The sequence below is a fragment of the Protopterus annectens genome, chromosome 6.part0 (genome assembly GCF_019279795.1).
Source record: "Protopterus annectens isolate FY-2018-M chromosome 6.part0, PAN1.0, whole genome shotgun sequence".
NCBI lineage: Eukaryota > Metazoa > Chordata > Ceratodontiformes > Protopteridae > Protopterus > Protopterus annectens.
The window spans coordinates 1,308,263,743-1,308,335,831 of NC_056737.1; positions in this window are offsets into that span (position 1 = coordinate 1,308,263,743).

Here is a 72,089-nt window from a genome sequence, read left to right on the forward strand (position 1 = left end):
ACCTTTAGTCCTTGCCTGTGAAGTGGCTGGCCTAAATGTGTGGAAGTCATTATAACCTTGTACTATTGCTGTGCTCTCCACAGCTTTAAACCATGTCTCAGTGACCACACAGAAGTCAGCATTCTCTAGGGTAAAGAGAGAGAGAGAGAGAGCATCTAAGGAGCTTCAAGTCTTCAATGGTAGGGTTTTGCAAATGTACATGTCCTTCTAAAATTTTCACATATTTTGCAGAGTGTGTACAAATAGCAGGTAGAGAATCTGCATTGGTTTGAAAATCCACTGCAGTCCATGCCTGTACCACTTTTACAGTAGGTTCAGCCTCACGATCTCTAGCTGTTGCGCGGTTTGGTACTTCTTGCAAGAGGTGCATCTGTGTGGATGGTATATCAGAATCAGTAGAAGAGTCAGAATCTGACTCTTCACTTACATGTCACGCTGCAGGAGTTGTCCAGTGATAATCTTTTCCACCAATAACAATGAATAATTGAGTAATAATGTTTTTAAGTTTACTCAAAGTGTTAGTTATTGCTCGTTGACTTTTGTTAGGAAATCTTTTTTAACTATCCCCCGGATTTATGTTCATAGTATATTTGTTTTCCTTTATTTTCTACACACATCAACATTTGGTCTGAGGTTACAACTGATCTATGGTGTTGTCGAAATTTAGTATTATAACCTGACTCGGAGGGGAGAGTGGAAGTACTAGAAGTAACTTGGGCTCTATGTAGGGAAGTGGTACCTGTTTCTGCATAACGGACCTCCACCTGCCCTCTTTAAGATGGAGAAATGTCACATCAGTGAGTCAGCCAGGTCATAAGGTGGTCATAACATAGTGGGGGTGCAGAAGTAATGGTGGCCAGTCATCATCTGATGATTCTGGCTGTGTGAGTGATAATTTCTTTAACTGTTGTAAAGGATACATACCCCAGGAAGGGGAATTTTCATCTGTACATTTTTGTAAATTATTAACTATTCCATTTGCTGCTTGAGGCTGTGACTTTATCCTAGCAGAATTATATTTTCAGCTCCTAACTACAGATTCCTTTTCCTTATTTTTATATTCTTCATACAGGTCATTAAAAGCTGACCAACAAGAGGCTGGTACCTTGTTTACCCGTCTGTTTCAATTTAGTTTTTAGATTTTCTAAAAATTTCTTATCAAAACTACTACCCTTTTTCTGGAAATTGTAAAATGCTGTCATTTCTAGTGAGATCAGACCATTTTATCAAATAATTTGTTACAAAAACATGCATGTGGAACATTTCTCCCCAGGCCTCCACTGAAAATTGGCTTTGTTCCAAGCTGGACATTCCCGGTCAACAGATTTTAAATAAATAAAAATAAATAAAATACAGCTGTCTCTACCATACATATTAAACATAGACCTGCCTAGAGTACCCTGCTCATATTCCTTAAATTAATTTGTACTGGCACCCATTATGAAAACTCACTCTCATACCAAAGGGGTACATCTGCGACTATAATTAGGGTCACTCACTTTCCAAATGAAGGAGCCCTCTGTTCCTTTTTCTTTATATTTTGATTAGAACCTGCTGTCACTGGAGAAGGCTTGTCCCAGGACTTGATCTACTTGCTCTCACCTGAGAAAGGGGTGTTTTAAGTCCCTCTTCTTAGGGCATCTCTGGCTCTTTAGCAAGGAAACTATGACCTTTTATATTGACTAAACCCACTAGCACACAATTACACAATTATACAAAAGCAGGTTAGTAAAAGGGATCATACAGACAGCCAATTTCCCCTTTTCATCCAAATTAACCTCTACCATGCAAACAAAATTAGTGCAGAAGATATTTGTAAAGCTTAGCTATAGAGACTTTATACTCTGCTGAGATGAAAAAGTGCTTACCGTCATATCAGAAATCTGCCTGACAGAAAAAAAAACTGTCTCTTTAGGGCCTAGTGGCAATCTCTAATGCAGCAACACACAAATAGCTCGGAACTCTGAGTAACAGGTTGCCAAACTGTTAAGGTACTAAATAACTTTAACACAAGATGGTTCAGTGGAGAATAACAATTTCCTTTGCACAGAAAGGCATGTACATGGCAGACAAGTCAATCATAATCCTGTTTCCTCAAACTATAGTAACTAGGTTTTATGTATTCTTTACATGAGAAGCAATATCATTGTGACAATTATTAGACTGCCTTGACCAATGAGAAATGAACACTGCAACATTAATTTTGCTAAGATCTTAAGACCACTTGTTTATGATATTCCATATCTGGCACATATTCTGCATTCCACAATAGAACATTCTCATCATCATCAGCCCCCTTTTTCACATTTTTCTACATGGGGTCGGGGTATCGTGTTAACTGTCACCATCTCTCTCTCTTCAGTGCCACACTCCTGCCTTCTTCAACACTCATGCCCGACTGTCACAGAACTTCTTTCACACAGTCCAACCACCTCTTTGCTGGATGGCCTCATTTCCTCTTAGCTTCTTCCTGTTTATCCCAACTCTTCCTCAAGAGATTGTCTTATGCTTTTCTACACATGTCCAAACCATCATAATCTGTTCTCTTTGATCTTTTCTGCAATTGGAGCTACTTTGGCTTCTGCTCTTATGTCCTCATTTCTTTGTCTGTCCCACAGCGTGCATCCTATCACCCTTCTTAGGCACTTCATTTCCATCACCTCTAGCTTCTTCATCTGATCTGCCTTTACTACCCAGGTTTCTGTACCATATAGTAGGACTGGTCGCACCACTGTCTTGTACACCTTACTTTTTGGCATTTTGCTGTCCTAGACTACACCTGAGACTCTATGCCAGCTGGCAGCAGCACAACACTATATGGTGCTCTATAGGGGGAAGAGTTGTACAGACCAACCGCTTCGGGCCATTCTTGCTGCAAAGCATATTAGAAATGAAATGCACACACCAATAGTTTTCATTTCTCACCTTTCACACTGGTATCAAAGGTGATTATGCAGTCTGTTGTATCAATGATAATGATAAAAAGACATGTTGTTGTAAACATGAGCATTCAAGTGAAATGAAAAGAAAACTAACTTAGAAAAACAAATCTAAAAAGTAGCACCCTACCAATTGAAAATAGATGTAAATTGCCATTACATATCAACTAGCAACAATGACATTTCAAAGAGCATCTATTATTTTCACGCCAAACTTTGCTCCCATGGGTGGAGGTGCCTCTGATGACATTTTTGTTAACTCGTTAAGAATTACTCAGCATCAGTTGTCGTCAATTGGTAGATAATGTACCCCACAAGACAGGCAGAATATGTAACCAAGCCTCAAGTGTTTAAGCAGCTTCTTAAAAGTCTAGCAAAGCATAACTCTAGGATGTGGGCATTTCCTCAAAATAGCAACAGGTTATCCTACAGAACATGCTTTTATAGCTCATTTTTAGAGGGTAAAATACATAACCTACCGAATTCTTCATCTGGATAAAAATTTACATTTTGATTGTACTTTTTTGATATTTTTCCAGACCCATACCCAGTTTTATTGCTAGATAAAGTCAGAATTATATCCACTTAAATTTCCCTTGGATAGTAGGCAAACTCATTTCTTAGCTTAAGATAGGATTCTTATTGGGTATTAGATATTTCATGTCTGTTTGTATTTGAAAGAAACAGATGTTCTTTTAATACTCTCACTTACTGTCATGTTTCTAATAAAATTGAACTTAAAATTAACTCATAGATATACTCATTCTTATCTTTTAATATTTGAAAAGTCAATATTAAAAGGTTCTCTGCACCACTGTACATTTAACCAGGGAAGCATCAATGTAAGTAATGACATTTGGGCAATTTCTTTTAATGTTTAGCCATTTTTTGAGATCATTATTTTTATATGAAGGGTTTGGTGCAAAGGAAAACAGGGCAAGGCACTTGACAAAGTTTCTATTTTAAATTTTGCTGTATAGGTACGATTACATCTAGTTACTTTATAGAAACTCAAATTTAACTATATGTGCAACCCAGAAAATTTATGATTTTTATTACTGTGATCAAAGTCAAAAGTCCTGTGTATAAGATTAATGGTCTTACAAGCATCTGTGCATAACACTTAGGCCCTCAGTATTTATCTATTCCTGTGTAGGTGCATTGCTACAACACATGCCATATACCTCCCCATGTTTCTTAGGACCATACTGTTTTGAAGACAATGGTCTAAACCAGAATGCAATTGTATGTATGAAGTTACACAACAGGTATGTATTTATTTAGCTTTTAAAGCTTAAGCTCAATTTTTATGATGCACAGCATTTCATGTCCTTTCACAGATATATTATTTTTACTTTTAAAGGAAGTGATATTAAATCACTGAAAAGAAAGTTACAGATAAGGGTGTTTGCAATTCATACAATTCCATTTCAAAATAAACAAATAAAGTTTGTAGTTTCATAGTATGTAAATGAGACTGAATAAATCAAATTAAATAAAAGCATAATCATATTTGGATTTTGACCTTTACTTCTGTCTTTCTCTCAAAGTCATTTTTTAATGTACATACTATAATGACACTTTCCTTTTCATATTTGTTAATGTGTGGAGACTATCTTTTTAAGTATTATTCTTTACACAAGTGTTTTATTCTAGACCTGTTTGTTTTATTAGGTCTATTTCTCCAGTCAGTAATGTTACTGTTGTGTTATGTCTTTAGTTCTGTTTCTGCAACACTTTCTTTAAAACTCCAGTGTTATGGTTGCAATCACATGAAGTTCGAAGTTTTGAAAGTTTGAGCTTCCAAAGTAATTCCATACACACACACATGCACACACATGCACACACACACACACACACACACACACACACACACACACACACACACACACACACATATATATATATATATATATATATATATATATATATATATATATATATATATATATATTTATATACACACACATACATACATACATGGTTATGGGTTTAAGTCAGATGATCGAGTTTTCAGAAACTCAAAATTCATATGGTTGAGACCATATGATTGCTTTTCTGAAAACTCGAATATCAAAAAAAAAAAAAAAAAAAAGGCAAAAAAACACAAAAGTTTACATTTTTGCAGGGAGCAAGCCCACCTGTATCCCCTGCACTTTATATATACCAACTCCAAGATCACATTACAGTGAGGAAAAAGGTAAATTTCCCGATTTGCACTGGATCATGATCTCAACCATTTGAATTTCAAGTTTCTGAAAACTCAATCAACTGATAGGGACCCATACACACACACACACACACACACACACACACACACACACACACATATATATATATATATATATATATTTATATATACATATAAATATATATATATATATATATATATATATATATATATATATATATATATATATATATATATATATATATAGAGAGAGAGAGAGCTCATCTGTCAACCTCAGAAATGTTATCTGCCAAAAGGCCAACAAACTGAATATTAACATGTTACTATGCTTGCACCGAGAAGCAGCCTTGGCACATGCAATTTGTACTCCCCATACTCATTATATATAGTGATTATGAGATCACACAATCCCCAGGGAAGGGGGATATTCACCCACCTGGGGACTGTTGATCTCACGCACCAGTTGACCATCTGCATATATCTACCAAATGCAGTCAATTAAACAAATGTTGACAAACCTACATTTAAAGCAAACACAGGACCCCCATATAGATGGATACACACACACACACACACACACACACACACGTGTGTGTGTGTGTGTGTGTGTGTGTGTGTGTGTGTGTGTGTGTGTGTGTGTGTGTGTGTTTGTATGTCGATGTGTAACTCAATCTTCCATGCCTGTACTTTTGATGTTTAAATAGAGGCCTTACAAAGTTTAACAGCTTATCTGAAGTCATTCCTGGCTCAGACACTACTTTCTGTATTATACTTGTACTGCTAGATGACTGTATTAGTTGTAATTTTACTTTTTTTCCAATATCTGTAAATCTGATGTTATAAGGTAGAGCCCTAACTTGCTTTATCTCTTGCATTCCTGACATTGTATATTTCATATACTACACTTTCCATGGCTTCAGAATGTCTGTTAAGTAGTTAATCATGGTCTAGAATCTATAATATGATCCTGCAACTGATGTACATATATCATATATATTTATTCTACAGCCAGACAAGTTTAATTTTTTAGGAATGGAAAAGCTGTGAGGGTACTTGTATGAACTTAGTAATGTAGAGTGTAATAATGAGTTACTAGAAAAAAAACCTTGGGAACTGTGAAGGAATCTGCTTTTACACATTTTAGATGTAAATATATTAATACCACTGTCACCCTGCCTTAGAGAAATGAGAAATAATTCATACGATAACTAAGCTTAGCTTTGCTTTTTGATAGTGCTATGCATCCTCCATCGATGAATTCCTTTTTCTAGAACTGCCTACCTCTGACATTTAATTATTTCATAATTCAGTTGTCAGCAAACAAAATTAATGACAACTCTTTCCAGTCACATGTATAGCTATTCTTAGAATACTGACATAATCATTTCCCATTTCAACTGCTGTGTCTTTATGCTTTATGTACGACAGTCTGTGTCAAAGGTTGTCATGCCAGATATCTCTCCTGCCATCTTTCTCATTTCTTAGGTGCTTACATTTCAAACTTTTTATTATTTTTTGTTATTCCTCTTTACTTTTCTCATGTCCCGTTTCTTTGGCAGTCAATTAATGTTATTAAATTTATTTTATTTTATTTATTTATTTTACATTTGTTGACTGGGCTAGTCTAACTGGATATATTTCCATTTTCAGTAGAGGCCCGGGGAGAAAAGCTCCAACATAGTACAAACAGTATTATGCAATTGAATAACAAAATCAAGTACAAAAAAAAAAATAAGAGGTATATACAATCAAAAGAAGGCATACTCAAAGTAAAAATACAAGCAGGTCAGTAATATAACAATTGTGAGATTGTTTGATAAGCGAGATACACTATAGTTCATTGTTGGTTAACATATAATAAATTGCCACTTATCTTTGTCATTCTCACTTCTCTGCAGTCATATCTTTAATTTATCACAGACTCTAAGATTCTTTGTAAGTTTATTGCTAAACAGACCATCAAGGTTAGACTTATCACCCACTACTGATGGGAGATTAACACAGTCCCCCACTAAGTACATTTTCCTCACATATTCAAAGCAGAAATTTGCAGTCACCAATTCAGTAATCGGAATGGTTTTAAAGGTTGCTAGGGAAGTACTCTGCTTGATTTGTAAGGGCAGTCTATTTCACAGATGGGGACTACATTAGGTTCAGTACCTGTCATTCCATTTTGTGGAGTTGATATGCTAATATGGGTTCAGATCTCTGGAGTAGGTGCTTGGTTTTCATCTGCTTCTGTTTAGGTGAAGGAGTGCGAACAATGCTGCTTCAGTCATAACATGAAAGAATAAACACAGACTACCATCTCAGAACTCTATGTGACATTAAGTACAGGGACAAAGCTTTTATTCTGTGAGAGCAGCTAAGGCTACCATGACCTGAGATCTTTATGATGGAAGAACTGTTGAGCTTTCTCAAGTTGTTCTGGATGTTTGGCAATTTACATACCAACAGGGTCTTGTATTTAATAATAGTCCTAATAACGGAGAAATAAAGCTGAACTGCAGCCTCTTTTGTGATACCAAAATGCCTAGGCTGTGCAAGATTAACTGATTTTCTTACCACCACAGAGACATAATGGTTAGAAGAGAGTCTGCTGTTATCAAGGGTACCTAAATCTCTGATGAGTTTGTCTGATTTACGTGGAGCATTATCTATATGGTAAATAGAAGTAATGCTAGATTTGCCAAAATAAACTATACTGCATTTCTTTTCATCAGCAGTAAGCCCATGAATAATACTCTGAATGTTTGTTTGGACTAATTCTTGTTGGATGATTTCAGTACTGGGATTTAATAACCATCCCCAATTTACAATCGTCAACAAACTTGGTTAGCCTTAGTCTATGTATATTGGCCTTCATGCCAGAGAAGTATATACCAGAAAGAATGAAGCCAAGGATAGAGCCTTGTTGGATACTACTGCTGATGCTGTTTTGTCTGGAGCAACCCCCCCTAACCTTAATGATATGGACTCTGTCAGATATCTAGTTACCTATCCCATGAACTCTGCATGAGTTAATATTGAGTTGGGAAAGGTAGTCAATACTCCTATCTTGGAGGATAATGCCAAAGTCTCTGTTAAGGTCCTGGTAGGCAGTGTGAACTGTATGCTCATTTTCAATGACCTCAGTAACCTTTACAAGAATTTCAGCCAGGTGGAGCAGGCATATTCTACCTATTGCAAAGTCAAATTGGTGTGGATCCAGGGACAGAAGGTTACTTATGTTATTTATTTGTTCAACTGTAATACATTCCATACCCTTGCAAATAATACCAATAGGCCTGATATTTCCATGGTCAGCAGGAAGTACACCTTTATGTAAGGGCATTACAACAGCTGATCTCCACGCATCAAAGATGTAACCTATGAGGTGACTCAGGTTACAGAGTTGCTGGAGGTGTTTGCTAGATAAGACTTATTGCTTCTAATCAGACATCCTGAGATATTTTCGAAACCCATAAAGCTGATATTTTTAATTTTGGAAAGTGCCAAAATGACTTGGTTTAAAGTAGTTTCAGGATGGGAATTCTGAGTGTTAAATGGTGGTCCGATGAAAGGTTAGGTGGGATGTAGCTGGAGGATAAAATAACTGTTAGAATATTAGCAGTGTCCCTGAGGTCACGGAAGAAGATGTCGTTAGATATAAGTCCAGTACAGAATTGCAGGCTAGTCTTATGCTTCCTAGTATAGCTGAAGAAGGCCTTCTGGTTTTCTCCCGAATTTCCAAATGTTCAGTTTAAGGGACTTACTGTTTTAAATGCCTTTTATAATGACAAAGAAGACATCTGCTACAGATGGTCAAGAAGTTTTTCATTTTATCATACGGTTTGTTGATGTGATAGTTCCATCACATAGGTTTACTTTTAAACTTGCTCTTGTGCTTACATTGGACTGATGCAGATACCTCAGTGCATTTGTTTAATTTATTTTATGTATTTATTTTACATTTATTTACTGGGATAGTACATTGATCACAACTGACCATTTACAGATAATGGTTGGGTGAAATAATTAAGTAGAAAAACAGAGGAGCAGAAAGGCATTAAGCTGTACATATCAAAACAGAGCAGAAAGTAAAAATATGTAACAAATGCATACAGTAGCAATGAATATATGTAGTGACAACTATGGGAGAAATGTAAATTTTATATGGTTATATTTCAGGCTTGCATCATGGTGGAAATGCTATGAGGTAATGTGAATTATGGTAGGGGAAGGGGACTATGTGGCGGTAAGAAGTGTTAGTAGATGAGAGCGGGAGTAAGGGTAGAGGTTTAGCAGCGCTTACATAATGTGGTCTGCTGGGGGGCATGTACAGTTTCATATGGTTTGGAGAAATTTTTTAAGTTCAGTTCTTACGATAGGGAAGGGGGATTGTAGGTCCCTTAGTTGGGAGGGGGTTTCGTAGCTTGGGAGCAAGGATGGATAAAGAGTGTTTGGTGTGCTGCAGACATATGTGTGTGGGGGTTGTAGAATGGGAGAGTTGTTTGAGAGATGCATGTCAGGTTGTAGTGCATGTGTTTTGTATAATGTTTGGTAGCTAATGGTGGGACTAAGGCAGGCTAGAGAAGTTTGAAGATTAGAGTCCCTAGCAACAGGCCTACTCTATGCTGTACTTTGAGCCTTTTATTTTTTTATTTTTTTTGAGGGTGAAACAGTGGTTCTCATGAGAAGATGTTTTAGTGATGAAGTGATAGATTTTGTTTTCAGTAGTTAGTAGTATGGACAAGTTTTTTTTAGAGCCTGTGGCTATTATGGATAATCCTTATTTAAGTTGGACCAGAAGGATCCCTTTACTTATAGCCTGCCCAGCTATGTTGGATAGGTAGGGTAACCTTTTCCTAATCCAGAGGAGAAGTGAGCTAAGTTTTGCCTTTTAGTCCTCTGTATGTATATGGAATGTTAATGACCGGTCTAATCATAAACGTGGTGTTTAAAGGGATTGGCTGTTTCTATTAGTGTGCCAAAAGGGTAGTGATAGTGAGTGACTTAGGTGATTTTTTTTAACATTTGCGTGATTCCAAGTGACATGCTTTTTTAGCATTTGTGGAGTTAAGCATTAGTTTGTGATTAATGAGCCAGGAAATGAGGGAGTTAAGGTATTTTTGCAGTTGTGTTACATCTATCCAAGTCGAACAAAATAATTGGAAGAGGCAACAGCCTCGTGTGCAAGGTTTGCTGGTGGGCTATACCATTTGTGTTTATCAGACAGAAAGAGGCAACAGCCTCGTGTGCAAGGTTTGCTGGTGGGCTGTACCATTTGGGTTTATCAGAAAGGCTAGTAAATAGTACATAATTAGTATAGGAATAATCTCTGAATGTAGAGAAATTATTATGTTCTGCAAAGAAGCATTTCAGGGAGAAGGGCCACAAAAGGATGGTCAGATTTGACTAAGGTGGAGGTAACAAACAGGGTGATATGACTAGGTGGAACATTTATGAGGAAAAAGATCAATAGGTAAGAGCATACCTCTCAACCTCTCAGTGCAAGAAATCTGGATAAAGACTGACAAAATGGGGGGGGGGGGTTCAAATGCCCAAAAATAGGGATATATTTTAAATATTACTCTTATAAGCTTTGAAAGTTGCTAGAGTAACATGATTTGTTTTAACATACGTTTTCTGAAAGATTTGAAGTCTGAAACTCAAATGTATGTCATTATTTAGTGACTTCATTCCTCAGATCATTCCAGTAATTTGTCAGAAAAAAAAAACAGAATTTATGAGGAATAGACCAAAAATATGAGCCAAAAACCTGGACATTCTGCAAAAATCTGTACAGTTGAGAGGTATGGCGTGAGAGGTAGCTTTGGTGATCTGAACTGACATTTGCAAAGTCCAAAAATCTCTGGGAATATTTGATATTGGTAGTAATCATTTGACAGTTTATATGTGGAGAGCTGAACTTACCCATAACAAGGGCATTTGGTTCAATGTTTAACTTTTCTAACTAATTAAGGTATTCTTCAGGCTCTGTAAGAATCATAGTTTTAGTTCTTTAATTGGCTATAATATGATAATAAATTTTATTGTGTGTAAATAGGACTTCAATCTGTTCTGGATTTGAACCACGCAAAATCTGGTGTGAAACAATAAGGTACCACAAACTATAAGCACTTCTCCATATGTGACAGTGGATCTGAGCACATGACAAGTGCTGCACCCCAGAGTACAGGGAGTGCTAACGCTACATTAGAACCCTGTTTCTGTAATCGCACAACTGCTGATGGCTTTGATGGTATGAACCATAGGAAATTCAAGGCAACTGAGTCTTGTGACCATTTACTCCATGCTATTACCTGACAATAGACTGTACCCCATCTGTCAGGGGGGACTAGGCCATTCATGCCATGGGTAAATTTGTGAATGCCCAGAGAATCGTCCAGGTTCCATACAGGAAATACTTAATTTGCAGGAGAAGTCTGTTCCAGAAGTGGAAGAAGAGCTGTGCGATGAGTCTCTCTCTCTCCACCATGTTTTATTTGTGTGCTGGTGAAGATTTAGATCTCTGGTTCTTTTTTTGGAGGTTTAAATAGTGTGTTTTTACAGTATTATGATAGTATACACATTTTTCCATGTATCCCTCTGTGCAGGATTCTCAGCCTCAGAATATAAATACCACAAAAAATATGCAGAAATATCCCAGCTATCTGTTATTCTCCCTCCCCCAAAAAAAAGTCTGATCTATCCTTCAATTTTAGGGTGATATAGATTTTTTTCAGCATAATAAAAGTTATTAGAAAATTAATATTCTTAATGTCCATGCCTACGAGGGTAATATATGCAGTGCCTAGTGCCAGGAGGTAGATTTTTCATAGCCCATTTTTTCTAATTTAACTCTAAGGGCACACCCAAAGCCTATAGCAGCATTTGCAACTCAAAAGATGTGAAATGATATCAGCTTCAATCATAGGGCAAAATTATCAATATCCCTCCAGAATTTATGTCCTTTAGTTGTCTTATCATGATAGTAAAATTATTTCTGATGGAAGAAATATGCTCCATCTTGACTGAAAGAAAGTCCAGAACAGAGATATCTAAGAATGGAACCCAAGATGGACACCAAGCATTTAATTTGATGGGTCTACTTTATTATCAGGTGTTGGTAGCATTTAGATGAGATAAACCCTCTTGGTGGTTTAATTAGTAAAAGCAGAGGTTCTATATAAAGGTTAAATAACAATGGTGATAATCTCTGGTTCTGGTATTAGGAGAACCTCAAGTTCAGAGATTTTGTTGATTAGGGTCTTGAAGTTTAGCAATGCGAATTTAATATTATCCGGACTGGAATTTGCTATGCTGAAATGTCCTTCCGGTAAGCTACCTAAAAAGGCCCACTAGGGATAGTAAAAGTTTAAGCCAGTATGCAAAAAGTTAGGAGTAAAAGGGGAATGTCATCCTTGGAAAAAGCAGAGTAAATTTGTCAAGCCATGTAGGCACACACTGGATTACCTCAGAATGGTAGCAGTTTAGTTACCAATTACTGAAGCCAGCAAGAAAATATACCTTTTACTTTTCAAAATAATAGAATTGCATTGACACAGAGGTTAGGAGTTAAAACAATGGTTAAACTGCTTTACTTTACAAGCACAAGGTGCAGGGTTTGATTTTTTTTCTCTTGGGAAGCACGGCTAGTCTTAAAAAAGCCTCTGGGCTTCATTATCCCAGTAATGAACATCTTGTTAATGATGAAAACACCCAGTTTTCCTACTGTCCTATTTGTGGATTTGAAAGTGTGAAAACAGCATAGTAGTCAAGCTGGTATATCAAATTCCCAGTTACTGACACAAGTCACCATAAAAGTCTGCATGGACTAGAAAACTACACAGGCAAGCTTGCTTTTCTGTAAATATGTCAGAAATAACTCAAACTTGAAAAAAGATTCTTAAAGGCAGTGTCATTGATCATGACTGAACAGCTTCAGTACATTCAACATAACACTTCATTAAAAGGCCCGTATCATCTATCTGAATGCCACATATTTATTTTTGTGACAAAGAGCACTCAGGATTTTTATTCAGAACTCATAAAGACTGACAGGCACTGGAGTGAAAACCATAAAGTTTGGCCTATGCATAATTCATAACCATTATTTCCTGATTTTGTAATACTGACTAGCCACTAACAAAATGCCATATAATTATGCTACTCTTAGCTAGAGGTTTTCCACGAATTTCAAGGAAAAATTACTTCTAGAGGTAATGCAAGTCTTTGAAGATGCAGCAGTGGAAAATAGTATTTGATCATTGGATCCAGCAGAAAGAAAATTGTAGCTGATAGACTGCCAATAAGGTCTTCCAGCATGTTTTATTAACTTTTAAATAATTCCTCACAGTCAGACCTTTTTAATGAATGTCAGGTAGTCAAAAGGGGTAGCATTTTATGAATATAAATTATAAACACCACGTGGGCAAGACATTGAAAGTATTTATTTATTTTTATTTATATGTATATATATATATATATATATATATATATATATATATATATATATATATATATATATATATAATGATAACACTAAAGCAGCCATTTGTATTTTATGCATATTACAGCAAACAAGAAGGTAAAGTTAATACTGTATTTGCATTTTGACATAAGAAGTACCTCCAGCTGAGGACAGAATGCATCACATGATATAACACATTTTTCATACATGGTTTGCCTTTGCTTTGATGGTGGTGCTGAGAGGAATTAGCATTTTGCAATTGTTAAAGTATCAGAACTGTGAAGGTGCCGTACTTGTATTTTGAAACTGAATGCATTCGTGTAACTTTGCATCTTAGTCAGAATGTTGACACAAACATGTCAAAGTAACATGCGACATACCTGTGCACTGTCATTTTTTTATTTCCATAATTAAAGATGATTTTGAAGTGACTGCTACTGCTGCTCTTTGTTTTTCTGGTATAATCTCTGGCAAAAGCCTGCTCTCCCATTATTGGGAGCCATTCACATGCTCTCAGTATGAATGACTTGCTTTACATGTTTCTAGCTGTGTACTGGCAGCTGTACAATCAGCTGAATATTTAGAATACATCTGTCATTTAACAACATCACTTTGAAAATTCTGCTAATTGTTGTCTGCAGCTTATCTAAGTGACCACTTACCAGGTTAACACATTTGTTAGCACTTCAACTGCTGTGACTAAGGTGCAAATTCAATAAAGCTTACACAGTCATTTTTTCTGTGTTCACATCGCTGAGCGATGCAAACGTGGGTGCAGTGGATTTTTGATTCAGTAAACTCTGTGTAGGGGTGCTCAAGCATGCACATTCATGCACACCAAAAGAAAGTTTTGTGGAATGTAAATTTTGGCTTAAGTAGCTGAATTTTATGCTAGTGAAGCAGACCAACACAGTGGAGTGATCCAACAACCCTATAAACATCTGTGTAGGCTCTGTGTCCGTGTTGGAAGTGTACATGAAAGTTTTCTGCATACAGGTGACTACACAGAAGTAAGGGCATACAGAAGTCCTGAAATATGGACAGAATTACCATAAAAAGGTAAGAAAAGGTATTTACTGGACAAGGATCTCCAAAAGGATGAGGAATATGTGTAAAAGCAGTATAAATATTATCATTTTTATTTTAGCACAAATTTGCACAATGCGTCACTACTCGCAAAACATTTTAAAAACATTAATACAAATGTAATTAAAAAGATTGATATGATATATTGTCACAATAATTGCATTAACACCCTGCACTGTATCTTTAAATCAGTGCACCTGTGCTGTTGCTCAGCTTACACAGCTACTATCCATTTAGTTTCCAGGCTGTCAGCATGGTTATTATGTAAATTATATAAAAAATTAGTGAATTTGTTGAATCACAAAAGGCAGGGACCATGTGGGGCTGTACACTCTGTGTAAGCTCCTACACAGTGTGCGTTTTCCATGGATGAGAACATCTGAGCATTGCGCAATCCTGGTAAGCGGGGCTGTGCTCCATTAATCCCCTCTAGTCCTGTGAAGATGATCATCAGGTGTTGGATTATGGTGCAGATAACTTTGGGTTCAAGTACAGGCAACATCGACTTTTAATCATACTGTGCTGGTATTGTAGTTCATAGAAATGAAGTGCATTTAACCAAATTACTGTATTCTGTATGTATCATGGCAAAAGGGATAATATTATAAAATGTTTTACATGATTTGGTGTCATTATGCATAGCTGCGCTCTGTTGCATGTCACTGTGCAGAACACAACAATGTGTTCTGCAACAGGAGTTCTAAATTCTGTCAATTACATCGTAAGCAGGTGAATATAATTTAAAGCAGCCAATACCGGCTGGTGGTCTTAATCAACAAATGGCCGTCATGGATGCACTTTTACACCACTAATCTGGTTCCATTAATCAACAAATGCATTAAGTATGCACACAGCCTATAGTCTGATTTTCTCTTGATACTTCAACAACATTAGAGTAGAGACTTGACATAATGCTAGGAGCTGCTGCAGCTATTCTACATCTGTTTGTGTTCAGGCTGAGATCAATGCTGCTGGTGCTGATGACAATAGGCCTCGGCCATGAAGGATGAAAGTGTTCAAGCCAAGGGTCACCTACCAGGTGCTACATGATCTGGAGATTATAGAGGACTACAGGATGGACATCATCACATTACAAGAACTATGTGAGCTCTGCTACCCTCATCTCTCAGCCAGAGCCAACTGAGGGAAACCCATCCCAGTGGAAACTAAGGTATGTGTAGCCCTTAGAATATTAACTACCAGTATTTTTCAAAGACCAACTGAGGACATGATGAGGGTGTCACAGGCATCAGCATCCAGGATACTCCACCAGTTCCTGGATGCTATGCTTATACATGTCAGTGAACACATATGTTTTCTTCTCACTAATGAGGAGACAACCAGCAATATGCAACACATCTATCATGTAGCACACTATGCTGAAATATTGGGTGCCATAGATTGCACTCATGTACACATCAAGGCACCACCTGGTGAGCAGGGTAGAATCTACATCTACAGCAAGCATACCCCTCCATCAACTGCCAAGATGTGTGCCCTGCCCAGGGGATTATCTTGAATGTGTGTGCTGACAACCCTGGCAGTTACCACAACTCTCATATCTGGCACACATCACAGCTTTACTAGATGTTTGCTAGGAGAGACATACCACAGTACCATTTACTGGGGGATGCTGGCTATGCCCTAGAACCATGGATGATGACACCTATTAGAAATGCACATACACCTGTGGAAGAACACCATGATCAGGCACATGCACAAACTAAGAACATCATACATGTGTTTGGGCTTCTGAAGTCATGCTTCCGGTGTCTAAATATATCTGGTGGAGCCTTGCAGTATACTCCAAGCAAATGTACACACATTTTCACAGTTTGGGTTGTGCTGCACAATGTGCTCCTGTGGAGACAGCTGCAGCAGGATCAGCAAGGGGGACAGATACACATCCCCCCACCAAAGCCTAGGTGACCACAGCCACAGTCAGGGGAGGACTCGAAAGTAGGAAACCCCAACTACTGTCCCTGTATATAGACATAGGCATGTACCTTAAGCCCTTGCTTTGGCTAAGAGACAATGCATAGCACATGCACAGATCACTAGGGTCTAAAACCTTCCTCCTACTAACATACATATATTAAAGTTGATGTCAGGCAACTCACACAACCTTTATGTACACATGTATTGGCTGTGTACTTCTTGCATCGGACAGAGTCAGCCTTGAGCTAATGCTGTGTCAGCCGATGCATATGCAAGGTAAGGCCTGAACCTAGACTGCAGTGTTCAACACTTTAATTACATATCTTCTCAGATGTCTTACCTTGTTACAGTATGCAAATATATAGTGGTGCTTTTGTAGATAACTTAAGTTAACATGCGAATAACACACTTATATTACTAAAATGTTACGATATGAAATTATTATGAATCAAGCATGAAACACTCAGAGTCCAAACACAGACGAATACTGTTACACCATGAAGAGAGAAGTTAGGAATTGACTCCACTCCCTTGCTGTATCTGACTTTTGACTTATATGGCCTGTCAGTCATACAAGGATGGACAGCATTTTCTCCATTCAGTGTAGGCCTGTCCCCACAGTCTGGTGGAAAATCCTATGGACCACATCTGGCAACTGCTCATGGGTAATGTAAGTACCCTCCTTGCTTCTGCTCCTACAGGGGATCACACATCTGATCTGGCCCATAGAGCAGACCTGTCTGAGGGTCCAGGCAGGGCAGGAGCAGCAGGGTGGTGCTGCCAGATAGCAGCCAGAAGTGCTGGGCCTTGGTGCTGCAACTGATGGAGTGAGTGTAGGCGGATCACCAGGAACTGGCCTACCCTGGTGTGCTGTAGGAGCGAGTGTAGGTGGATCACCAGGAACTGGCCTACCCTGGTGTGCTGTAGTATTAACATAAAAAAAATGAAAACAATATTAAACAAAATAAATGAAAAATTTTACAGAAAGAAAGAAATATAACAAAAGATTATAACAAAGGTTAAATAATATTAATGCAAATAGAAGGTTACATTATGAAATTTAACATGAACAGAAGATAAAAGTATACATAATAAACAAAATATAATAAATAATAAAAGTGATTTAATACATTGTAATATGAATAAAGAAATAAAATTATAATAATAAGACATAAATCATAATAAAAATAAATAATGCATAAATAAAAAATATACGGGATGGGGTGAGAGAAAAGAAGGAGGACATCAGCTTCACACATTATATAATACGATTTCAAAAATAACTTTATTGTCTTCTGATACAGTCTACTATAAACAATTACAACTGCTAACAAACCTTGTATCACTTGGACTACATGTACAGTGCTGACATGTGACAGCAGGCCAGGTCTGGCAGTCTGCACTTGAAATGCTATAGTGATCGTTATGTAGCAGTACTATATTTCTATTGATGTAAAGCTAACACAGTAGTATAATCTGATGATTGTTATATATGAGGATTGTGATATCACAAGTGTTGTCCATTGTAATACTGTGCTTGTGCTTTTCATTACAACATAATGCAAACTCTCTTTTGTTTAGCATTGTTATGGATTCATGGGCACTGTTATCTGGGAATGTACAACTGTAGCTTTGCATTTCAGACCACCTTGCAGAACATGATATCTGGACATATCGTTACATATTTGGGTGTACATGGAACCTGAATTATGAACATATGCAGATGTTGCTATTACACACATATGGATAGTTGCGTAGCATTTGTGTTAGCATAACTTATCAACACTCATGCACGGACGTCTTCATAAAGTACTTGCCAGACTACCATGATGCCTACAATGACCAGTGCAAAGCAATGATTCTTAAATCTGAATTTTCAGCAGATATAGGTATTATTGAAAGGTACTGTACAGATATGCATTTCCAAAATCATAACAAAGTATGATAACGCTACTAATCCATCCATAACTGTTAAGGCTGCAGTAACAGTGCATTATATAATTATTCTTACTTACCACATGCTTGCCTCATCATCTCCAGTCGCCAGTGTGGGACCTCACATTCAAGGCCCTCTCTTCTACAGTTGTGAAAAAAGGGAAAGGAAAATGCAATTATGAATACCAGGGTTTGCCATAGCCAGCGTGAGCATTTTCAGGTAATACATGAACATCATACTTACACATCACCTGGGTGTTTCCCACCTGGCAATCCCTGAGTCACTGATCAACAGTACTCCTCTTTCTCCTATAGAGGTCATCATCTTTGTTCACCAGTGCGGGGGACACTAGTCGCACTGGTAAGTGCCCTTGCCAAACTATCCCAGGCTTTCACTTTGTATTAGGTGCCAGTATAGTCCTCCTGCAACAAGCATGGACCATGATCCTTAATGAGGAGCCTGATAAAAATCTTGAACTCTTGGACATCCCAGCACTGTATCCTAAAACCACACCTTCACCTGCTCCAGACATTGCTGCACAAGTCAAACCTCAATATATGAAGTGCAGTTTCCTGTATTGCCCCTTTAAATGCCATGGTTTCCCACCCCTTGTGCTTACTGAGAGTGCACACTATGTACAGTTTGATACATTTGAAAATGGTGCATTCCACTTATTATTGGGCAAAAAGCACATTATATACATATGTATAAAACACCCTCATATTTGTGCAATGTTAAGTATTGCACACTTTTTTTTCAAAATAAGTAAATAAATAAACAAAACAAAAAAAAATGCAAATAACATCATCAAGACACTTCGATGGCCATTCCTTTCCATTACCAGGTTATTTGGATATGTTGCAGTCTCAAACCATCATATTTAAAATGTATGCATTCCTTGAATTAGAACCCAGGACCATTTGTACTTTAGTCCATAACTTAACCCATGTCACCACTGGGGTAGTGACATCATCAGCATTGATTTAATAGATGTTATACCCTCCAATGGACAATGCTACTGGTACGCACTGCACAACCTTACTTAAATGCAATGTACATCATCAATATGCAACACATGCTACCAATGCCACTTCACAGCTGTCTACATGGATACAGTCCATGTTGGCTCTACAGGTAGCCTACATGGAGTTGACTGAATCCAGGGATAAGCCTAGAACTTCACTTATATTTGGATATTATTGATCTACTACTGGACTCAAAAAAAAAAAAAAAAAAGGTACTGTAGAGCTTCGAAGAATATTGCTAAACATCTGGATATGCCAGCTGTTGTTAAAACAACCTGATGAATTCATGCATTCAGATACACAAGTAAACATCTGCCTCATACACACACACACACACACACACACACACACACACACACAAAAGCATGTCATATGGTAAATATATTTATATAGAGCTATAAACACACACACGCACACACACAAGCATATGCATACATGGGTGGCACACATACATACACACACACACACACACACACACACACACACACACACATATGTAAACATACTTATAAAGAGCTATAAGCACGCACACACACACACACACACACACACACACACACACACACACACACACACACGTCATATGGTAAATATACTTATATAGAGCTATAGACACACACACACACACACACACACACACACACACACACACACACACACACACATACATGGGTGGCACACACACACACACACACACACACACACATCGTATGTAAATATACTTATAAAGAGCTATAGGCACACACACACACACACACACACACACACACACACACACACACACGAGCATGCACACATGCACGCACGCACACACATACACACATGCACACAGATGACATCTAGCTTTTTGAATTTCTGAAGATAATGAACTGGGTTTGGTTACAGTGCTACCTAAACCTGGTTAAAATGCCTAAAAAGTTTATATTGAATGTTTTTTGTTTTTCACATATTTTACTCAGAATTATACCTAAACAGATATAATTGCTGTCATTCCCATATTTAATTCAAAATTGCTCCAGGAATAGCAGTGGCAGAAACCGACACCTACTAGCAGACAGAACTTGTGAAGATTCTTTGCAGATTCTCAGCTGTCTGGTGTATCACATGAACAACTAATGAAATAAAGTGGGAAGTAAACAACACTTAGCATGGTACAGAAGAAACCAATAGTAACAGAGAATTCATAAAAGTGAGTTAGAGAAGATCCATAGGTGTATAGGGAATGCTCTAGCTTGCAGCACTATGCCACTGAGAAGGTCAAATGTTATTCATTCTTTTTGGCATGTATTTCTCATGCAAATGTATAACTGCTTTACAAATATATTCAGATCAGGCATTTTCTTTGAGTACTTTTCTCTCCTATTGCTTATTTCAAACTTTAGATTCTTGCCAAGTTACCACCTTTTTTTGGTTGTTGATCTCTGTTGTAGTTCTACAAGAGTTTGCCCACAGGATTTAATATCAGCAAATAAATTCAAACAAAAATGTACCCAATACAGTACTGAAGACTTGAAACACACTTCACATAAATAATCTTTTTTCTAAAATATCTTTTCCACTGGCTTTGCTTAAAACCTCTTTCATCTGTACCCTTTTGGCACATTCATTCCTCCAGAGGCATTCATTTGTTTCACCTCAGATGTTTGACTGACCATTTGTTTCCCTGGAGGTAACAGTCGGGCATTAGAGACTGAGCTAGTGTCCATGTTTCCTGGAATTTCTTGACCCATCCAACCTAAATGCTCCACTTAGGTGGTCAGCTGACTCTGTCAGTGAATGATGCATATGCTCCCACCTAAAACACATCTGACACAGTGGCACATGCACTGCTAAATACTAAGAGTCTGCTCTAGCCTCTTATGGGTCATTTTCTACATATTAGTAGTTGTCACTACATAGCTGGCAACCTCCCTCCCTGTAGGCTAGACAAGCAGGTGTTGGCCACTCAAGCTCATCACTCCCCACCTATTTGAACATAGTCACCTGGCCATGGTTAGGCCGTCATCCCTCCACTGTACAGCATGGTGCCAGACCAACAGGTTCATCAGTAAGTACTTGGCTAATTGCCCTGGTGGGCTATTTAAAGCCTACCCAATTTCCCTTCAAAGGCAAGAATCAAACTCTGTACCTTGTATCTATTATGGCAACTGCACCCCCTACATGTTTTTGTGGGTTTTGAGCACACAGTCATTCAGTTTCACACTACACTGCTACATTACTTTACCAGTTGTGCTTATGAACAATAGAAAAATAAATTGCTATGGAGATGCAGGGGATTGAACCTAGGACATCATGCATACAAACCATACAGTCTTCAACTGAGCTATCTCCCTTTATATAAATAGAAAGAAGAGAGATTCCACTGAGATTTTTATTCAGATCATAGGATTCAGAGTCCGGAGTGGTAGCCATAACACCATGGAACCGTGTTCAACCTTGGTTAACATAAGGTAATACTTCACCACTGTGTTCCAGCATTTTCTGTTACTGGACCAGCATGACATTCTCTTTTTTTTCAAATAATCTAAATGAGTCTGAGGAAAGAAAACAGGGATGTAGCTCTAATTCTTACTCTTTAGTATATTTGCCTGGAACTGTACCTGGATAAGGTTCTTTGTTAAATAAGATCAGAAGGCTGCATTGTGGTTTCCATTAACTTTGTGAGGAGTTCTATAAGAGATGTGAGATCTGCTCCATCCTAAATGTACTTAGAAATGTCTTTGTCAAAATAGAAACTAGGTTATGAGTATATGCAGGAGTGTTGTCTAAATGTACCAGATCTCAACTGCTATCTGTCATTTGTACACAGTTGGTTGTTACTCTTGTATGTGTTGTCTACTAACCTTACACTGAGTTGTAGATACACCTTTATTGTAGATGCATCCATTCACACTCCATTGCAGTATTTGCTTGATCACCACCACACCACCATTTTAATGTTGCTGGATGATCTTTAAATGTAACTGCATTGATGGCGTATGAGCATACATGTGTGTGTGTGTACGTGTGTGAGCATGTGTGCATGTGTGTGTACATGCGTGCGTGTGTATGGTGTGTGTGTGTGTGTGTGTGTGTGTGTGTGTGTGTGTGTGTGTGTGTGTGTGTGTGTGTGTGTGCTTTGTGTGTGTGTGTGTGTGTGTGTGCATGTATGTGTGTGTGTGTACGTGTGTGAGCATGTGTGCATGTGTGTGTGTACATGCGTGCGTGTGCGCTGTGTGTGTGTGTGTGTGTGTGTGTGTGTGTGTGTGTGTGTGTGTGTGTGTGTGTGTGCATGCTTTGTGTGTGTGTGTGTGTGTGTGTGTGTGTGTGTGTGCTTTGTGTGTGTGTGTGGGGGGGTGAGCATGTGGGAGTGAGCATGTGTGCATGTGTGTGTGTGTGTGTGTGTGTGTGTGTGTGTGTGTGTGTGTGTGTGTGCGCATGCATGTGCATGTGTGTGTATGAGAGAGAGAGACATGAGTACACATCTTATTTTGCAGTTATCAACATATTTAATGCCTATATATTATTTGGCAGTTTTAAGTCAGCAATACAGATGCCAATTAATACAAACAGGCATGAATGACTTCATTTTCTCAGTTACCTTTAATGTTCTGACTTGCAAGCTTTAATATAGCAACACATTTTAGCTAGCTTCTTAGTGATGTATGTTTGACTATGTTTACACTTATGTATATACTTGGGGATAATTAAGGTAAGTTATGCATCTCACTTAAGTAACCCAGTGATACAGTATGAATCATTACACAGAGAACAGAATAAAGGGTAGGAGAGTTATTAAACATTAAATAAAACCTGATAAATGGGGTACTTGTATGAATCCTGGTGGCCTTAAAAAAGCTTCCTGGAAATTCCTGGAAAGATCTTGGGATGAATTCAGAAATAATCTAATCATGAGCATTAAGCACTGTGCCAAGAACGATCCTTTAACACAGTCACAAAAAATAGTGATTCAGAAAAATATTTTTATCAGCTAATTTGCATGACTCTGAATTAATTTGGATTGCCACAAGAACTAATAAGAACTTTGCTGCAGTAATAAACTTTGGCAGCCCATGCATCGCATTATCACATTCATTCACTCTCCCACTTACATGCAGGCATTCAAATACACACGAACTGGGATTCAGTAACAATTGTGTAGGTGCCGTACTACCCCTACATGATGCAAGCATTTTAGCATGATGAGCAGCAACTGTAATCTAATATGCATGGTGCTCATCGCTCCTACATGTTTGCAAGTACCTTTTCATGGCAAGCAATAGTGCTCACAGCAATGGAAATGTGCTTGCAAGCACGAGCACAGAATGTAAACAAAATGGCTTGGATTTAGGCAAAGCTCACATACAAGCATGTGCTATAGCTCACAAATATTAAGGGCTAATACAGTGAAATAATATTGAAGATGGGACATGAAATGGGGGAAATGTACTAGAGTCAAAGAAGCATTTCTGACATAAATCCTACTTACTGTAACAATAATTACTGCAATGCCAATACCAGTGTTATCCACATAAATGAACCCAGACATGCTAACAAAGGATGTGATAGGAATATAAAGCTGCAGTGCAAAAAAGGTAAGTGAAAACGTGATATATATGTTAATAAAATGCTGAGGTGAGATAACAGTTTGCATGAACAAAAATACATTATAGGATGAATGCAAAGACTTCAGTTATTGCACATGCAATATATAGACAGGGAATTTATTTATGCAAGCTGACACTACTGCTGTATGCTCCACTTCAGCATGTGCATACAAGAGCAAAAGGACCTTACAGCTATAATGTAAGGTACATCAGAAATGGCCATATTTTTTAAAGAAATGTCAGTGGCACCCATAGGAAAGGGATTTATCACCTATGAACAAGTAATAGGTTAGCAAGTGTTTTAAAGTCATGTAAACATTAAATGATAATCTAATAACATGCAACATACAGAAGTGACAAATGACAACACAAATTGGATGACATATCATGATGTCAAGTTTTCCATTACTGATTTACAAACATCTCAGAAATCGTAATACTGGGCATGCTGCTATGGAATTACAGGGAACAGTAACATAACAGCAATTCAGCAGCAGAAACACACAAGAAAGTGTTGTAACAGAGGAGCAATCACAGTTTCTGATGGTCTGGTAGCATGCTGTCCAGTGAAAAACATTTATGGAATCCCTCTTTTGCCATTAAGCTGTATATTGTGACAAAAATCATTTGCAGCAATGAAATGTCTGGATGAAGTCATGCAATACAGAGCATAATTATTTTGGAAATAAGTAATGTCCGTGAACAATGAATGACATAATAAACATTTGCATCATATCATTTTTGAACACATGCCAAGACAGATATCAGAGAGATGCATAACAATCATGGATACCACAGAAATACGAGTATCAGTCATGTCTTGAAAACACCCTTGAAGGGCTTACAGCATTTTCCTTTCATAAGGGGTATGGATGACCTACCTTGTAGGACAAGGCCTGAAAAAGGCAGCCCTCTTGAGTGTGCCATAACTATTGTCAGAATGTAAGCCATTCCTGTTTCATACATTTGTTTGACAGAGAGATGTTACCAGATTCAAACACTTGCCCATTATACTAGGCTCTTTCTAGACCTCTGTATTGACTGCATCTGCCACATAAGATAGTAATGAAGGCTGTGACAAATAACTGAATTTAATGTGTGCAGTAACAAAGGAGCTTTGGCAAAAACAAAGTGCCCACAAATTACCACATAGGTGGTAATCCATTAAGTACAGAAGAAGTAATTAGGGACCTGGGGACCCAAGTTGATAGCAATCTCTCATTTGACAACCACGTGGCCAACGTGGTTAGAAAAACATTTTATGCAGCCCACCTAATCATGAAGGGATTCACATCTAGATCAGGGGAGGTCATCATGCCTCTTTACTCATCCCTAATCAGGCCCATAATTGAGTACAATGCCCCTTTTGGGATGTACCTTACCAGACACCTGCAGCAACTGGAAAGACCCCAAAAGTACCTCACCAAGAGGATCAAGGGGCTCAAACAGATGCCGTATGCTGCCCGGTTAAAGAAACTCCAGCTCTACTCAGTGGCATACCGCCTGCTCAGAGGCAATCTGTGCCTGACGTATAAAGCCATGTCCAACCTGGAATTAATGGACATGCTGCACCTCAGAAAATCCAAATCCCATCGAGCCACGCTCGAGGGACTTGAACCTCAGCACTGAAATAAATAGGACATGCTGGAGGGACAGATTCATAACCCAGAGGCTCCCTTTACTCTGGAATAAAATCCCAGTCCAGGTTAGGCAGAGTCCCTCATTGACTCTCTTCAAGAGGAATCTTGATGAGTGGATGGGAGATCGTAGGTTTACCCCAGGTATCACTTCTGTGTCACTGTTAGACAGAGGCACAGTATACTAACGTCGAAAAAGGGCATAGAAAAATTAATTTAAAATGGGTGGCGAAAGCCATACACACTCTGGCTATGCTTATAAATGCCCTAGGGCAGATAGCCTAGTATGAACCTATGAACCTATGAATAATCAGATTTAGTCACAATGCTAGAAAAGAGCTACATATGTTACTGTTCACACAATAGTGAGCAATACAACATGAATGTTTCTTTGACATTGTGCTTCAGAGGTGATGTTTTGGTAAAATGTGGGGTAAAGGAGCTGTGTGCACATTTAAACATATACCCTTCAACAGAAGTGGGTACAACAACAAGCATTACAGACACACAACAATTTCCCATGTTGAGTATCAAACCTCCAACCAATCTAGTTACACAGTCTAGAGAACACTGTATTAAGTGCAAGTAACACAGAAGACACGACTTTTAAAGGGAGAGAGTGCATTTTTGTCAAGATGACCTCATCAGTGTGTTTCAGAGATGATGTTTCAGTAAAATGTGATATAAGGGAGCTGTGCAATTATTCTCAGAGGAAGTGGGTAAAGCAACAAGTATTACACATCATCATCAACATCAACCCCCACCCTTCTCACATTTTCTACATGGGGTAGGGTGTCATGTCAACTGTCATCATCTCTCTTGATTCAGTGCCACTCTCCTGCCTTCTTTGACAGTCATGCCCGACTGTCACAGATCTTCTCTATCACAATCCATCCACATCTTTGCTGGCCACCCTCATTTCCTCCAGCATTCTTCCTGTCTGTTCCAAATATTTTTTACCAGATTGTCTTCTGCTTTTCTGCACATGTGCCCAGTCCACTGTAATCTGTACGCTTTGATATTTCCTGCAATTGGAGCTAATTTGGCTTCTGCTATTATGTCCTCATTTCTTCATATGTCCCACAATGTGCATCCTACCACCCATCTCAGGCACTTCATTTCCATCACCTCTAGCTTTCTCAGCTGATCTGCCATTACTGCCCAGTGTTTCTGTACCATATAGTAGTACTGGTCTCACCACTATTTTGTACATCTACTTTTCAGCTTTTTGGCATTCTTCTGTCATAAACTATACCTGACACTCTATGCCAGATAGCTGCTGCCCTGCTGAGTGTAGCTTTGACCTCCTCATTCAGACTTCTGTTCTCCTCAACCACTCCTCCCATATATTTGAGGCTATTAACAGTATACCTGACACTCTATGCCAGATAGCTGCTGCCCTGCTGAGTGTAGCTTTGACCTCCTCATTCAGACTTCTGTTCTCCTCAACCACTCCTCCCATATATTTGAGGCTATTAACATGTTCCACTCTTTCCTGCTGCCATTACCACTGTTATCTGTACATAGTATCATCCCATGTGTTATCTGTACATAGTATCATCCCATGTGTTATCTCTACATAGTATCATCCCATGTGTTATCTCTACATAGTATCATCCCATGTGTTATCTCTACATAGTATCATCCCATGTGTTATCTGTACATAGTATCATCCCATGTGTTATCTCTACATAGTATCACCCCATGTGTTATCTGTACATAGTATCATCCCATGTGTTATCTGTACATAGTATCATCCCATGTGTTATCTGTACATAGTATCATCCCATGTGTTATCTCTACATAGTATCACCCCATGTGTTATCTCTACATAGTATCATCCCATGTGTTATCTGTACATAGTATCATCCCATGTGTTATCTGTACATAGTATCATCCCATGTGTTATCTGTACATAGTATCATCCCATGTGTTATCTCTACATAGTATCATCCCATGTGTTATCTGTACATAGTATCATCCCATGTGTTATCTGTACATAGTACCATCCCATGTGTTATCTCTACATAGTATCACCCCATGTGTTATCTCTACATAGTATCATCCCATGTGTTATCTCTACATAGTATCATCCCATGTGTTATCTCTACATAGTATCATCCCATGTGTTATCTCTACATAGTATCATCCCATGTGTTATCTGTACATAGTATCATCCCATGTGTTATCTGTACATAGTATCATCCCATGTGCCTTCAGTTTTGTATTCCAGTCCCCTATCCTTTGCTGAATTTCTTGCTCAGGGTCTGCCTGTAATGCCACATCATCTGCATACAGCAACTTTGTTGATCTGTCCACTCCTACCTGTTTGCTAATGTAATCTCTCACCAGTACGAGCAGCAGCAGGCTCAGAGCTGAATCATGACGCATACCCACTCCCACTGGGAACCCCTTTCTGAAATCAGGATCATCTGTTGACAATATAATACAGACATACAAAACTTGTGTAACCTAAAACAATAATTCTTTGGTTTTTATAGGTTCATAGGTGTGTACTAGGCTAATGGCCCTGGAGCCTTTACAAGCCTAGCCCATAGGATTACCCTGGCATCGTGCCACCCACCCTTAGTTTCCAGTGCCTCTGTCGAGTAGAGCCACTGGAGTGATCCCTGGGGTGAATTTTCTATTTCCCATCCACTCATCAAGATTTCTCTTGAAGAGGGCCAGTGAGGTGCTCTGTTTGTCATGTATGGGAAGTCTATTCCATAGCATGGGCAGTCTCTGCGTTATGAACCTGTCCCTCTAGCATGTTCTGTCAGTTGTGGTAATGAGGTTGAGGTCCCTGGAGTGTGTGATGCAGAGGGACTGGGATTTCTTTAGATGTAGCATTTCTAACAGAGCTGGGTCAGACATGGCTTTGTAAGTCAAGCAGAGATTGCCTCTAAGCAGGCGATATGAGAAAGAGAATAGTTGGAGTTTTTTGAGTCTGTCCATATAGGACAAGTGTTTAAGGCCTAGGATCCTCTTTGTGAGGTACTTTTGCAGCCTCTCCAGTTTTTGAAGGTGTCTAGTGAGGTACATGCCAAATGGGGCATTGTACTCAATGATTGGCCTAATGAGGGAAGAGTAGAGGGGGACAATGATCTCTTTCTTCCTGGATGCAAAACCCTTAGTAATGAGATGTGCCACATAGAAGGACTTTCTGAGCACAGTGGCAGTGTGGTGATCAAAAGAGAGGTTGCTGTCAACCTGTGTTCCCAGATCTCTTATAACACCTTCTGTGTTCAGTGGACTACCATCGATGTGGTAGTTCATGGGAACTGGGTTTTTCTCAAAGGGGATGACAACACATTTTTTGGCATTGAGCTTAAGGCTATGGTTCTGACACCAGTCGTTGGTCTCATTAAGGCCTTTCTGTAGGATGTCAACATCACTTGGGGAGTTAATAATGGCTCCCAACTTGCAATCGTCTATGAACTTTGTCAGCCAGAGTCCCTTTGGGTTGGACTGGACTTCTGAGAAGTAGATACCAAACAGGAGAGGATCCACGACCGATCCCTGTGGGACTCCACTTGTGACTGGTCGGCAGTCTAACTTGGAATCAGCTACTTTCACACTGTGGGTTCTATCTGTGAGCTAGTTTGCAACCCACCTAGTGATATAGGGGTTGATGCCAAGCTTAGTGGGTTTTTCTATGATTCCTGATTGGGGATTGGTATCAAATGCCTTGGCCAGATCAAGGTAGGCTGTATGAGCCACCTTGCCTTCATCCACAGCTCTGGTGACTGACTCAAAGAAATCAACCAAGTTGAGCAGGCATGATCTACCCTTCACAAAACCAAACTGTGTGAGATCCAGAGTTTGGAGATTCCCTATATCCTTGTTTATTAGGTACATGATGATGCGTTCCATAGCTTTGAATATCAGACTTGTCAGGCACTTTTTCTTTTATATATTATTCTTTGATCACAGTGTTGCCCAGCTGAACTGTACTACTGATGGCAAAGTATTAGCGCATGTGTAATCCTATCTTGAAGTGTTACACTCAGAATGGGAATTATCACTACTCTCTGTTGCTCTGTGTCAACTTTCTCTCAAAGATCAATACAAGACAGGCTTCACAATAGGAAGCAGTTACAATAATACAAGAGCAGGATAATGATGTGTTAAAGAAATGTTTAGCCAACATTTACATTCAAAGGAGTTAGACATAACATTCTGAAACATTTTTATCCATCTTAATTTGAACCATTAGAGCACTGTGAGAAAAACATTTATACACAAGCACTATCAGGGCACACCATGTAGGAAGTCATACTTTTTCAAAAAAATTATTTGGTTTTCAAATTATCAAACAAAACTATTTACAAATGCAATTAAAAATTCCAAGTGTTAACATTTCATAGCAGATTTCAGCAAATGTGAATGTATGTATTCATCTTCAGTACATATTGACCATTGTAATCTGTACATTCAGCTCTTCAGCTTGTTGAGAACTCTGTTAAACTGAATAAACATAGCTAAGCATAGTAGCTCAATGCACAACAGATTTATGTGGCCAAAGGCAATAAAATCACAAGCTATTGCCATAAGCTGTGTACTTTCATTTAGTCTTAGTTACATTTGTTGCACAGCGCCAGATATTGTGCAAATGCAGTGGTGGAAGAACAAAGATACAGAAGGGAGCAGATACTTCAACAGGGTGAAGTGGAGGCAGAAGATACATCAACAAGGTGAGATGGAGGCAGAAGATACAGCAGGATGACATGGAGGCAGAAGATGCATTGACAGGGTGACATGGAGGCAGAAGATACATTGACAAAGTGAGATGGTGGCAGGAACAAAGTAGCTTATGACAGAAGAAGGATAACAGTGGCTCATAATATGTACCCAGCAGTTACACATAAAATAATGTACCAAAACAGTTAATGACACTTAGTTAATTGCTGGATTAGAAACTTGAAATTAGTCACAACATGTATATATGTGAGGATTAGCTCATAGTACCACAAAGGAATTACTACTTAGTGACATTTAAATAACACAAATGAAGCACAGTGACAGCTTACTGAAGCAAAAGGAGTACAAGACAAAGAGAGAGACAAATGCAAGACGGAATAACAATGGTATGTTTTATGGGGCATGTAGGAAAATCTGTATGATGTGTTACTCTTACTTATTAAATCATCATTAATCTGCCATGCTCTGTACAATAAAGTGCTTGTAGAGGTACAAATAAGGGGCAGGAGAGTGCAATAGACATGAAGACAGAAGCAGGATAAGATTGGCTTAATAAGTCTTCCTGTTGAGACTGCAATGTTTTTGCAAATTATGTCTTTATGCACTATTCAAATGGTATATAAAGGAAATGTATATGGAGAGAAATATAGATTTTTTGCAGTTAAATATATACTAAGAATATATGTCATGAATTAATGAATTGAAGTACAGCTGTAATTGAACACATGACACTATGTAAAAACATCATGCTGCAAAAATGTAATTATCCCACCATGCTACTTAGGAACTCCTACTTTTTTACATCAAGTAGCCTAAGAACTGTTCCATTAACTATGTTTAGTCTGCCTTTACTCTATATTACCAATGTGGAATGAAGTACATTTGCATGAAAGTAAATGAACCACTGCAGATTAAATTTAAATCTCCAGCTTTTGCTATAATATGATAAACAGCATTCATTGTCACTCAGCATTGCTGTGCTATGCAAACCTCCATGCAAATGTCATGAACATAAAGTGAAGGCTTTTCTAGGAGCCATTTCTGATTATGTATGTTGTATGTGAATCCATTTTTGACCTGATTAAATATGCAAAAAAGAGGTAGATAGGACAGTGGTGAAAATAAGGTTGGCAATCAGAAGGTAGGACACAAGGGAAAGAATACAGAAATTTGCAGGGGGGTCATTGGAGAGCACCATAGCTATCCAGTTCTTCACAACATAAATGTACAATTATGCACACAATTTATGACTTTGGAGAGTTACCACACCAGTGATGGGTGACAACAACAGAACAATGTTGTATGGCAAATTGGACCAAATCAAGTGTATCAAAATGACACATAGGCAAAGTGGAGAGCTATGTAAGCGTTTAGTTTTTTTTTTGTGGGACACGTGGCCAGGTGGCCATTTTTTATTATTTTTTTTGGAGAGAGATAAGAATGTTGGGGAAGGTGCTTAGGAATGAGATGGTTAGGTAGGTAGGGTAGGTTAGGAAGAATCTGCAGACATACAGGTCATACAAGACAAACAGGGATGGTTATGGAGACAAAAGGTTGGGGTACAACATGATTGAGGATAAGGTGGGGACATCAAAGGTGCAGCCACATCCAGCTTGAGAACAGTGAGAATCAAGTCCTCACTCTTAGACTTGTGATCAGTTTCTCTCACAGCAACTTCCTGGATCAGTGCCAGATGTGGCATCCTCTTTGCAATCCAGTGCAGGACATTTTCAATCCTGTCAATATGTGCACTATTGAGGCCCCTTTCCATTATAACCTCCACCAGCCCTGGCAACTCCTGCCAAGGGACAAAATATCACCACCTCCATTACTACTGCTCCTGGAGGGTACCACTGCACCAACAGCCAGGGCAGAACCAACTGATGCAGGTGCAGCAGATAGGGCAGGGGTTGTTGCACCAATACTGAAAGGTTGTGAACCTAAAGTGCTGGGTATCTGTGCTGCCATCTATGGAGGTAGGGTGGGCCGAACAGCAGTGGTCAGTCTCCATCTCTATGCAGTTGACCATTTATTTTTCAGCAGCAAGGTATGGACGTAGAAAATATTTAATAAATTACAACCCCCCAAAAAAATTAAAATAAAAAAAGAGAGAGCAAGGGGGAGACAAAAAAGAGATAATTAGATACATGGCTTGTCACAGTACTGCATTTTTTTTAATAAAGGCTGCTTGGCAATAAATAAATATAAATGATAATTTACTATTGTACACCTTTGGCACATCCATATATGATGTAAAGGCATTTATGTGTCACAAAACATCTTACTGCTGTGATATAACAAATGGCAGCCTTTATTTGCCTATGACAGAGAGGAAATATGCATTTCAATGTAATAATTACAGCTACCATAATTTGATTCTTCCTAACGTATTACTGCTGTTAATATTTTATAAATGCTTATCCAATAATAAAAAGTAATTGTGCTTTCTGGGTACTGCACTCATGCAGACACAGCTAAGCTGCTGTTCTTGTTGTCTAATGCAAACAGCTTGAGTTATGGAGGGAAGCATGCATACTTGAGATGAAGGTTTAGGTATGCCTGTTCAAGATGTTAGTGCTTGAAGGAATGAAAAGAAATTTCTGGCTTGAATTTGCATCTGAGTCATATTTACTCCATTCAGCTCTGAGGAGAGTTAATCTCACCCACCCGATGCAGCTCTGAGGAGAGTTAATCTCTTCTGATAAGACTCATGGTCTGCAGCTATCCCCTCTGCAGCTGTGCAGTGCAAAAATAAAACAAAAAAATACATATAAAAGCATAATGAGTACCTGTGTTTGCAGGCTAGATCATTAATGCTATATCATAAACAGGTTATGGGTCAGTATATGTACACAACTGGTGGGTGTTTGCAATCCCAAATTCAGCCTCTTATCACCCTAGAAGGTCCTGATTGCACTTTCTAAGGTCACTATAGTGGTGACAACATTGTTCCCCAGTGTGTGGAATGGCAGTTGCACTAGAGGCAGACTTGGCTAAGCTATTGCAAGCCTCAACCTTATACTGAGGTCTGGTATAATCCCCCTGCAGCAGCCTACGTCTGTAGCACTTCACAAGGGGTGCCACAAACATCCAGCATGCCTCAACATCCCATCTTTGTGCTCTAAATGTAGCACCATTCTCTCTCTCTTACCAGCCATGTCTGCAAAAGTCAACAAAATATCTCTGATTTGGCACTGAATTCAGATCTTGGTGGTAACTGGTTATGCAGAAAGATGCACAGCTTTGCCAACTGCATTTACACAATTACACAACTGAAAGTAGATGGACTTCTTGGCAGACACATTGGCACTAGTTACATCACATAGCAGTAAAGGTGTGAAACATGGCATTGAGCTTTGCCATGTGTGATGCTCAGCCTATTGACACAGGGTCAGGTTTCAGTGTTCAACAATAGAATGCCTAATGGCATGACTTTTAATCATAGCAGTTTGGAATGAGAAAGAGGATGACTTGTGACACATTGCGATGCTGGGGCTTATGAAATGTTAAAATAGTGTTGTACCAACTGGGAATTGAACCCATGGGATAAAGCATGCAAAATTGAATCTTAGCTTATATTGATATTGCTGCAGTAGAATGACCTTTTAAGAATAGATACAGTTAATAAAAGTTGTGACGTGTTACATACATACTTCACAAGATATAGCTGTTCAAAATATATAGTTTGACTATGTGATGAGCCATGGAAGCTATAAAAAGGTGCTGTGCCCATCATACACATGCAAGTACATTTTATATTAAATATCATTATTGTCAAGCTTAGGAAAGGATATGCATTAGCTTGAGGTTATATACGATACATTAATGATATATACTAAACAGAAAAGTTTACTTTTACAAGCATTACTAATACATTGTCTTGTAAGAAACATGTTTAGCATTACCATTTTTCTTTAGCGGTACAATTCTAATCAAAATGCTGTGAGAAATGGGATTCTTACACCCTTTGTAAAAGTAACTTTTACCTGGATTCAACCCTTAATCAGCTGTGTTCATTATTTACACTTAATGCACTTATACCTTATGCCACAGACATAGGAATATGACAGGTGGATGTTTTCCACTTAGTACTGTCCTGAGTGTTGAGGAAAACACATCATTGCCAGGCATATTTGCACTATGTAAGGCAGCCTAAACTATTTTTTTTTTCATTTGTTTCCTTAGGTAAGGAACCATGTTTGCCTGCTGCCAAGTAGAGAGCAAATGTAAATTAAAATGACTAAATAAATAAATAAATAAATAAATACATACATACATAAACACATACATACATACATATCTACATACATATTGTGAATAATTGCAATGTGATCACTAAACAGGATTTGAACAAAGCTTTATGTGTATTATTTCCCTCAATTCACATCAGGTGCAGCTTGTGTCACACAGATGTTTATGTGATAAGTGGATTTTTCCACTCAGTACTATCTAGAGTTTTGAGGAAAGTGCACCATTGTCAGGTGTTTTTGTGCTACATAAGGCAGCTTAAACTAAAATTTTCATGTCTTTGCTTAAGTAGGGAAACATGTTTGCATGCTGCCAAGAGGGCAGCAAATGCAAACTAAAATGACAAAAAAAATACATATTGTGAATAGTTGCAATGTGATCTTTAAACAGGATTTTAACAATACTTCATGTGCCTTATTTCTCTCAAGTCATTCAGTTATACTTTGTATTACAGAATTGGACATCTGTCAGGTGCATTCTCTGTAGTGTACTATCCATGTTGCAGATGGCCACAGAGCAAAACCATGCATATTTGCTCTGCATAAACCTAAACTAAATGTTCCTCTTTTTCTCTTAGGCAGTGAGACTTTTTTGTGCACTGCTAAATGGAGAGCAAATGGAAAATGCATTAGAAAAAATACATGATAGAGAAAAAAGCTGACAGTAATTTAAATCCAGTCAATGGGTATTTGTAGCAATGACAAGAACAAGAAATGAATTCAACTAACACATTCATTCTTCTCACTTGTCATTGAAACATCAGAAACGTACTTTGTGGAACACATTATCAGACATGTAGTCAATAACATATAATGTGAAAGTGGACAGAAAAAGTTCACATGTTAACAATAGTGGTAAGAGTTGCTTCTTAACCAACAACGGTGGTATCACAAACTGTGATTAAATATGTATTCCAACCACCCTCTGTACAATTTCAGTTAAGTGGATTTGAACCATGCATCAGCTGTTCTTTCCTTCTATGCTCACTGCACTTATACCTTGTGCCACAGAGAAATTTGTAGGTATGTTTTCTTCAATGAGTACTATTCGGAGTGCTGACATCTGCACAATGCTGCTGGGCTGGACTGTATTACATAAAGCAGCCAAAACTAAACTTTTCACTTTTTTCCTTAAGCCGTGAAAGTTAAGTATTTTGGGTTGTCAAGTGGTGTGCAAATGCAGACAGCAATATTTATCAGAAGTGTTTAAATAACTTATTGTGAATAACAACTTGAAGACACATGAACTGAAACACAGTGTATATCTAGCAATGAGCACAGCTACTACTGCATTACACTGATATAGACTGCCTTCTCACATCTTCTTGACACATGAGTGCTATCATGTATATGTCAAAATATCAAGACTTTAGCTATATGCCGCAGTGGTACAGCAGTAGCGTTGTTACCTCACAGCAAGAGGTTCTCCCGTTTGATTCTTGGCTTGGCTTGGGAGTGCCTTCTGTGTGGAGTCTGCATGTTCTCCCCACAGTTGGGTAGCATTCAAAATACATGCATGCGTAAATGGGTGTGCCTTTGTTGAAGGTTGGGTGTCGAGCTGGCACATAAAAATCTACTGCCAATCATTAGTGGACCGGAGTTCCACTGTGGCGACCCCTTACCGGGAAAAAGCCGAAAGACAAACAACAACATCAAGACTTTAGCTAATGCCATGGGAATGGAGAAAGGCACAGGGAACAGCAGAAATGTTTTCATTGTTCACACAGTATACACAATATTGAAATAATTTCAAATGACTTACCTCTCTGACCTTACTTGAATTTTTCACATCAGCACATGCATACACCAAAAAAAAAATGTCAGGATTTGTTATCATCTCCCTCAGTAAAATAATATGTGAACAGGTTTTGAATCCTGATCACCTGTACTGTTTCTCCAAGTCCAATACCTTTACCTTTATGTCTCAGAGACAGGAGTGTGAAAACTTGAATTTCTTCACTCAGTACCATCCAGACTGCTGAAGAAAGCATAGCGATGCCAGTCTTTATTGTGCTATTGATGACAGTCCAATAAAATTAGTAAGTTTTTACCTTGGGAGTGAAATGCTGTTCACAGCTGTTGACCACTGCCAGTCAATAAAACACAATGACAAACAACATGTAAATGCCACAAGGAAAAAATAAATTAATTTGTTATCAAATACTTTAAATGTACATTTCAGATGTTTAAGCAACTTTATCATCCAACAGGAATCTGCATGAATTTGAACACTCAAACGGGGTGTTAAGAACAATCATGTAAGTATATTTCTCATAATTGCCATAGACAAGGACATATATTAGCATGGAGAAAAACATGTTCAGATGTTCTTATAATTTTATCAGGTCACATTGAAGGTGCAACAGAAGCAAAAAGGTTGTCCTTTCTTATTGGACAGTAATGTCTGGGTGATTATATTTCCAACACTTAGGGAAACCATGTACTCACACAATATTAAACAAAGACTGCAAACACTGCAGGTTTATTCTTCTCTTTCTTTATGGTGCCTCATTCCCTTATTTCTTTTTTCTTAATAGCAATTTACCTCTGTTTTATTGTATATGTTATCTATATGAATGCTTAAAGTAATACCTTGAATATGGCATGCATTTCTTACTAAGGGACAGTAACTGTAATCATTAAAGCCATCATTTGAATGTTAGGGATGTTGCTTTACTAAATCAGTCAATGTACTTGCATACTTTTTGTTAAGTCTATTTTTCCTGAAACAGCCTCAGTAGGTGAACATTAATGAGGGGAGACTGTGAAATCTTGATTGTTCTTGTAATCATAGTAATCATAGACACCTGCAAGCCATTAGCAGGAAGAATGTCACAATGCTCATCTTTGCATTAATACTTTGTGCGCATGTAATCGTGTAGGTCCTTGCAACAAGTTTACATTTCCTGCACTTTGTATAGATTGTGATATTCAGAATAGAAAGAGTAAAAGCTAGGCATATGAAATATGCTGAAAATACATAGTTTGACTAAAAACAATGCATGTATTCACTAGAACCTGAAGGAAGGCAACCACCAAAATGGAAAATATCCAAGTGATGCTTTATTGTGCAAGGAGCATAAAACAAACTGATCACTTTTTCACAAACCTCAGATCATATTCAGCAGTGCTAATGATTTAATACCTCATTTGCATAGTCACAGTGCTTACACAGCTGACTCTGCACTATGTAAAGGTCAGCATGCAGACAATGCCCTTGTATTGAACTGAGAAAACTGTTTGGATTCAGAGAACTTGGTACTGCTAAGTAAACACAATGTTTGGAGAATTATTTATTTTTTACACTGCTATATTGTTAAGATATGTTTCTGTTTCTTACATAATGCTTTTCTTAACATTAAAAAGTGAACTTCACTGACAGCTGAAAAGCAATTTTTTCTCAATTATTTTTCTTTATCACTTTCTTTTGGCATTGTCATGTCTGCATTACAAGAGGTATGCAACAAAATGCTACATAACCTTTATTTTTAGTTTGTTCTTAATTGATGTTTGCCCAGTTATTGTAGATGAATTTATTATAACTTTGTTGGAAGGTCTGACATTTTTACCTGTGTTAACAGAAAGAAAAATGTGTTATATTTGTGGCTTTCTACCTGACTGCACTCCACAGCAGTGGAGATGGCACTCATAATAGTTTTGTGTTTACATTGCTAATGCTACATTTTGAATCGTTAGTGCTAATACTGTAATGTATTACACAGTAGAACCCGTGTTACCTGCATTACTACAGATTTTTGTTGATTTTTGATTTTAAAATATATACTTTGGAGAGGGCTGTCCTAAGTTTTGTGTAGTCACAGGGAGCATTAACTTTTAAATTGTTGTATGCATGATCGATGCATGCATTTACACATAACTGAGTTCACAGTCATGCTATCTGTGTATTATATATGTTATAATGTGCTTCTGTTTTGTCTCATACAGGGATGTGGCTCCCAAGAAGAAATATGTACCCTGCAAGCCACCATACACTAATGCAGGAAATTAGGTCCTTATGCAGGCCTTATGTCCTCATGGTGCTTTTCTGTTAAGCAGAGGTAGAGGTGAACAATCTGCCAGAGACAGGATATTGCGGCAGGTGGTCAATTAAGTGAATGCTGTTGGAGGGCATGGGAGAACTTGCTCTCTTATATGACAGTGGGGAAGTGATATGATAACCTCTGCCCACCGCAGAGTACCTGCAATTGCCTGTGAATTGGTAGTTACATGGGATGGTCCTGCAATTTAACTACCACTAATTGAAACAGAGGAGTTCCTGCCCACTGTCAGAGCTCGAGATATCTCAGTAGATGGGTCCCATAAAGTCCTTGACATTGATGCAGATGTGAACAACAAATTCAGAGTGTCACAAGCAGTCCTATGTATGTGGAGTGCAAGTATCACTGTTATAACTTCATAAGTGTATGTCTGATACATATAGAGCCAGCTGTAACTGTGAGTCAGACTACACAATCATGGAGAACTACAGCAGGAAGTTTTAGGTGGGGCAGAATAGAACCATTCACTACATTTACATTTTTGTCTGACAAGGGTGTTGTTTCCTTATCTTGTTTCATTTGCATTGTGATAGTCATCAGCCTTGTCACCTTTTCCTTCCTGAAATACAGGCACATCTGGATTGCTGGCCACAGCCCACATGCTCATGATAAGCACATATTTTGTTATTGATATACTGTCTAGAAGGTAGATTCAGGTCTATATGAGATTTACATTTGTGTTGCTTTAGCATCTGATAATTTCATGTTGCAAGTGGATGAGATGAAACAAGAATTTATAAGGAATGGTTACTCCTCGAGTTACATAGACACCATTTATGAAGAGGTTAGAATAGGTAGGAAAGACAAGTATAAACCTATTTTTAGTCAGAGAATGACAGAATTAGTACAGATACCCAATGAGAAAAATGAACTTATTAGATATATAACTACTTATAATATAAATACTAAAGAGGTGTGTGACATTATAGAAAGAAATTGGCTTATACTATTAGCAATGCCAGAAATCAAAGAATTAATAGTTTTAAAACTTAGATTCTCATATAGAAAGCTGGAAACATTAAAACAAAAACTATGTTATAAAGATTTTAAAGTTGAGAAAGTTTTATACCAGCATAAAAATGCAACACTGAAATGCCATAATTGCAGTTGCTGTACAGATATATACGATTTAACAAATGAATTTGAACATCCTATTACTAAAAATAAATATAATTTTAAATGTTCAGCTAACTGCAATATGTCACAAATAGTATATCTTGCAACATGTACATTCTGTACAGCATTTTATGTTGGTAAGGCAACTAGGAAGTTAAGAGAACGTATTATAGAGCATAAATCGGAAATTAGAAGGAAAGTAATTACTAATGCTCTATATAAGCATGTTATGGACAATGTCACACACACTTTTAAATTTAGAGGTATATGTACAATAATTACAGGTATTAGAGGAGGAGATATGAACAATGCCTTAGAACTAAGAGAGTATGAATCGATCACTAGGTTACAGGCAGACACACTACCAGTTCTAAATAATACAGTTAGCATAAAGCTGGTATTGGTAAAAAGACAGAGAGAAAATATTTGAGAACATATTTTTATTATGGTTTCTTTATTAAAGTATTTATGAAATGTATATATTTAAAAATTTATATTCCATAATGAATTTTTCTTGATTGAATGTCTATGAAATATGAAGTAATATTTGTTATGCAGTGTGCATATATATAATGTGTATAAAAGAAGTGTTACATGAAATATATTTTGTATATGGCTATTTTAGGGTAATGCAAATGTATTTATTTATACATGTGCAAATAGATGTAATTAATTATATTATATGAATAGTAAGGGACAATTTAATTATTTTAAAATGTTTTTTATGCATGTTAGTATAGTTTTAAATAATTTAAATAGTTAATTGCAAGTTAAATGTGTTAGGCTGGCTAGATCATGTGATTCTATCTGTACCCCTATTTAATGTTGTAAAAAAATTCATTGTTTTCATGTACTGATGAAGGGTGGTGAGGCCAAAAGCTTTACTTATTAAATTTTGGCATGTAAGTGTGTTTTGGAGATATTTTTTGCAGTATTCATCAAGAGTTTTGTCATAGTGTCATTAGATGTCACCAGATATTAATGTAGAGCAATCATGGAAGCACAGGCACATTCCACCAAGGCTTCAGAAGAGATAGTGCAACTACTAAATGCCGTGCTTCTGATGTAAGTGACTCCTTGAACCATGTGGACAACTCTAAATACCACATTGAATTGGGTAGTGTCTGTGATGCAATGTTGGGGAAGGGTGGGCATCCACATGGTAGGAGAGCCTTTTCATCTTCTGGTGTTAGCAGATGTAGCCATGCAAGATTCTGCTCCCATAGTTACACTACATCTACTGCTCCATCAGTGATTGCCATGTCCACACCCAGACATGATAGGCCATGGGGTCATAGCTATAGATGAACTCATGAACAGAACTCATCCAGCAGACATCTCTCAAATTCAGGTAACACCCATACTCCTATCCAGAACCATGGAAGTAGCAGTGCAACTCCTGGTACAGTGGTTCTCATGGTCGGGAGGGGTGATGATGCTGAAATGACAACTCTACCATGCATGGCTCACACCTGTATGAGACGCCAGGACATAGTGCTAGGACAGTGCTTGACTGTGTTCATGCAGTCAGGCATGCATAAAAAAAAAATGCACTTGCCCATATCATCTCACACACATACAAGCTATCCTAACAGTACTGCTGAGTGCTATACATTTGTTGTTACTGGCCCTGAACACTGATATCTGATAGATACATTGTTTTTTACTTGCACACACTCACTTCTTTGGTGTCAGCCTTGCCTTCCTACCATCCCTCACCCTGTGCAAATGATGATGACTGTGTCCTGTCTTTTGCATATGCCTTTGTGATTTAGGGTTGCATGTATGTCTGATGCACACATGGGAGAGCTAATGCTTGCTTATTCACATGCTTACACTTATCAGCATGTAGTGAAGTAGAAAAGTTGTTGATTTCTTGTTTCTACTCATTTGTGAATGATTGCTTCTCTAGTTGTTGAACCACATTGTATTTCAATTAACATAGTCATTACAGCATTACAGCAGTGGAAGCATTATGTACGTCAGTCTTGATTCTTGGTATAGTTGTGAAAATGAGGGTATAATTGGCTCATTGTATGTTTTATAGACAGTGGTCAGTTGATTTGTTTGATACACACTATTGTTTCTAATGCATTACTCCATATTGCAAAAATCTGACAGTGGAGATATCACTGCCATAACTGTACACCTCAGACAAATGTTCTCCTTAGGGGCATAAACATATTTCCATATGAAAGTAATCAGTTATATAACTTTTTTCTTTACAGGTTCTGCACTTACCTTATCATTACTGCAGGTACACATAGTGTTCTTGGGGGTTGTCCCACAGTCATTACATGGCTAAGTAAAGGTTGTGGACTTTGAAAGGCATCAGTTTTGTTATTTGTAAGTGCATGGGATCTTAGTCTTTGATCTAGGCAGTGATTGCATGTGTATTACCCTTTGCCTCTTAGCCAGAGCAAAGGCAAACTGTGCATGCCTCCACCTGCCAGCACCATCTACAGCTGGTGGTTCTCACCCAGACTCCTCATCTGTACCTGCTGCTGCCCCTGCCTGTGGTCCTTAGAACTGAGGTCCTGATCCTTACTGTCCTTGGTGAAGCTGCTTCCTGAGAATTATATTGCGCAACATGGCACAGACTGTAAGTATTTTGTCAGAGGTGCCTGGGTCATACTGCAGTGCACCTCCTGATGTGTCTAGAGACTAGAACCTTGATTTAAGCAAACCAAGCACACATTTTGTGATATTCCTAACTTGAGTGTGGGCTTCATTGTATCCTTGCTCTGTGGGATAGTATAGGTTTCTCATGGATGTCAGACCTCCAGTGCATAACCTGCATCCCTAAATAGATACCCTTGAGGAATGTCACCCCACCAAACCTGATGTACAGCTCACATGTGTGCCATATGTGTGGTTCATTGAATCTGCCTGGGTTACTTGCACAGATACTGTAGATGACCCCTTGGGCATTCCAAACAACTTGACAGTTTATAGAAAGGAACCTTTTCTGTTGATGTACCTCCTTTCCTGTTCACTGAGTGGGGCTTTTATTTCTATGTGTTTGCATTCTATGCCCCCCCAACAGTTCAGGGAATTGTGTGACTGCATAGAATTCCAGCATGATTCTTGCTCTCTCTTGTGAGGTGCATGGGAAATAGATGTGATTCCTTGTATGCAGTAGCATTGCATGCAATATTCTAGAGGCTGATGCCAATGACACCCCTAATATATCACCTAAGGGTCTCTGAAAACTACCAGTAGCTAGTATACATAATGCTACACATATCTTTGTTTGCACTCGGATGGTTTTCCATGATTTCCAAGGGGCCTGAGGTAAAGGCTGCAGAGGTTACAAATTTCCTCCAGTGTTTCCCTGTCCACCATGTATCTGTCAGTAATTCCTGTGTCATGTAGTCCAGGATAAGTCAAAAGAGGTCTCAACATCCTTCTTCATCTTGCCCGAGCACCCTGATTTAAAGTCTGTTGTGCAGACAGCATAGTAATAGCAGTAGCAATCCCTAACATGTTTTTTTTAGTAAGAGTAATTATGCTGTATTCCAAACAGTTTTGGTGTACATGGCAAAAGCCTACATTGAGTGTACAAGATTGCTTTACAGATTCCTCAATAGCTCTGCCATGTTGGATTAATTAATTAGCATGTACCTCAGTTCTTCATGCTCTCATTAGCATATACAGCCATTTTCCTTTGCTTAACAGCTATACACATTATGTAGAGTGACTTATGAATACCAAATAGCTCGCTATCATTTTGGTGGCGTGGTGCACAAACATGATAGCTACATTTCATATAACCTTTAATGAATCTAACTCACAGACACACACCAACACACACAAACACACATGGCCTTACTTCTCATCTGCCCCTGATATTAAAGAAAATCTATGACTTTTCCATTTATAAGTGCCCTGTCCATCCTCACAGGTCATTACGCTCAGTCTATACTAGTAGAATTCTGCCAAGATAATTCACTGGTCATAACATACACACTATTTTCACAATCTCTTAGTACATCTTTTTCATAGATTGCACCAAGTAATCTATGCCAAAATCAGACTATGTACTTCATAGTCAGAGATGGAAGACTTCTATACAGGCAGTAAAAACCTGGAGCTGACTGTGGCTCAGACCATCAGCTTGCTGTTATAAAACATTTAGGCCAATGAGATATGAGCTCAGCAATACTGCAAGTGAATACATGGTGGAGGAGAAGAATACGTTTAAGGGATTAGAATTTGTAGCTAGAGCACCTAAAGACCTACAGACGAAGTTTGTTTTACTGTCCAAAAGGTGGCATCAAAGATACTTCTACCAGAAAAAAAAAAAAAGTTTGTAAGTTTAGGTGATGAAGAAAACAGAAAGCATGTATTTCTGATACCAAGTTTAAATTTTTTTGTCTAAATAGCCTAAGGTATCTGCTTTTATGAGCTCCCTAAAATGTACTTATATTCTGGAAGACCAATAGTTATCTAATCATAAGCCCTTAAAAGAAATCTAAGTACGTTCATTGCTTTTCTTCATACAGCTACTGTTCAAGTAGTCCTGGTTATTTTTGAGATTGCAAAGATTTTTTTGAACAAGAATAATCATTTTCCTTGGCTTACCCATTATTAAGTTTTACATTTCAGCAGTTGGTCATTATGTATCTATTGTTTGTGAATTTGGTATTTAGTCCTGCAAGCTTGGTTTAGAAGCTTTACATACTAAATGCACTGATACATACTATTTGTTGAGTTTCCTTAAATTTGTTTTGACACTTTTTTCTATTTGATGAAGACTGTTACTATATGGTCCTGCAGAGTATTTTATAGTAATTATATTATATTACTTGCCTAAAAGAAAGTATATTTGAGTAACTTTGTATGTGTTTAATTTATTTTGGATCATGTGTGTCAGAAATTTGTCTTTTGGTGTTGTTTAAACTTTGCGTGCATCCTCTACATTCTGATGAAATCCTGCTTTTTGTAATATAAGGATGAATGTGATATATATATATATATATATATATATATTTTTTTTTTTTTAGTGTTGTTCTCATACTCCTTGACGCTACTGCATTTTTTTTTTTATTTCAAGTGCTTATTCCTTATGCACATTTTTAAGGACACAGAATAAATTGTTCTATTATTATGGTCTATTTCAAAAATACATAATATTTTAAACCAATACTTTCCAGCAAGGGATAATTTGTCTTAAGGGTATATGGTAAACACATACTGTTTCCTCAGGTAATAGCTAACTCATGCTACACCCACATAAGATTTAAACTGTACTGCTGCAGATCACAGTTGTAATCCCTAGCTCTGCAAGATTTCCCCCTACTTACATTTGAGCCCAGTAACTTCCAATGGAATCTTATCAATGAACTGGTCCAAATGTATTTTGCAAACAATACAGATATCTTCCAGATGTGAAAAATGTGAATGCTACCTAATTCCAACAACTACTGGCCTACTTATGGTAATATTGTCATTAATCACATTACTCTGACAGAGCCAAGAACATAAATTACTGCTTACACTTGAAATAAGCAAATGCTCAAATATCTGCATGGTAATATTTAGTTTAGAGCATTAACTTTTTGATAGCATGATACTAAATAATGACAACTGCATCAAAATTAATAGATATATCATCAGCCTCTTAAATTAACAAATCACTCACCAAAATATTTACAACTGAATACCAATGTTACTTATTTTAAATAATTAAAACATAGCATTCTACTTGATCATCCAACAATGGTCAGTATATCAGATTTAAACATACTCTTAAGATCATAGATAAATCATTAGATAGAGACATTTAAACTGAATAAAAAAGTTCTTCATATGAAATGAAATGAACCATTCTACTGGAAAAGGTAATAGGCAGACAGAAATAAGCTTGCAGATTAAATTTAAAATAAATGTTCTAAACAGTAAGACACATACAACAAACTCTGTTAGTCTACACTCTAATTTAGGTAGTGATATATGACATCTAATTTGTCACCATTTTCAAAATCAAAGTAAAATCTGCAAAGTTTTTAAAGGCTGCAGCTTTGTCTGTCTGCGCATTTTGCAATAGGAAGGGCAACAACTCAATAGATTATTCTCTCTCTCTCTTTCTCAGTAATTTATGAATCGCAGGCAGAATTTCCTGTGTTGTTTGATTCTTAATTCTTGAAGAGTTGATATTGTGTAATAGGTTCATAGGCTGATAGGTTGGTACTAGGCTATCGGCCCTAGAGCCTATACAAGCCTAGCCATAACAATTCTCTGGCTATTTCTTCCCACACTATTTACTTCCTTGGACCCCTGTCTAGCAGGATGACTGACGTGATCCCTGGGGTGAATTTCCTTTCTCCCATCCAATCATCGAGGTTCCTTTTGAAGAGGGCCAAAGAGGTGCTCTGCTTGACATATATGGGCAGTTTATTCCAGAGTCCGTGGAGTCTCTGGGTCAGGAACCTATCCCTCCAGCATGTTTTGTTTATTGTGATGACAAAGTTTAGATCCCTGGAGCATGTGGCTCTGAAGGATTGGGATTTCTTTAAGTGTAGCATGTCCAACAGCTCTGGGTTTGTCATGGCTTTGTATGTTAAGCAGAGATCGCCTCGGATCGACATTTAATTCTTGGATGAAGTGCCAAATTAAGTGCTATCCTTTGACCTAAAGTAACACCTTGAAGGAGCAGTAGTCCTCAAGTACCACAGATATGTGCACAGCAGAGTTAGTTTCACATTTAAAATGCAGTATATATTTTTAAATTCCATTTTACAGAACTTTTAAATATTAGATAAAGGAAAACTGAAGCATAATACAATGTTTTCTGCTTATTTCTTTTAAAGCATTGCTTATATTTTAATTCAGTATAGCTTTAGGGTAGTATTTCATAGTCCCAAGTTTTGCAGTTGTGCAATGCATGGCTGCTCCTATATACAAATACACTGAGTGCTAGCTAATTGTGGTGACTACAGCAAAAAGAAAGCCTGCTCAAATGAATGCTCACTTTTTATAAGTTCTTAAAATGGAAAAAAATGTTTAGTTATGTAAGAATTTATCCACTAATTTGTAAAGTCTCTACTAATTTTCACTATTTTCATAAGTTGTGGATGAATGTGAGACTATGCAAGCCTGCAGAAACTAAACTGGGCAGTTAAGGCAAGTGTCAGTTAGTGCAACTACCTGGAAGGTCTTAAAAAAGGAAGAAAACAAAAGGTTTTATGTGTTGGCTAAAGGGGTGTACTTATGTACATATATATCCTGGTTGGTTCTTTGTAGATTGTGAAGGACAAAGACAGAACAGCTGGAAATGGGGAGACACAAGACAAGGGGCACATGGAATGAAGATGTGAAGAGGATTCTGCTACCAGAATTGGGGGTGTTATGTTTTGGTTGGAAGGTTCAGTTTTTTATGCATATAAGGGCAAGTTGGGGAAGGAAGAATGGAAGATGGTGGAGATCAGGAGTAGTTGGAGCAGTTCCCACTCCAGTTCACAGGGCCTCAAATGTTAAGATTGCCTGATGGACCATCAGAGGAAAATCCTGATGACGTGGGAGCACAGGTCTCCAGTGGCTCAGTGACAGGATCCAAACAGGGCAGCAAATCTTGCACCCACTGAAAGATGTCCCAGATGTCCTAAATGTGCCTCTTTACTGCCAGCTTAACCACATCTTTTACAAGGTCTTGAAGCTCACGGCTTTTGCGGCTATCCATGCTGCACCATATCAGAGTGTCTATGTGACTGCAGCCACCACTCTGACTATGTGAGAACATCCCTTGTTGGGCAGAAGACAATGGAGAACATTCCCTGACCTGGGAGGCTCCTGGGATCCCTTGATCTGTGGAAAAGGGAACATAAAAGGGAGAGAAAGAAAACAATAAATGGAAAGCAATTCATAATTAAAATAAAAAAAATGAGATGGGAGAGAAAGAGATACACAAAATGGAAACAATAAATGTATTCATAAGTTGTTGCTACATCAATTTATATTTTATTAACAGTACCTACTAAGCATCTAGTAAACAGGTATATTTTAGAAAATGTTACAATATTTTACATGGAATAATAATTCTGCAAAATGGTACTGGTATTGACTGTGCTTTAAAGGTTGCTTATTAGTTTACAGTACTTCTGCAGTTCTGCTCAGATTGCTATTTATATATGAATGTCTTTAAAAAAGTACAAATAACCTTCATTTTATTTGCTACACAATGGAACACAGAATGGATTACTTAATGCTACATAAGGATTTCATAAAAAGTAATCATTTTTCCATACTCACAGGTGCTCTCTCTGAGCCTGGTCAGCCTCCTTTGAGACAGCTCACAGTTATAAGCAATATCCTCTTCAGGTGTTAGAATTGCAAAGTACAGAGCTTGTAAAACACAATTATTTGTTATTTGTTATTTTTTTTTTCTATCTGATAAGGTACAGTGGCTGCAACCATTAAGTAAGCAGCACAGTAGTCATTAATACAGCAAATAAAAAGTGCTACCACTGATGAGAAATCTCTGTGTATTCACTGACTGTATATATTATTGCTTCTTAAATTTGTTTTCTGTGATCAAATGCTGTGCTATGATTTGATACATTGACTTCTATAATTTCATATATCTGCTTCTATGATTTGATCCATCTACTGGCTCCAGATTGTCTGGTAGGGATGTAAGGATTACCTAGTGCTGCATTAATATTAAAGGCAATGTACATTATGTTTCTGGATTCCACGTTTAACAAGAAGCTAGTTATTATTTTTTTTGTATAGTCTACAGAATGCCTTGCAGCTATAACCTGTGTTTACGTGACTTAATATCAGCAAAAGTAGCTGTAAGGTGAAGAGTACCTACTTTGTACTAAATGACTCAAACAGTTCAGACTGTAAGCAATTGTATGGAGGTCATTCATTTGCTGCTTTGACCCCCCCAACCCACCCTACCTAGGGTGTGGTGTCTAATTCTGGTCAGATATCTTGTATGGGCAGCAGCTATTCTGAAATAAATGACATATTATTCAAATGCATGAATATCTTACAAAAGTAGCACCACAGCCTACAATGATCACTGCATTCTTTAAAAACTGAATACATTCCACAGTGTGTGACTCTATCTGTATATGTAAGTGTTTGTTGAAATAATCTGTGTTTACCTATGTATATGTATGTCTATAGGCATATATATTTACACACACACACATACCCACATGTATGCATATATATATGTATATATAATATTCATGACATCTCTCTCTCTCACTTTTTAATTTCTCCAAGTTTTTTGTTTATGATTTTAAATTCTTTTTTATAAGACCCTTTGCTTCTACTACTATTGGAACTGTCTGGGTATCCTTCTTCCACATTGCCCTCATTTCTGCCTGAAAATCCTGGTATTTTATGACTTTGTGTCTGTATGTGAGACACTGTAGTCACTGGGAGCAGAAATTTCAATGATCCATGCTACTTTTGTCTTCTTTTCATGGACTACCTTATCTAATTTTCTCACTTGTATTTTTGATCTGTTGGTAATGGGTGAACCCATGTGATATAAACTTTATGATTTTTTATAATGCTTTGTGACTCATGTTTCCATTGTTTTTCAGATGCTTCAATATTATAATGTTTACACAATCCCCAATGCAACAATATTGCTATATTATTATACCTTTCAGTATACAGTCCTTCTGCCATTAGTATATCACAACCAGCAACAAAATATGTGACTGCTTCCAGTTCTGTTTTACAAAACCTACATTTGTCTGTTTCTCCCACATGTTCATGTACTTTGTAAACCAATGAGTACATAATCAACTATCTTAGGACGTCAATATTAACCTTTCTTTTTTTGGTGTAAATTCACCTCTTTTTAACCATTCCTGCATTCGATCCTGATGAACATGACATTGTTCCAAGAGTTTTCTAGATGTGAACTATATTTATGCATGTTCCACATTTATTGCCTTCTCATGTGATCCTTTACCTTATATTCTTTCTTTCCTTTTTTGCCACATTCAGGTGCTGCCTGATTTTTATTTACTTCTGGCTTGACTTCCATTCCCCCTTAATGCCGATATACTTCTGCTAAACTAAGCAGAGAAGTCATCTTAGACTTATTCTCATGTTTCAAAGCTTTCATCCTTCTTGTTTTCCTATCTAATCTATCCAACACGTTTTGGGGCCTGTCAATCACTCCAAAACTGTAAGTTATGACAGGAAAAGCAAATTGGTTTACAGCTTGGACTTATTCATAGATGTCAATGCTGTTTTCAATATTAATTTAAGTTTTCTAAAATATTCCTAAGTTTTATTCACATTGTTCATGTTTTATTGTTGGTCCTTCATCGATTCTGAAATCTTTATACTTTACCTCTTGCTCAAGTTCATTTACATCACATTCTTGTCCCAAACTGATGTTTTTTATGGTGATGCAGCTTTCCTGTTTTAAAGGTTGCTTTTGGACAACATTTATCAAGATCAAATGACATATGTATCATCTGAAAAAGTTTTGACCACTTGCATGTTGTGCTTTCAGTTCCTCATATGATGAACTATACAGTTTTAAATGATATACAAAAAGAAGATGAAAAGTCTTTACACCTTGCTGTTTTCTGGGAACCAAATTGTAGGCATGACCTAATCTGTTAAATAGACAGCTTAATGGGTTAAGGGAAAGATAAAAGAGCAGCGGTGACAGAGTCATCCAGGAATATCCCCTTTGAATTTTTATACCTGGAATAATAATTTGTCCTTTATCCTGGCTTAACTGCAAAGTCATTTGCCACTTTTTCATGGTTGCTGCAATGTAATCGATCAGTGTAGGGTATATTTTACACATTTTTAATCACTCTTTTATCCATGAATGTGGGATACTGTCAAATGCTGTTTTGTAGTCTATCCATGTAATACTTAGATCTTCCCCATTTTACAGTTCTCCATTATGACTTTATTTTACAATAAATGATCCTCTTTTCCATCTGAGTTTCTTTTATTGCCCCTTTGTTCTATTGCCATGATTGAGTGTTCTAAATGGCTATAAACTGCATCAATTCTACTGTATAGTTTATACGTCATCGGAAGGCACGTTATTGGTATCGAATTTTTAGGATAGCTTGCAGGTTCGCTCTTAAGTAGGAGTATTATTTTTCCTGTTGTTAAGAAGACAGGTGTCTGTTCAGGCTGTGCATATAAATAGTTCTTACTCATGGCTAAATCTTCATGCAAAGATGTTTATACTTTTAGGCAAAAGTTAGGTGTTGCATGTGGGTAATGGGTTTTCCAGTTAGCAGCTTTTTTTTAACTTTGTTTCAGTCTCTCTCTCACAATTACTTCATCCAGTTACAAATCCTATACATTTGAACCTCTTATTCTTTCTTTTACTTCTTCTATCCATTTAGCATCTTTATTATGTTCCATAGGATTTTCACAGATATTTCTCCAAAATGTATCTATTTCTTTTTTTAAGTGGTGTTTCAATTCCTTTTGCCTTGTTTCACAATTTTTTATAAAACATTTTTGGGTCATCAATAAATTGCTTATTTTATTTTTTCATGTATATTTATCTACATATCTTCTACGTTTTTCTGCCTGTGCTGATATTTTTAGTTTATTATTGTGATAGTGCACGATAGATCCTGATCTGTTATAATACTGCATGTTGCTTTTATCACGTCTATCTTTCTGAGTATTTTTGTTGATCTGTTCCCTCTTCTATACTCTTCTAACAGTGACCCTTCTTGTCTTAATTACTTTATAGTTTTCTCTCATTGATACTTCCATGTTGGCATTTGATTTCTTACCTTCCTTTCCCTTACTACCATCTGTTCTTGTGGTAAGATTTTATCTGTTATAAATTTAGCTGCACAGTAATATATCCTGTTTACTTCTGTTATATTGCATGCATCTTTATGGACAGTCCTAATTACTGTGTTCATTTGTTTTATCAAACTTCTAACTTTTTGGATTTTATTGACCTTCTGTAGTCTATTTCTTTCATTGATCTTAATATATCTGTCCATCTCTATTAAATCAAGCAACTCTTCTCTTAGATCATTTTCTTCTAAACTGAGGACACATTCTTTGTTCTCCATTTCCTACATGCATTCTATAGAAAGTTCCAGAGCATGTTCTTGTGCCATGTTCTCTTTTCAGTTTCTTCATGTGCCATCTGTTCTTTCTTATATGGGAACTCACTAGCCTATCACTTCACAACATTGACTGCATCAGAGTTGCCACAGTTTCCTGTTCCTTTCCTTGCTGTCGAACTCTAACTGAACCTTTATACTGGTTTCCTGTGGAAGGCTCCAAAGTATCTTCATATGGCAACTGATCAGGTGCTTCCTGCTCCACTGGTTTTTCCTTAATTTGGGTGTCCATTGCACTATCCTGCTGTGATGTTATTTAAGTTAAAATTTCTACAATGAATCCTTCATTGCGCAGGTAATCCATAACATCAGTTTCTGTTTCTTTAACTTTTCCATTACTAATCATCTTTTCTACTTTTCTTCTTTGTTTTCTTATTTTTTTATTGTAAAAATGTCCATGCCCAGATGCCTTTGCCTGTATTTCTCTTCAAATACCTTTGGTGCTCCTCTTTTTTTTTATTGATTGGTTTTGATTTCTCCTTTGCATAAATATTGCACCAAATTAAATCTCCTTTTCTTTTCCATGTCTATATTTTTTCTTCAGATATCTCGTGCTCCTCCTGTTCTATACCATTCAAAGATCTTTACATTTTTTTCTTTATATTTTTGCACTTCCTCAATCACTTCTTTTTCCAAACAGCCTAAGCTTTCTTGGTCTATATAGTGTTTTTCATGAATCTGTTGTATTAATGAACACAAATTTGCATTTGAAGCTTCTGACAGTTTTTCTTTTGGAAGTATTTTTCTTTCCTCTAATGTCTCTCTTAATATTTTCGTATATCTTCTGTCTGGAAATTCTGGGATTCTTGCATAATAGTAACAATATATATATATTTTCTTATCCTCAGTAGTCTACTCTATTATCTTTATGGCTCTTCTTAGTTTTTATGATTTTTATGGACTGTTACTTCTTTTTACAACAGAGAGGCCATTCTCCCCCTGGGTCTGGCCAATCCCCACTGCAGGAATGTTTCCATGTCTTAAGGATTCTACGCTGTTATTTTTTCCAGTCTGACCACGTTGCACCCTACTCCCCCTTCCTGTTCTCCACCAAACTATAACTAATCCCTTCCCTCTCCCACACTATACTTGCAAACTATTACTTCTCCTTCCACTACCCACCTTACTCCTACCGCCCTATTCAAACATCACCTAAGCAACACACTCTCATATACCTACCTGCAAAATAAGCCTACTATTTACTCCCCAATCACCAATTTCAGTACTCTAGCACTCCGTACTCTTACCCATCATGCCTTTCTCTACTACCCTTTTTCGTGTACTACCTCCATTACTCCTCCTTCACACTCCCACCTCACTAAATACCCAGTTATCTCCTATTCCCAAAGTTCCTACAGTACCTCATACTAGGGATACCTCATCTCCTTTTCATTAATTTACTGTTTTTGCTTCTATCTTTTCTACTGAAACTCCTCTTCCTAAAATCAACCCCCCACCTACACCACATTCCCTAAAAATAAAACACAATATTTTATCTTTAACTTATATAAACATAACTGCCATTACCACCCTAATGTTCTTCTACTTGCTGGAGATATTCATCCCAATCCAGGCCCCACTCAGCACAACTCCACCTATAACTATAGTCCCACTAACCTATGCGCCTCTGCCCTCCTAAACAAACAAATCTCCTTTTACTCAATAAACACTAGAAGTACATTAAACAAGGTTAGTGAGCTTCATGCTTGGATCTCAAGCCACACCCTTGATGTCATCACCCTAACCGAAACTTGGCTTAAAAATCCGACACCATGACAAAGACTTTCTCCCTCCTGGGTATAGTACACTGCGCCTTGACTGCCAAAAGAAAAAGGGTGGTGGAGTTGCCATTGTTTACTCTAACCACCTTACTCTGGCAATTCCTAATAAAACTATCCTGTCCTTTTCCCCTGCTGAAATACTGACAGCCATCCTTGTACTTAACACATATACCACCATTACAATAGCAGTAATCTACATTCCCCGGGGGATAACTTACCCCTGCTGGGACAGCCATCCTTGTACTTAACACACATACTACCATCACAATAGTAGCAATCTACATTCCCCCAGGGATAATTTACCCCTGCTGGGACAGCCAACCTTATACTTAACACCCATACCACCATCACAATAGTAGCAATCTACATTCCCCGGGGGATAATTTACCCCTGCTGGGATAGCCAACCTTGTACTTAACACCCATACCACCATCACAATAGTAGCAATCTACATTCCCCCGGGGGATAACTTACCCTGCTGGAAAACATACTCTCATACTTCTCTCAACACATTCCTAATGAAACCATTATTCTTGGTGATGTAAATATTAATTGGTTAACTCTCTCTACCCCAAATTCTTCCTTACATATTAACTTGTATGGCTTTACTCAACTTATCACTGATGCCACCCATACCAACAGCTCTCACACACACAGCACCCTTATCGACTGGATTCTAGTCTTTCATCCCTCTAAATATCACAATCCTGAAACCCTTCCGAACACACTAAGTGATCACTCCCCAATAAAAGTACTTAGATATAGCCCTCACTTTACTAAACAGCATAGATTTATAACATGCCGCAAGCTTACTAACTTCCACCCTGACACCTTTAAATCTCTTCTCTCTAAAGTTAACTGGAGTTTCCTTACCCAACTCCCACTTGACGATGCTGTCCTGTCTTTCAAATCCACCTTTTTCAGTATTCCTGACTCACTTGCCCCACTTCGCACAGTCCGTAGTAAATCTAATATATATCCATGGCTATCAAATTCCACCCACATCCTACTGAAAAATAAAGACAGAGCATGGAAAACATGGACCAAAACAAACCTCCCTGCAGACTTGCCAAAATACAAAGAACTTAGAAATCAGACCAAAAAGTGTATTAATAAAATAAAAGAGACTTCTACTATAAGCCACACTCAGCCTTGAACTCTAACCCCCAAAGATTTTGAACCACATTAAACCACATACTACCATCCTGGTGGTCCCTGCCTCCCCAATCCGTGTCCTGATAAGACTCTCAAAGACACTGCCTGCACCTTCAACACATATTTCATTGACTTTATATCCAAACTATTTAACCTCAGTGCCAACTCATCTAACTTCAATAATATTTCAAATCACTCTCTATCAAATCCCACTATATTCTCATCAAATTCTTTTTCTGTCAAACCTGTACCAACATGCTACATCAGATCCCCACTCTCTAATCTCAAACCTTGCTCAGCTTCTACTGACAACATTCCTTCCCTTGTCTTCAGTTATCTGATGACTCTCTTGCACTCCATGTATCTATCTTAATCAAAACACTCCATTTCAGAATCCAAAGTCCCTTCTACATGGAAACAATTCTTCAGTCTACCAATACATAAAGGAGGTAACTCCTCAGACATCACTAATTTTAGACCAATTGTCATCCTCTCTCCTCTCTCTAAAGTTCTAGAAAAATGCACACATAAAGAAGTTATGCACTACCTACTTTCTGAAAATCTTCTCACACCTACTCAATATGGCTTTAGACCAAAGTATAGTGCTACTACTGCCCTACTATCATTCCTTAATACACTATACCTTGCCAGAGATAACAAACTTGCCTCCTGCCTATTCTTAGATCTCTCTAACATTTTTGACATCATTTCTCACCCTCTCCTTTTGCACAAACTAACCAAACTTAACTTCTCCCCTGCTACTGTTGCATGGTTGTCCAGCTACCTCACTGACAGATTTCAAGCAGTGAATTGGCAATCTGCACTGTCCCCTCCTTTCCCAGTTAAAATGGGTGTCCCTCAGGGTTCCATTCTTGGTCCACTACTTTTCAACATCTTGACTAATCTTCTTTATTCTTCCTTACCTCAGTTATCACTGGTCCAATATGCTGATGACTCTACTGTCATCACTGTTGCTGACTCTTCCTCTGAACGCATCTTTACAACACAGACTTCCTTTAACTCAGTAGAAAACTGGCTCTCTGATAACCAGCTTATCCTTAACTCCCCCACCCCCAAAAAAAAAAACAAGCTATTGCTTTTTCTTCCTAAAAACTACAACCACATTAAATCCACTTTCACAATCCTGTCCCTCAATAACACACACATTGAGGTGGAAACTAGCATTAAACTCCTTGGTGTCATCATTGACGACCAACTTAAATTTGATGTACACATTAACAACTGTATCAAGAAAACTCATCAGAAACTAGGGCTCCTATACTGTAACAAAAACTTTCTCACCAGTGAAGCTAAAGTAACTCTCTCTTATGCCTCCCTCCTACCCAGTCTATTATATGGCTCTCAAATTCTTACTTGCCTCAACTCCACACTCTTTGCCAAACTTAAATCTACCTACAACAAGATAACCAAATCTGCAGCCAGCCCATCAAACTTATTTCACATCACTGTCTCTCATTCATATACTTTAACTGGCTAGAACTACCTCACCAACTTTTTCTCCCTCAACTCCAGATCATCCACTCTCTCCTTTATCAGCCTTCTTACTACCCTACCCTATCATCTGTCATCTCCCACTATTCACCTGCTAAATCCCTCCGGAGCTCTAACCTAGATCTGCTACAAATCCACAAACCTAAAACTAAGAAAGGATGTATTCTCTATAGCTATAATCCTACCAAGGCCTGGAAAAAACTCCCACTAGAGATCAGGTCACTCATGCAACTCAGTCAATTCAAGCTAGCCACTAAAGAATACATGTTAAGCCAAAGGACCTGCCTCTGTATCCACCCCCCCCCCCTTAAACAGCTTATCAACCCTAACTGCACACCTCTATCTGCTCCCAACTTATGTAACTTTCTATAACTTTCTAGACCTTGCCTCACATTACCTTTTCTATCCTAGGCACATTACATACATTCTTAGCTGTATAATGTAAGATTTTACATCTGGTGCCAAAACTATTGTTAGTCCTTCTGAATGATGTAGGATTCTAAATCTGACAGACATAATGATTAGTTTACTATAGTAAATCCCTGTTTTACATGTATATGTTGCTTTGAATATTTTATGTAAACCAGTTGTTTATTGTTTACTTATGTTAATCTGTAGAACATGTGGAGCTTTTCTCCCTGGGCCTCCAATGAAAAAGGTCTACTTAGCTCAGTCGGACAAACCCGGTCAACAAATGTAAAATAAATAAAATAAAATTGGGTACTTTTTTATCCTGGGTCCTGTGCACTCAGCTTTTTTTATTTTTAACCTACTTCTGTCCACAATATATGCTATATAAAATACAGTCTATATATCAGTGTCATCTTGGTGAGATTTTGTGAAAAACAGGGTCCACCTTGTGAAGGTATTCACTAAGACATGAGGATGAATTCACTTCCAGCAGTAATACTCTCCTGTGCTTGCTGATTTATCCTCTCTCCATTTATACCCCATATGGTAGTTGTGAATTTGGTTGAAAGTATATTTGGTCAAGATCGACAAAATTTAGTTCACTAAACAGATGGTGTTTGACAGGTGTGTGAGATCACACTATCTGTAGGGGTGAGGATTATGCCCTTTCTCCAAAGCTGTGTGTTCTTATAGTTAGTACATAAGATTTGCTTGGGATGTGGAGGAAGTGCCCCTGCAAAAATAATGTTTTTTTCTATTTTTAATTTTGCATGTGCCAAGGTTATTTCTTGGAACATGTGTAGTGGCATGTGAACATTTGCTTTGTTGAATTTCTGGACATCAATGGTTGGGTGTTTTGATTAAATTCAGTAGACAGACAGACAGATACACACACACACACACACACACACACACATATATATATATATATATATATATATATATATATATATATATATATATAATATACCATCAAAATGTTGCATGTCAGTTATGCTACCTGGAAATGTGAAAGACAATGTTCTGAGTTGTCTTAACATTGATTTTCAAAATGACGAATCCACAAGAGCAAATGCTAGTGTGCATTCTCTCTTGTGGATTCATCATTTTGAATGGAGATTGCACTACAGTGGGGATCGGAAAATCTACCCTTGCCTTCACTATAGTGCGATCTCGGAGTTTGTATATATAAGTAGCAGGGGTTGTGTGGGGCACAGTCCCCCACATGGGGGGAGTGCAAGGGGGCTTTTCCCCCTGCAAAACATTCATAGCACATAATCGGAAGTGTAGGTATTTTCGGTAAAGTCAACATTCCCGAGTTGTCAACTTTCTTTAATTCCTGCTTTCGGTTATGTGAACGATTGGCAATGTGTTTTACAATATTTCAGGTAGCATATATACACATTCGCAATTGCCAGCTGCGAGATTTTGATAATTTATATATATATATATATATATATATATATATATATATATATATATATATATATATATATGGGTCTACTTTGTTTCATTGAAAGCTCATTTCACTGAATTTCAACTCACCCCGACCAAATCACTTTAAGCTCAAATTACTGAAAACTCATTTCACTAAATCTCATTTCATTGAAAGTGAAGTACTGGCACTATGTAGAGTACTGTAAGGCAAGTAAAAGTTATATGCCCTTTTCCCCACTGTAGTGTGATCCTGGAGTTAGTATATATAGTTACGGTGTGTGTTGGGGACACATAGTTTGGGGATATATTGTCCTCTGGAAAGAGTTAGTCATTAGTGTTGTAAGTACACGTCTATGGTTTAAAATGTATTGTTTTGAAGCTTTTGGTGAAATATAATATAAAACCAAACTAGGTGTGGCGTTGTGCCCCCCACACCCCCCAACTATATATACTAACTCCAGGATCACACTACAGTGGGGAAAAAGGCATATACCTTTTACTTGCCTAACAGTATTCTACACACTGCCAGTATTTTACTTCAGTGAAATGAGATTCAGTGAAATGACTTTTCAGTAATTAGAGCATTCAGCGATTTGGTTAGGGTGTATTTAAATTCAGTGAAATGAGCTTTCAATGAAACAAAGTAGGCCCATAAATATATATATATATATATATATATATATATATATATATATATATATATATATATATATATATATATATGGGTCTACTTTGTTTGCCCGAATTTTCATTTGCCCGACACCCATTTGCCCGACCCCAAATGACCGAAGGTTCATTTGACCGACACTTCATTTGCCCGACAGTTCATTTGACCAACAAGCATTAATGGCAAGAAAATGGGATATGCCTCCTTCCCTACTGCAGTGCGACCCTGGAGTAATAATATATAGTTAGGGGGTGTGGGGCCCCCCCCCATCAGCCCCCAGGGGGGGTGAAGCCCCCCTCTTAATTTCATATTATAATGCTTAGCTTTGCTTTAATATTCTTTAGTAACAGAAATGTAACCACCCCACACCCCCCTAACTATATATTCTAACTCCAGGGTCGAACTGCAGTGGGGAAGGGGGCATATCCAATTTTCTTGCCAATAATGCTTGTCGGTCAAATGAACTGTCGGGCAAATGAAGTGTCGGTCAAATTAACTTTCGGTCGTTTGTTCTCTGGAAAATGGTTGTTGGGCAAATGAAAGTTCGGGCAAACAAAGTAGACCCATATATACATATATATATATATATATATATATATATATATATATATGTGTGTGTGTGTGTGTGTGTGTGTGTGTGTGTGTGTGTGTGTGTGTGTGTGTGTGTGTGTATATATCTCTCAGGAAACAAAAGACCAGGACCGAAACACAGCAGTTTGTCCATGGGCAAACACAAAACACCACTCTGGTAGAAATGAAGCATTTTATTCATAAAATAGGTAAGCGCTTTCACTAGTATCACTGGCTTCATTAGACCATATTAAAACAAAATCAAACATATATATATATATATATATATATATATATATATATATATATATATATATATATATATATATATATATATATATATATATATATATATATATATATATATATATATATATATATATATATATATATATATATATATATATGTATATATCTAGAACATCAGGTAAGATGGAAAATGCAAAATGAACTACCCAATCACATAATCACATACTAAGCATCCACAATCTCATGGCAACAACTTAAACAACCTAAAACCTTCTTAAAGAAGACATGTCATAAATTTGATTATGATGAAAAAAATCAACCTAAAAATAAAAAAAAAAATCATTGTCATAGTTTCCTAGCTTTCAATGCTAGCTTCAATGGGATGTGATTATTAAGACCAGACCCCCTATTAGCTCACAACCTTAAAATCCAATGCAGCTCAATCATTTCAGTGTCATTTACTTTATCCCCTAAATGTTCACTCACTTTCACATTCCCAATTATCATAAATTTAAAAGAATGTCCACTCCCTTTTTGCATCATATGTTTGGCTATTGCATTGAAGGTATTACCCCTCCTTACACAGTACATATGGTACTTAATATGTTCTCGCAATCTCCGGTTGTTTTTTCCAACATAAAAGGCAGTGCATCTAAAACAATATGCGAGAGAAACTAAATGTTCGTTATTGCAATCTCCTTTCACTGAAAAGCAAAAACATCTATGCAAGCCAGGATGGTTAAATATATTACATTCATCAATAAAATCATAAAAATTACAAGTACTACATTTGGAAGTTCCATCTGCAGTATCAACTGCATGATCAGGATATGGCCCGGCTGGATAGCATAACATCCTATGCAAGGACTTATTGTTTTTATAATGAAATCGGGGATAATCACCTACTACAGGTGTTATTTCTTCATCTGTTTATAACACTGACCAATGCTTAACAATAATATCTTTCAGTGCTTTCACATCACTACTGAACAGACATACTGAAAGCATTCTCATGACCATCTACATTTTCTACCATCCTTCTGGACGATGAAAAATAGGGTTTAGGTCTTGTACTTCTCAGAGCAATAGCCGAGTTGGTACTTTCATGAATTACCTTGTCTTTATATCCCCTATATCTCAGATCTCTTCACAGATCCTCTAATCCATATTCAAATTCACTGTCTACAGCATGTAGTCTGAACAGTCTCATTGTCCTTTAACAACATTCCAGAAAACATGTGCTAGATGTATACTGTTCCGATGCACATACAACACCCTATAGCTTTCTTTATGGAAAAGCCTGGTAGTAAAACTGTTATCCATCTGTCTAGTGATCTGTACACCCAAGTATTCCACTTCTCGTACAGAATATGACATCAAAAACTTAAGGAATGTTGTAGTTCCATGTAAATATTGTATGAATGACTGTAACTCAAGGACCAAACTGGTCCATACGAGAAACACATAATCAAGAAATTGGCGGTAGAAGTAAACATATTGTTTTTATCCGACTTAAGTATACTTTCACTTTCCCATTGGGCGAAGACCATATAGGTGAATCTGTTGGCATAAAATGTGCCCATAGCTATGCTAGTCATCCGTAAATAGTAGGTACCATCAAAGATAAATACATTATGTGTCAAGATAGTCTCCAAAAAGACATATCAGGTTTATCTGTTCCTGTCTGTAACCACTGTGCTGTGCAAGACAGGAGCTTACCATATGGATCCTTTCATCATTGGGTATCACAGCGAATAAGGATTGTACATCCAATATCACCATTATGCAATGTGAAGGAACTAAATTCTCTTTTATGTATTCATATAAATCTCTCAAAAATGCTGTGTATTCCACAGTACAAATTCATATTAATTTAAAACAGGTTTAAACATATTTTCTACCTATATGGATATGGGTTCTGTTAACCGTCCCCCTCCGGCTACTATAGATCTAAATGGAGGTAGGCTGTGATGCTTATGAATCTTGGACATTCCATGAAGAATAGGTATCAGCAGTGCCTTTATGGTACAATATTCAAATAATTCGTGTTATCACTCCATTGATGTAGCATTCATTTAACATTGAACAAATTACTTTAAAACCAACCATAATTTCATCCATATTAATGATTCTATATGTACTAACATTATTAATGATTTTTTCTTCCTACTGCACCTTTTGCAGGTATGACACCTGTGAGAGGTAGGGGAGGATTTTGGTCTCCTTCTCAGACCAACTTGGAGCATGACCCTAGGCCTTTACAGCTGATACCATCCTACAAAGTACCAGTATAAAAATAAAGTATGTAAGCACAAGACAGATGGTAAAAGGATGTGAACTACACCCTCTGAGGTGTGACATCAGCATGCCCAACCCATGCAACCATAGAGGAATATTACCTATGGATGTGTCAGCACTGTAAAGGTTGGTTTACTATCTGAAAATTAAGCAGTCATGCAGACCACCACATTCATTTTTCATTCCTGTTCCTTATTTTGTTATGTTAAGGGAAATGAATGAGCAGTCCATGAAGTGGATATATGTTTCTGCAGTAATTTCTTTATACACAGGAATGTTCTGCTGGGGTGCCAGAATGTCATTATGGTGGCACTGTAATAATTTATGGCAGCATCATCTTAAAACTATTGCTGGTGATATTGATTTCATAAATCATAATTTGTGAATGCATTGCATTAACAATGTATTTACATTTTATTTTTTTCTTCATTAAGTGTAAGTAAATGTTATTGATAAGGTGCAGTATGGTTTAATGGATGTATAAAGATAAGGCTTCATTGCATTCCAACCTGCATGAGAAGTCATTACAGATATATTTATCAGTGTGATAGCATAGTTATATGTGATTGAGGAATGCTATACACTGCCACACATTCCTTCACTCTGTGCTACTCAGCCATCTTGTCCACAGGAAGTCAAACTCATTTCACAGGTGTGGCAGCCAATGCACTAATATAGTGTTGCAGTTCATAGAAATAAGCTTGGTTAAGCTTCATCTGTGTAAGAAGTGCAGAAATTGGTCACAGGTCTTGTCAATAGTCAGATACCTACCATATTCAACTATGCTCAGTCAAGCTTGGTGGTGATTGGTTTTGGAAAGAGTGAAATAGATAAAGTAAGGCAAGAAATAGTTAAAATTGAAATTTAATGGAAATTATGCAAATTCAATTCAATTAACAATGTTATTGTGAAAAAGTCATTATGTTTAGTATAAGGTGAAGTAAATACAGAATTGTTGTAAGTAGACTCCCTCTTATCTGGCCTCTCTTTAACCAGCCATCAGATTACTGCTGTAGCCCTGGAAAAAGACAACAGAGAAGAACAACACTTCAGCCTCCTCTGGGCTAAATAATGACAGATCTTTGAGTTTTAGACTTCATATTCATTAGAAAAATGCATACTAGCACAAATCCTGTTATCCTATCTGATTTATAACCTATAAATGCTGTCTTGTATGCATTTTCTGATTAACCAGCCATTCGTTTATCCAGCCTAAGGTCTGGTCCCAGTGAGACCTGATAAGAAGGAGTCTGCTGTACGTTTATGTGAGTTATAGGACTGGTAAAGTGTTAAACATCATTTATTACTTGTGCATGCATGGCTGTGTAATGTGTGCATAAAATTTAAGGGAAAAGAACTTTGAACATTTTACATTTTTGCTTCTTAGATTATGAGAAATACTTGATATTGAAAATTATAGTTGTTCTACTGATACAATGATACAGAACTGATACTTTACAGCTTCTGTGTAATCATTCTTTATGACTAATTGTACTAGTAAAAAAAGATTACACTACAGCTATTTAAAATATGTGTGGAAGTCAGTTTTATTTTATTAAATCTGGAATGTAATCTGCTCTGATGATACTGCAATGACATTATTAGGCATGTATCAATTGCCCATGTTGATGACATGCTTTTTGTTCTGACCTTAGGTGTCAAGCTTCTCCTTATGTTTTTGCTAGTTTAATTTGACAAGGGAGTTAAGTGTTGAGACTTTCAATGTTTAATAATACATTTACTTTGGATGATGATTTAATTGATGTGTTGAAAAACTGATGAGCATATCTCATGTCTGTAAATCTTATTTTACTACAGGCATTCATGCATGTTGTTTCAGGAGAAAGCATAATGCAACCGCAGGGATCTATCAGATGAAAGACAACTTCAGCTCTGAAGAGAACTAGAGCATATTGCAAACACTTTTTGGCAAAGAGGGAGTACAAAACAAGCTGAGAGAGCTAATGTGTCTAAACAAGTGGTGTTTGGATATAAATGCAGTTGGAGGGAGGAACTGGCCATTTATGCAATGCAGAAGAGGGGCCAACAATACTGTGAGATGTGTCAGAGCAAAGGCAAGGCAGAACTTAGTTACCCATAGCAGTACTGGTGGGGGACCTCCCAACTGGATCCCTTTAACACCTGATGAGGAATACCATCTCATACAGGGAGATGAGTACAACACCAAGGAAAATGCCTCAGACATAATCAGAGGTGGTGTGGACACTGCCGATTACCGAACTCTGCAACTTTCATAGTCATCCAGGTCATGAAGGTTAGTGCATTGCTGATGGCAAAATCACATACTGAGAAATACTGCAGAGGATAACTAGATACACATAATGCATGACATTTCTTATCAACAAGTACATACTCCATTTCTGCCTACCAGAAAAATAGTCTGAGTTTGCACGGTAAATGTGCTCCACACCTGCTTATTCAAAAATTGTTATTGTGGTCCAAAAACTCTCTAACAATAACATCAATTACCTTTTTATAGGGTCAGCAGCAAAAAACAGCAGTTCCAGTGTGCCAACACAGCTAGAATATGTCAGCAGCACAATGGCTGTCGATGATGATGCCACAACAATTATATTTAAGGCACAGCTTGATGACAGTGGCACATTGTTGCCAAGTGCAATGGCAGTCTCACACACCCCACAGCAGGAAAATAATTCTGCAGGCAATGAGACAGGCTCACACAGTCAAGAAAATGTGGACATTATCTTGAAAATGGTACAGAGAAGGACACCATGTAGCCGAACACCAGTGCTTGCTGAAACACAGGAACAACTTCAGGAAGATGGTACAATCTCAGAGGTTGCAGTCTCCACTGTAACACCTGTGCAATGGGATGCAAGGTGAAGGCACATTTCACAGCTAGCTCCAGACACACAAAAAAACCTTGGTTGCCCAACATTAGATGTACCAGGACATTGTTCAGGTGCAGTCCACATAAAGCTAGCTAGAGAGGGTCACAGTAATGCATGGTGTATGGGAGGATTTCCACAAGTCCACGGAAATGGTAGAGAGCAGGGATGATGACATGATCACACTCATGCATAGGATGGTGGCACACACAGCAGCCATATCTGCCTCCATGCTCATGCTAATTAGGCCATGCCAGTCTCAAGTAGGAAGCAGTGACAGACAAGGATAAAGATGAGGTGCTGCCCAGACACATTGGGTCAGAGAATGTTGCACACCATGTAATTCTCAGCAAAGAACTGGAAAAAGTTGAGGGGGGATGTAACCCAAAAAAAGGCAGGCAGGACTTGTCAGCAATCATTTATATGTAGCAGAAACTCTTACTCAAGGTCTTGGTTACAGGACACTTTGAAATTGGTGTCCATAGGATCATGCGAATCCACTAGGTCATGTTATTGCAGCAAGTCAGTATCAAGCTCACATGTTAGCACTTCCTAATGATCACGGGCACCATCACCCACACTGTCCTTATGGGACATTGTGTCTGTGAGACATTTGACCTGGTGTAAGTTACGGTGCACATTGCAACTTACAGAAGTATCACAAGGGGAAATTTAGCAGCATGTTTTTGACTTTAGTAATGCTACTTTTAAAAATGACAAGAATAATGGGAAAAGTGTTTACCTTGCAAATATGGAGTACAGGGTTTGATTCTCATCTTTGGGAAACATGGTTAGGCAAAAAAGGTCTCTTGAGGTTGTTAGCCTAGTAATTGCCTGTGAACCATATGATCCTATAAAAAGGTAGGGTCTGCAAACTGCAACGTCGAACATTATTAAAACCCTAATACATGAGGGAGAGGAATGATTACAGCAGCAATTTGCCAACATGACTAGCACTGTTGAGACTTCACCCTCAGAACTGCACAAATGATTGCTAGTATTGTTGCTGACACAGTGGTTGTTGTTTATGACAGAATGGATTAATTTGATATGCAGTATTTGAGAAAAAAAATATTCTTATCTATCAGAAAAAAGTGTGGAAACCTTAGAACATACCATCAGAAATGTTATATAATTTACTTTTCTGGCAGAAGGGAGCACCTAATGTAAACTGCAAGGTGGAATACAGCATCGGCACATGGTTAAATGCACACATTTCATCCAGTTACCAAGTGAACTCCTCCAAGAGCAATTATCCTGAAATGAACATTTCAAAATAAACAGTACCAGAATATTTCACTGCAGTCTCTAAATGAACCACATGTAACAATACAGTACAAAATGAAATATTTCACATTTTTCATCTTACTGCCATTCAATGCACATATGTCAGTGAAAATGTCAGGCATGACACTGAACATATACTGCCACTTAAACAGATATGTAAACTAGCCATATTACTGTACTTACAGAAAAAAAGTGTTGAAATTTTACTTAAAAAAATGAAAGATAATGCCTGATGTACAGTGAATGTAAGCCTTGCACCACATAGCACGGACCACACATAGCACTGCATGCATCAGTTATACTCTATGTGATTTTATGGGTAACACTAACCTGAATGTCAGGCTTTATACTTGTGAACTAACTGCTCTCTCCTTGCCTGCACAGCTGTGTACCATGCACAAGCCTGCCACATGTGGTCCCATAATACTGCCGCTGGCTGGTCACCAGTACTATCATCACTTGTGGAAAGCCCTATAGTGGCAGTTGCTCTGTCATCACTGGACAGTTCAAACCAGAACTGCACATGATCACGTTATGCAGAATCCAACATGCATTTGCAGGGTCATACTAAAGGGCAACCCCAGACTCATCCAGGCAGTCGAAATTGGATTTCAGCAGGTCAAACACTTGCTCAGTGACAATCCATGTCTGGGTCAGAGTGATGCTGTACCTTTCTTCAGCAGCTCCCATAGGGTTATAGACAGTAGCCAATATCCATGGTGTGAGTGAGTAGCCTGCACACCTGGAAAATACAAGAAAAAGGGGAGAAAGAACCACAACAAGGAAAGGCAGATTTAGTAATAAGCAAATGATTTTTCAAATGACATCTAATTACATAATTATAGTTAATATTTCCACTTACCATCAAGGTGACCATGGGGGCATCATGCCATGCAGGAAGAGGTGGTAGAGTGAGCTTGTGGGCCCGACATGAAAATCATGGGCACAGCCAGAATGCTACACTGATACATTGGTGATGCACCCACATGCATCACACAGTACCTGGCAGTTGCTAGAATGGTAGCCCTCCATATTTTAATACTGATCCCCCCTGGTCCTAATGGTCATATGGGGTGCAGTCTATTGCACCAAGCACCTCAGGGAAGGATGCTGTCTTGTTTTTGGCTTGGTCTTGCTGAACTACCCTTGAGGCAGAAGCCTGAGAAATTTCTGAGTCCCAATATGTCTCTGGAAGGTTCCTATGGCAAATATAACAAAAGCTATGCATACCTTAGAATCCATATATTTAAAATGGCACACATTCCCCCAGTTCACATCTGTAGGACATAGAAATTCATTAAAGCTCTTACAATATCTATGTCAACTCTAAATCTGTCAAGAATTTCTAGATTATCAAAATTATAATGAGTTATTCCTTGCTTATATCTGCATTTTCTTGGATGACGAATGCCATTGTGTGCCTGTGGTTTTGGCTCAGCTAAGAGAAGCAGCTCATAACTAAACTGGCAGCAACACCAAACCCCAAGAGAAGCAGATCACTGCAATAAATAACTAAAGTAGCAGCAACACCAAATGCCAAGAGAAGCGGCTGACTTCAAGTAATAACTAAACCGGCAGCAACACCAAATGCCAAGACAAGCAACTGACTGCAAGAAATAACTAAACTGGCAGCAACCCCAAACACCAAGATAAGCAGCGCACTGCAAGAACTAACTAAACTAGCAGCAACACCAAACGCCAAGAGAAGCAGCTAACTGCAAGAAATAACTAAACTAGCAGCAACACCAAACGCCAAGAGAAGCAGCTCACTGCAAGAAATAACTGAACTAGCAGCAACACCAAATGCCAAGAGAAGCAGCTCTCTGCAATAAATAATTAAACTAGCAGCAACACCAAATGCCAAGAGAAGCAGCTGACTGCAAGAAATAACTAAACTAGCAGCAACACCAAATGAAAAGAAAAGCAGCTGACTGCAAGAAATAACTAAACTGGCAGCAACACCAAATGCCAAGAGAAGCAGCTCACTGCAATAAATAACTAAACTGGCAGCAACACCAAATGCCAAGAGAAGCAGCTCACTGCAATAAATAACTAAACTATCAGCAACACCAAACGCCAAGAGAAACAGCTAACTGCAAGAAATAACTAAACTAGCAGCAACACCAAATGCCAAGAGAAGCAGCTCACTGCAATAAATAACTAAACTAGCAGCAACACCAAATGCCAAGAGAAGCAGCTCACTGCAAGAAATAACTGAACTAGCAGCAACACCAAATGCCAAGAGAAGCAGCTCACTGCAATAAATAACTAAACTGGCAGCAACACCAAATGCCAAGAGAAGCAGCTCACTGCAATAAATAATTAAACTAGCAGCAACACCAAATGCCAAGAGAAGCAGCTGACTGCAAGAAATAACTAAACTAGCAGCAACACCAAATGCCAAGAGAAGCAGCTCACTGCAAGAAATAACTAAACTGGCAGCAACACCAAACGCCAAGAGAAGCAGCTCACTGCAATAAATAACTAAACTAGCAGCAACACCAAATGAAAAGAAAAGCAGCTGACTGCAAGAAATAACTAAACTGGCAGCAACACCAAATGCCAAGAGAAGCAGCTCACTGCAATAAATAACTAAACTGGCAGCAACACCAAACGCCAAGAGAAACAGCTCACTGCAATAAATAACTAAACTAGCAGCAACACCAAACGCCAAGAGAAGCAGCTGACTGCAAGAAATAACTAAACTGGCAGCAACACCAAATGCCAAGAGAAGCAGCTCACTGCAATAAATAACTAAACTGGCAGCAACACCAAACGCCAAGAGAAGCAGCTCACTGCAATAAATAACTAAACTAGCAGCCACACCAAATGCTAAGAGAAGCAGCTCACTGCAATAAATAACTAAACTGGCAGCAACACCAAACGCCAAGAGAAGCAGCTCACTGCAATAAATAACTAAACTAGCAGCAACACCAAATGCTAAGAGAAGCAGCTCACTGCAATAAATAACTAAACTAGCAGCAACACCAAACGCTAAGAGAAGCAGCTCACTGTAATAAATAACTAAACTAGCAGCAACACCAAACGCCAAGAGAAGCAACTCACTGCAAGAAATAACTAAACTGGCAGCAACACCAAATGCCAAGAGAAGCAGCTCACTGAAAATATTATTAAACTGGAAACAACACCAAACATCTTTTCCAAGTTCAAAGTAGACATAAAAGGTACATTTTTGTCCTTTATAATGTCTTGATGCATAGCACTGAAATGCGTCAACAAACAACTATGAATAGCAAACAGGTGGGATGAGTGCTCATTGGCATTAAAAGCTCCAAACTATTTCTCAGTCGAGTCTCATTAAGTCTTCATTTGCATAAGTTCATTAAAAGTTGCCATGTGTCTAGCTTCCATGAATCACACCAAAGCTATGCTCAGCCACAATGGATCTGAAAATACCTTTAGTACAACTCCATGTCTCCTGTATTTTCCTGAAAAACAGGTACACTTTTCCAGATTATTGCAGCTTTTCACAAATCTCACTCCTTTTTAGACTGAAAGACATTTTGCTGTGAAACTCTGAAACTATGAAAATTTGTGGTACAATTGCGTTGCTGGTTTTGACACAATGTATTGCTGAAAAAGACCATTTGTATTTCAATAACAACGTGGGACCATTACGGCATTTTATCTGACATTTTTGCGTCAACAGTTAATTCTTAGTTTCTCCTTCATGTGTTGAACATGTTCTTGTTGTACAGTTGTAATGTTTTTGACTGTCTGTAGTGAGCAACTGCTGGGACAGTAATACTTCATCCAACAAGGTCTCATTGAACATTGGTGAGGAGATCTACTGCAATATACCCTTCTGATTCCTCTAATAATCCCCTACAGTTACTAAGCACTAGAATCTCTCTATCATGCTATGGCTTCATCATGTAGACATGGTCAATTTTATGTTTATGCCTTCTACTTGCCACCACTATGACATAATTAATATGACTTGCCTTTCTCACAACAGAAAAAAAGGCCCCTTCCATCCCTCATGGTACTTATTAACATGATCTAAAACAACCTAGATATAACTTTTAACTTTTCTACTTGGTTTATTAAGAGGCTGCATAGTATTCAAACATATAATAACATTAAAGCAGACTTATCTTACAGCGTCAAATAGCTTAATTTTTAATATTTGGTGAACATACCTCTCAACCTCTTAAAGTAAAAAATCCGGACAAAGCCATACATAAAAATGGAACAAAGGCCCCCAAATAGGGACAATTTCTAAATATTGCTCTTATAAACGTAGAAAGTTGATAGAATAACAGGTTTGTCATTAGCATGAATTTTCTGGAGTATGAAGTCTGAAACTAAAATGTCTGTCGTTATTGTCTAATTTGCCAGAAAACCACAATTTTATGAAAAACAGACCAAAAATATGAGGTGAAATTCTGTACAGTTATAGGTATGTTGGTGAACAAAGAATCTGCATAAACCTTCTTTGTGTAAGCTTTAAACCCGAATGATCTGAAAAAGAAATATCATGGAAAACAGTCAGAAGTGCCCATCGATTGGTCCATGGCATTATCAAATACTGTACCACTTCTTTTTCTAGATCTCCTTCAGGAGTCTGCTGTCTGTACAATGACCTCATTTTTCCAATATATAGACCCTCTCTGACCTTGAGAGTCAAGTACCTCCTTGGCTACATTCCTCAAGACCTGTAAGATAAGTTTGAGAACTGTGCCTGTTTTAATTATGTCTTTGTTATACTTATAAGAGAAATCAAGTATTGTTTAATAACTGTTTCCCAGATTAAGACTTACTGCTATGAACCATCTTTTCCTCAGAAGTAAATGTTTCCAGAGAAAGTGTAGTACATTTTTGCAACCATGGCTCCATTTGGGGCATACTACTACAACTTAGATTTTTTTTCTGGAGTAACTACATCCCTAACCTCTGTGGGATATGTGGGTTTTCCCAAGGAACTGTTTTCATGCCTGGTTGCGTACAGTTTAATGTACAAAAGATACTATGACATCAAAAGCATTACCTGTTAGCACATCTGCTAGAAAATCTTCAGACAACACCACCCGATTCTCTCCTTCTCCTCCTTTCTCCTTTCAAGTACAAATGAGCCATGGCTATTGGCACTTAATAAAGTATCCCTCACATCATTGTAACAGGATTGAACTGCACAGGCAAGTAATGTTCTTATTTAACAACTGTAGACTTGACAACCATTTTGTCTGACAGAGTATCCCTCTTGGCAATTGTTTTGTTTTAGCCTCAAACAGGATAAGTTACAGACTGTTGTGGTCAGCTGGATCAGCTGCAGTTTATAGACTACCTACCACTACTAGACAGCTCACCCCTACTGTTGTGTTGTACCTGTTATCTCACTCATGCATCTTTTTTTCCCCACACTGTCATTCTGGATATTTAGACTATATGTACCACATTTTATTACACTGTGAACTCAAGCCAGCATTTTCTCCCTTTGTCTTTTGAACTTGCTGTGAAGGTTCAAACTGCCCCCATGGGTTACTGTATACCCATGTTTAGCCCTTAGTTCTCCCTTCCTATGCAGTTGTGCATTGATGGCTAGTTAGTGATCACAGTTACTTTTACAACTAGTTCAACACTGCTTTCAGTTTGTTATCCCAATTCTCATTTTCTCTGGCAAAGTACTAAGTGCTTGGTGTCTTACAGCAATGTTTCCAAACATTTCAAATGAAGTAACTTGAGCGCTGATAGAAGGAAATCCTTATTTTGCCATTGAGATTGTTAACACTGCCATCTGTCTTTCTTCTATGTTCTGTAAAATTTTTCCTATGATTTTAAGGAGTACATTTAAAACATTCAAATAAACTACCAG